At 47.9% G+C, this 71,474-nt stretch overlaps 1 pseudogene across 1 annotated transcript; it reads left to right on the forward strand.

Annotated features, from left to right (window-relative positions):
• Positions 1-13,275: 13,275 nt before the first annotated feature.
• On the forward strand, positions 13,276-51,569 carry LOC308467691 (inositol polyphosphate 5-phosphatase OCRL-like; annotated as a pseudogene). The gene is made up of 16 exons: positions 13,276-13,317; positions 24,412-24,539; positions 24,622-24,825; positions 26,348-26,530; positions 34,683-34,782; positions 34,890-35,140; positions 36,779-36,832; positions 38,823-38,926; positions 40,373-40,508; positions 42,892-43,002; positions 43,458-43,623; positions 44,450-44,658; positions 45,038-45,061; positions 46,383-46,489; positions 47,279-47,405; positions 51,463-51,569. The product of its transcript is annotated as an inositol polyphosphate 5-phosphatase OCRL-like (transcript).
• Positions 51,570-71,474: the final 19,905 nt, after the last annotated feature.

Here is a 71,474-nt window from a genome sequence, read left to right on the forward strand (position 1 = left end):
TGTCTGCTCATTCCCAACTTCTTCAACCAGTGCCTCTGTGCCTTCTGTAAATGTCTGGAGTAAATGTCTAGCAGGAAGTGTCTGTCCTCTCCAGGATGCTGAAATACTGAAGAAGGCGCCCAATAGCCCTACGGCCGGGGCGGATACAGTACTTAAGGATGATCAAGCATTGCATATGAAGGTCCAGGAGCTTGTAGAAAACCTCCAGCCATTCCCTGCAATACTCCAGGAGCCGCAAGCAAGAGGTAATTTGAGAAAGGGGGGGGGGGAGTGGGGATGGAAAAGTAGATATATATATAGAATTCTTTAATGAGAAATTTAAAAAACCTTTTTTAAAAAAAGAGAAAAATGAGTAATAATAATGAAAATGAGTAAATGAGTAAGAAGTGAATAAAAATGGATGAATAATGAATAATAATGTATTAATAAAAATGGGAGGGTTGTTTATATAACTAAAGAAGAAGGAGGAGGAGGGGAGAGAGAGAGAGAGAGAGAGAGAGAGAGAGAAGGGAACAAGAAAAAGGGGCAGTTTGAATTCTCCTGTGGGACCCCCAGGGCTTGGTGTCGGGTCCCTAGATCAGGGCTGAGGTGGCGGTTCCAGGAAATGGGCTCCAATGGTTCAGGCCACCTACCTGGGTTCATAGGGCTTTAAAATACGGATAAGAAATGGACTGAAAATAAACTAAATAACATAAAGCATGGCTTTTGCTGTGCCCCCCTGCACTGGCAGGGGGGGGGGTCCACGCCGCGTTCTTCTTTCCCCCAGCCGGTCCCCGGTGCGCGGTTCCTCTGCTCTTTTGCTCCAGCCGCTGGTGATATTGGCTTGGGGTCGGAGATGGGCTAGGTGGGGCGTTCCCTCCGGGCTTCCCTGTCTCTCCCGATCCCCTCCTATCATTCTCCCCCCCCCCCCCATGTTACCTGTGGGGGCGCCTTACCAATACAGTCGTACCTTGGATCCCAAACGCCTTGCGACGCGAATGTTTTGGCTCCCAAACGGCACAAACCCGGAAGTGAGTGTTCCGGTTTGTGAATGTTCTTTGGAGCCCAAATGTCCGACGGGGCTTCCGCGGCTTCGGATTGAGTGCAGGAAGCTCCCGCAGCCAATCGGAAGCCGCGCCTTGGTTTCCGAATGTTTAGGAAGTCAAACGGACTTCTGGAATGGATTCCGTTTGACTTCCGAGGTTCCACTGTATATCTTCTCGGAGCAGGGGCAATCCCATTGCCGCCTTCAGTTCTGGTAAAGCTAAGGATTGCTTGTGCAGATCTTGATGCCTTCAAGGCCGAGGCTGTCATCTGATGAGACCCAGTACTCCTATCAGAGAAGCAAATCCTCAAATACAGTCATACCTCTTGTTCCGCTCGGTTCAGGTTACGCCTTTTCAGGTTGCGTCCTGCGGCGACCCGGAAGTAACGGAACGGGTTACTTCCAGGTTTCGCTGCTCGCGCATGTGCAGACGCTCAGAATGACGTCACGCGCATGCGCAGAAGCGGCAAATCGCGACCCACACACGTGCAGACGCGGGTTGCGTTCTGCTCATGATGCGAACGGGGCTCCGGAACGGATCCCGTTCGCAACCAGAGGTACCACTGAAGTTGAAATGCCTGGCTTGTTCAATGGCTTCTCCATTTAGGAGCCATTTCTGCTTCCTGGGCTGTACCCCCAATACTACGGCTTTTGTCTTGGAATAATTTGTATTCAAATCTTTGTTACGACACAGTCTCCCAAAGTTCTTTAGTAATCGCCTCATACCCACTTGCGTTTGTGCTAACAACACCGTATCGTTGGCATGTAGCAAAATGGATACATTATGGGATAAAACTGAAACAGGGAAATATCTGGCCATTTGGGTTCCTTTATTACATCATTTACATAAATGTTAAAAAGCAGAATTTTAGAATGTATTTCAAAGTGTTTAAAATGATTTAGGAATTACAAGGTTAACTTTTTAAACAAGATATTAAATAAGTTTTAAAAGCCTGTATGTGTAACTGCTGATGATGTTGGGGGGTGGGGGGTGGCGGCAGCTGTGGTTGTAAGACTCCCTTAAAACTGATTTACAGTGCTGGCCCCAAATTAAAGAAAAACCAACAAACAACCCCAGTCAAACAATTAAAAGAACCAGCCTGTGGAGCTCAGATGAAAAAGTCCCACTTTGGTGCAACTTGACCGGAATGACATGCACAGATGCTCCCTTCTTTTTCTCAGTGATAGCAGCTCTTTTGGCTGGGGTGTGGCAAGGAGCTGAAACAGTATTTAAGGAAACTCAAACATTCCTTGTGAAGCTCTGGGAGCTTGAAGAGAAACTCCAGGCGTTGCCAGCAACACTCCAGGAGCCGCAAGCCAGAGGTATTTTTGAGAATCCTGTCTTCACAAATTCCGGGGACATGGCCCTCCCAGTGTTAAGGTGGGGAGGTGGGGCTGTGGGTTTGCAGATAAGAGTCAAAAGTTAAAAATGTAAAGACTAATGGAATTCTATTTAAAAATCAGGTCAGGACAACAGATCCACACCTGGGAGCTTGATGGCCGCTGAAGGGATCCACGGTGATCCAGGACAAGCTGCACTTGCTGCTAAGGTAAGGCCAGAAGGAGGCTTACCAGGCGTCCCCGGTTGCCAGGGAGAGTCCCCGGATTCAGCAATTTGTCCCCGGAATGTCCCCGGATTTACGCCTGGGGACTTCCAGCGCTGCAACATGGCTGACGCCATGGCAGCAAGCAGCATCGGAGGTCCCGACTACATCCGGGGACATTAATTAAATCCGGGGACATTCCAGCCAGCCAATCCGCTGGCTGGGGGGGGTGCCCCGACCTTGCTACAGCCGCCGCCGCTGAGGAGAGGGAGAGCCCGACCCGAGAGAGCAGACCCAGAGGAAGGTCTGTCTGCTTTAACGCCTCATTGCTGAGCAAAAAACAGCGTTCTTGGCCATTCCTGTGGCATACACCCCTCCCCCCTTTTCTCCAGCTGGACGGCTTCTCTTTGGGGCATTGAGGCAAAGCACAGCAGAGGGGATCCCCTGTCCCCCCCCCCACTTTGTGGGAGAGCTTGCTTGCAGATAGGGATAGTGCACGGTTGGAGAGCCTTTTATTTGTAATTGCTCTGGTTGCTTAGAAGGGTAGTTGGCGGATGAAGTTAATCAAGTCAACTTTAATCGTTTAACCTGCCAGAAAAAGGGCCAGTTTAAAACAGCGGCTGTCTAGTTCACAGAGTTCCTGAACAAGCATGCATGGAAACACCGGTTATTATAATAACTTGTTACCGGAAAAATCCGAGGGCTCCCTTGGACAAAAACAAAGACACCAACCAGGATAACTTGGAGCAAAACAGCAGCCTGTAGGCTTGGCCTTTATTGAACTGTTGCAACAGGGTGTTCCCCTCACTTGCAGGAGAGAGGAAAAGACCCAGAAAGATGGTGTGCAAGACCTTATAAAAACTTTTGAAATTCCCATCCTCTAGGTCAAGCCCACCCCCAGAAACATCATGCATACATTACAGAAAGGAGGGGTTGACATCATGCAAACATTACAGAAAGGAGGGGTTGAGGTGGTAACCTGAGTGTCCTGTCACCTGGCTGGTTCCTCCTTCCCCCCTGCCCATGAGTCACTTCCAGGAGACAAAGGGGAGTTGGCAGTTTCCTGCCCCCAGAGGGAAGATCTGATCATTGTCCTTTGTTTCAGTCCATGCTGAATCCACTCCCATATGCAAGTTCTTTGTGATCTTGATGGTCTTCTGTCTAGGACCATCAGGGTTGGCATAGCAACTGGGCAGGGCTCTTGTGGATGTGCTGGGATGGTGAAGAGATTATGGCTGACCAGAACCAAGCCACCCCCCTTTGATAGTCCTTGTCATATGGAGTAAAATAAAAATGGAACAGTGCAAATCCGATGTATGGTTGATTTTTCTATGAATTTATAACAGAAGTGTGGCATATGTAGTGTGTGAGTGTGAGTGTGTGAAGTTTGTACAAACTGAATGATTGGGGTGGGGGGTTCCTGCTACAAACTGAAATGTGCTTCATTTGCAACTAAGTAGAGCCTCTCTGCTAATGCAGAGCACAATCCACAGCTTCAGGCAAGGCCATTTATATACCCAGAATCCAGAGCAGCCTCTTCTCCTGCTCCTCTGAAGTACCACCACTGCAACACCAGCGCTTGGCCTTCTGGCACCTGCAGGCTAGGGAAAGAGCTCTTTGGCACCCTGGGGTGGATCTCCTTCTCAGCAATAGCACTGTCTGCTCATTCCCAACTTCTTCAGCCAGTGCCTCTGTGTCTTCTGTAAATGTCTGGAGTAAATGTCTAGCAGGAAGTGTCTGTCCTCTCCAGGATGTTGAAATACTGAAGAAGGCACCCAATAGCCCTAAGACGGGGGCGGATACAGTACTTAAGGATGATCAAGCATTGCGTATGAAGGTCCAGGAGCCTGTAGAAAAACTCCAGCCGTTGCCAGCAATACTCCAGGAGCCGCAAGCAAGAGGTATTTTTGAGAATCCTGTCTTCACAAATTCCGGGGACATGGCCCTCCCAGTGTTAAGGTGGGGTGGTGGGGTTGGGAGTTTGCAGATAAGAGTCAAAAGTTAAAAATGTAAAGGCTAATGGAATTCTATTTAAAAATCAGAAGTCGCTGTGGTGATTCAATTTATAGTGTGAGACAAAAGACAAGATGGAAAAGAAAAGATAAGGAAGAGAGAAGAGAGATAGAGAGAAAAAGAAGAAAGAAAGAAAAAGAAAACACAAAAAATCCTACTGAAAATTGTTTGTTTGTTTGTTCAGAAAAGAGAAGGAAAAGAAAAAAAAAACATTGTAATAAGTAAATAGAAAAAGGGGGGAGTGGGGATGGAAAAGTAGATATATATATAGAATTCTTTAATGAGAAATTTAAAAGAACTTTTTTTAAAAAAAAGAGAAAAATGAGTAATCATAATGAAAATGAGTAAATGAGTAAGACGTGAATAGAAATGGATGAATAATGAGTAATAATGTATTAATAAAAATGGGAGGGTTGTTTATATAACTAAAGAAGAAGGAGGAGAGAGATAGAGAGAGAGAGAGAGAAGGGAACAAGAAAAAGGGGCAGTTTGAATTCTCCTGTGGGACCCCCAGGGCTTGGTGTCGGGTCCCTAGATCAGGGCTGAGGTGGCGGTTCCAGGAAATGGGCTCCAATGGTTCAGGCCACCTACCTGGGTTCATAGGGCTTTAAAATACGGATAAGAAATGGACTGAAAATAAACTAAATAACATAAAGCATGGTTTTTGCTGTGCCCCCCTGCACTGGCAGGGGGGGGGGGTCCACGCCGCGTTCTTCTTTCCCCCAGCCGGTCCCCGGTGCGCGGTTCCTCTGCTCTTTTGCTCCAGCCGCTGGTGATATTGGCTTGGGGTCGGAGATGGGCTAGGTGGGGCGTTCCCTCCGGGCTTCCCTGTCTCTCCCGATCCCCTCCTATCATTCTCCTCCCCCCCCCCCATGTTACCTGTGGGGGCGCCTTACCAATACAGTCGTACCTTGGATCCCAAACGCCTTGCGACGCGAATGTTTTGGCTCCCAAACGGCACAAACCCGGAAGTGAGTGTTCCGGTTTGTGAATGTTCTTTGGAGCCCAAATGTCCGACGGGGCTTCCGCGGCTTCGGATTGAGTGCAGGAAGCTCCCGCAGCCAATCGGAAGCCGCGCCTTGGTTTCCGAATGTTTAGGAAGTCAAACGGACTTCTGGAATGGATTCCGTTTGACTTCCGAGGTTCCACTGTATATCTTCTCGGAGCAGGGGCAATCCCATTGCCGCCTTCAGTTCTGCTAAAGCTAAGGATTGCTTGTGCAGATCTTGATGCCTTCAAGGCCGAGGCTGTCATCTGATGAGACCCAGTACTCCTATCAGAGAAGCAAATCCTCAAATACAGTCATACCTCTTGTTCCGCTCGGTTCAGGTTACGCCTTTTCAGGTTGCGTCCTGCGGCGACCCGGAAGTAACGGAACGGGTTACTTCCAGGTTTCGCTGCTCGCGCATGTGCAGACGCTCAGAATGACGTCACGCGCATGCGCAGAAGCGGCAAATCGCGACCCACACACGTGCAGACGCGGGTTGCGTTCTGCTCATGATGCGAACGGGGCTCCGGAACGGATCCCGTTCGCAACCAGAGGTACCACTGAAGTTGAAATGCCTGGCTTGTTCAATGGCTTGTCCATTTAGGAGCCATTTCTGCTTCCTGGGCTGTACCCCCAATACTACGGCTTTTGTCTTGGAATAATTTGTATTCAAATCTTTGTTACGACACAGTCTCCCAAAGTTCTTTAGTAATCGCCTCATACCCACTTGCGTTTGTGCTAACAACACCGTATCGTTGGCATGAAGCAAAATGGATACATTATGGGATAAAACTGAAACAGGGAAATATCTGGCCATTTGGGTTCCTTTATTACATCATTTACATAAATGTTAAAAAGCAGAATTTTAGAAAGTATTTCAAAGTGTTTAAAATGATTTAGGAATTACAAGGTTAACTTTTTTAAAAAGATATTAAATAAGTTTTAAAAACCTGTATGTGTAACTGCTGATGATGTTGGGGGGTGGGGGGTGGCGGCAGCTGTGGTTGTAAGACTCCCTTAAAACTGATTTACAGTGCTGGCTCTTGGGGATTGAAAGGGCACATATAAAGGCCTTGCCCCAAATTAAAGAAAAACCAACAAACAACCCCAGTCAAACAGTTAGAAGAACCAGCCTGTGGAGCTCAGATGAACAAGTCCCACTTTGGTGCAACTTGACCGGAATGACATGCACAGATGCTCCCTTCTTTTTCTCAGTGATAGCAGCGATTTTGGCTAAGGTGTGGCATGCAGCTGAAACAGTATTTAAGGAAGCTCAAGTATTCCGTGTGAAGCTCCAGGAGCTTGAAGAGAAACTCCAGGCGTTGCCAGCAACACTCCAGGAGCCGCAAGCCAGAGGTATTTTTGCGAATCCTGCCTTCACATGGCCCTCCCTCCCAATGGGTTTCAAGTCCCATCATCCATGATGAGCGCTGGCCATGTTGGCTGGGGCTTAGGGGAGTCCCACCACAGTCTGGAGCCCAGTTCACTGCGCCTTTGTGGGCAGCTGGTAGCCATGCCAGGGTCGCCTTCGCTGCGTGGAAGGGGTGGCCTCCCCCCCACGCCCACCCCATGCGCAGGAGACCAGAGACCAGTAGCAGACTGCGCATGTGCCTCTGAAGGGCACAAAGGTTTGCTGCCTCCTTGTGTGCCCATTTTCTTGCCAAAAAGAATAAAAATACAGCATATGGTTGCACATACCAGGCACCAATGTTAATGGTGGTTCTTTGGCTTTTTCTTCAGGTGAGGAACACGAGGAGGAGGAGGAGCAGCAGCAGGAGGAGGAGAAGGGAAAATAAAGAAAATGGGGGGGGGGGGGATATATATTTTCCTATATATTTCTATTCTAAGTTCTATGTATTGCTTCTTTATTTAATAAAATTTATTTTAAAAAGCCTGCAAAGTGGTTTACCAAAACAAAAAAACCACCACAGCAGTAAAATCAAGAAAAATCAACAATCCTACTTTAAAACATACAAAAGCTAAAATATTAAAAGAGATGAAAATTTCTTCAACTTCCTAAGCTTCTAGGTATGCTTGCCTAAACAAGAATGCTTTTAGCAGGTGCCTGAAAAGCGTCTAGCAAAGGCAAGTGCTTTGTTGCAAGAGGCGGGGAGTTCCAAAGGGCAGGTGCTGCCACACTAAACCACGCAGTACAGATATTCTGCGGAACCTGTGGTAGCGCTTCAAACTGTTAGAATTCCAGCTCCATGATTGCAGTCATGGGATTGTTGTCAATGTTTTGACTCCACAGAGTGGGAAGTGACGGCGACAGGATGTTTGTGTTCCTGTGTTCCGTGAAGTGGGACTATTGTCCTTTGTTCTTTTTCTCTTTGCTGTCTGATGCTAGAGAGAGAGGGAGCCATGTTGCAGTGCTCCGTGTGTGTGTTGATATGTAAATCAAGTCGATTAGCCAAAATGCTGAGTTGCTGAGGTCTGTCACGCATGATGCACAAACTCTGCGGATCCCTAAGTCTGCCGGTGTCGCTTGGCATCGGTCGCTGTGATGTTCGGGCTGAAGAAAGCTTATGAAGCTCCCAAACGATCGACCAGGAGGAAGGGAACATGCCAGTCGGGCACGTGTCTCTGCCAGGGTGCTACTCGAGTGTAGGCTGAACTCCTGACAGAAACTACGGAAGGGGAGGTTTTAGTCATGGGGATTTCACCATGCTCTGAAAAGGAAAACATTGATTTCAACAGCAGGCCTGCACAGCAGCAATCTACTCGCCTGCGAGTCTCATCATGATCAGTGGGACTTCTTCCCGAGCCGGCGGTGCATAAGATGGGCTGCACCCCTTGCACCCAACTTGTACCTAAAACTCTGCACAAGCCTGCGCCAGAGAAGAGTGGAGCTGGAAGGGACCCCTGAGGGTCATCAAGCCAACCCCCTGGGGCAATGCAGGAATCTCAAGTAGACTATCCCTGACCGATGGCCCCCCGTCTTCTGTTTTTCCTCTCAGCCAGGACCCACAACAACGGAGACTGGAGGTGGGGGGAAAGATAAATTTTGACGAGGGAAAGGCAATGGGGCCGATTTGTCAGGCACACACAGGCACAGCTTGAAGACTTTACGCAGAGAGGAACCCCACACGGGAGACACAGATACACAAGCACACAGAAGTCAATAACCCAAGAGTGGCTTCTAAGTGGGGGGTTGGCTGAGGACAGGGTGGGGCGGAAACATGTGGAGCTTTGCAGAGGGGAGGCAGAAAGCGTTTGTCAGAGGGAAACTCACTTTCCCTGTTTAGAAACCGGCCAAGGTCCCTTCTGCATTTGCAGCGCTGCCCCCAAAGTGACCCTTTCAATCCACTTGGTAGTCCAGCTGTAGGCGCTGCTCTTCCAGGCAGAATGAAAGGCGCACCCACCGATCCCGCTTCCTTCCTCTCCCCTTCCTGCCCCCCTCCGTTCTTTGCTCACCTGCCTCCTTCCCGTCCTCTCCCCTGCCTGCCTCCTCCAGCCGGGAGCGCCCACCCACGACCCCCAGCTTCCCAAGCCACCAGTGAATGTCCCCCCCCCCGCCCGCAGGATGACACCCAGTGCGGACCGCCCCCACCCTGCTCCGCCACTGCTCTGGAAGAAGCTGCTCTGCTGAGAGCAGGACATCTCTGAAGACTCGGCTGGGGTTCTGTAATCTCTGGTGATACATCCCACTGGCTGAGGTGTGTTGAGCTGCAGACTGACTCCCACAAGTCACCAGCTGAGAGGTCCATGGTCCAGATGCCACTACACCCATAGGTGCTGAAAAGTACCAACTTGAATGGCTCTGAAAGGAAATCAGACAAATTCAATGTTGAGATTTCTATGCTGTCCATCGGACTGGGTTGCCCCAGCCATTCTGGGCGCTCCCAGCAAATTGAAACATCCAAAACAGTAAAACACCCCAAAATCTTTCCTGTACCGAAGCCAATTGGATTGACTGTTGAATCTTCTTCCAAGTACTTTGGAAAGGACAGGAGCTTTCCCTGCACTTGAGAGCAGTCAGCTAACGTAGGGGTACAGGACAGGCCACAGGCCACTCCCAGCTCAACCCCCTCACCTCAGCATCGGCCGCCTGAGGCAGCTGCCTCACTCTGGCTCATCAGAGGTCCGGCCCTGCTTGGGAATATGAGTGGGAGAGGGCCATTGCACTCAGGTCCTGCTTATGGGCTTGTTGTGAGCCTCTGCTGGGCAACTATGGGGAACAAGGTGCTGGACTAGATCATCCATTGGTCTAATCCAGAAGGACTGTTCTTACATCCGGGGTGGACTGGAGGCAACTCCAACTTGCAAAAAGCCCTGGAACACCAAGAATTGCAGACTCCCACACTCGCAAGCAAATGAGCTATTGCTTCGCTTCTTAAACCAAAAGAAAAAAACAAACCCACGTCCAGTAGCAAACAGACCAATGAAAGTTGCATTTTTGGGTGGGTAGGAAGGGTGTCATTTTCCTTTGGCTGATTTAGGTCCTCGGCTTTTAGACTCCAGAACTGGCACAAACAGGGATGGAACTCTGCTTCAGTTCAAAGGGAGGTATGATTGGCAGGCAAGGTGACACAGCCAGTTATGTGGAAGGGAGGAGGAGGAGGGTGGGGAGGTCACAAGGGAGGAAAGAGCTCTGCACCTCAGCTCGGAATTCTTTTGGAAGAGTGGAGGGGAACAGAGGAAACCTTTCTTCCCTTTCAGTCTTTTCTCTCCCCCCCTCCTTTTTCCTTTTCCCCCTTTTTTAAGAATATGCTATACGGAATTTCCGAGGGGGAAATTCGCTAGGGATCTCGCCTTCCCCAGAAACCCCTCCACATACCTAGGGCGCGAGACAATGAGCTCGAGAAAGCCCTTTCCTTCCCCTGTCGCACCAAGCACCACATCTTTTTTTATTAATGAAAGACCCTGCTTCCCTCTTTCTGGTATGAAACCGCATCAATATGAACGGGGACTTGGGCATGAACTCTGTATTTACATACTGCTGCGTATAGCCCAATCAAAAGCATCGGATTTGGACAGCTAGCCAATAGCGCTTAGCGGATAGCGGCCTCTAGTGGACAGAATCTTTCTTGTGCCGCTGCCTGTTTCAGTTCTGCGGAGCAGCGGAGCTTCGCCAGCTTGACTGAGCTCCTGAGTGGCCACCGGCTGAGAGAACAATGGACTCAGTCCATCAAAAGCCCATTAACTGGTTTCTATTGCCAAAAGTGATCCTTTGTTGCAAGAAATCTGTCAAGCCACTTCCCTTATGGACTGCCGGCTTAGGAAAAGCCCCTCACTTCAGAAAATCCACCCCCTGCATCAATTTCCTCCATTCCAACGCCATTCTTGCCCTTAAGGAAAGGACTCTTTCCCCCTCTATCTCCCGCCATAATCCCTCAAGCGTGAGGACACGTGTACACCCCCCCCCACCCAGGGAAGTGCCCAAAGGTGACAATTACTGAGCAGTTCCTTGGCCAAAGAAACCAAGAGCCCATCCCCAGACTTGCCCCAGGGTATGGATGCGCAGGAGGGACGCGGGTGGCGCTGCGGTCTAAACCACAGAGCCTAGGGCTTGCCGATCAGAAGGTTGACGGGCTGAGCTCCCGTTGCTCGGTCCCTGCTCCTGCCAACCTAGCAGTTTGAAAGCACGTCCAAGTGCAAGTAGATCAATAGGTGCCGCTCTGGCGGGAAGGTAAACGGCGTTTCCGTGCGCAGCTCTGGTTCGCCAGAAGCGGCTTAGTCCTGCTGGCCACATGACCCAGAAGCTTTATGGCGGCTCCCTCGGGGGCCAATAAGGTGAGATGAGCGCTGCAACCCCGAGTCGGTCACAACTGGACCTAATGGTCAGGGCTCCCTTTACCTTTAGCTTTACTTAAGAGGTGCCTGGACATGTTTGCCTGTGTTAAGCTTGTACTGAGTGAGACGTCTGGACATGTTTGCCTATGGCCTGTCCACCGTCCCTCAGACCTGTGGGAATGTTCAGGGATGCAGGAGAGGATATATTGTCTGATTATATCCTTATCCAACTTGGGTTAACAAGTTCCACAATTTAGCAGAGTAACATTCCCCTCTTCTAAAATTGGCAGCGGATGCGTTTGCTCAGGCTCGCTAAAGCCTCTATAATAACTGTTCTGGTATTTCCCCCTTATTCCCTCATAAAAGAGAAGACATGACACAGTCTTCTATAAAAGTATAAAAAGAGTTTGCTCACATTCTGTTCACAATCGGATCCCAGAAGGCAGACTTAGCTTAGAAAAGTAACATACACTTGAAAACTATTCCATAAGAAGACAGTCCCTTTGTCCTCTCTTGGCTGGAGGCCAAGAGGGCATCTTTGGCTAAGCAGATGTTGCTTCTTCGATGCATGTGGTGAAAGAGAGAGAGAGATGGCTGCCCTGCCCTGTGCTTTTGTCGTTACCTGCACAGGTGAGGCCACACCCACCTTTAGTCACATGTAGAGGAAGTTTGTCCCAGCCCAGAAGGAAACAGGAAGTTTACCTGCTGGCTGGACAAACATTCCTCCCCATGCTTCTCAGAAGCTAGGGCATGTCATAAAATACGGCAATGTACAAAAGCGGGTGGAGGGTGGACATTAAAATCAGTCCAAAGAAATCAAATGTCTGGGTGCTCAAGAAATGTTTAAATGATAGCACAGAGCTGTTGGCATAGAAAAGGTCTTCAAGAGATGCCTGAAAGTCAGCATTTCATTACAGATCAGCCTTCTCACGGATTCAGTCACTTGTGCAGACAGCTCAACTTCTGCAACCAATGACCTCCTGCAGAGTGTAGCCACAAAAGAGAGTTTTGGGAGGACTGGAGGACAGGCTTGCAGTTCATTCAGGGCAGAAGCAATGGGAGAAGGGCCATAGCTTAGTGGTAAAGCAGCTGCTTACATGCAGAAGCTCTCCGGTTCAATCTGTTGTATCTCCAGCTAGAATGTCCTCTGTCTGAAACCCTGGAGAGTTTTTGCCATCCATTGTGGACAAGACTGAGCTAGATAGAGCCATAGTGGGACTCAGTATAAGGCAGCCTCCTATTGTCCCAGCAACAAGCCTTTGCCACGCACAGAGGACTCCTTAAAGACATGAAATAAATAAAGCTGCCCTGGAAAGGGATGCTGAAAATTAGAAAGCCCTGGGACAACAAAACACTCGGACACAGTGCCTTTAAAGCACGGACCTGGGCCTAGGAAGCATGGGGCACCAGGTACCTGTGGCTGAGCCTTGAGAGACTGCTGTCCAAGGTGCTGAAGGGATTGAATACAAAGATGCAACTGTTAGCATGTCAAGGGGCATGATGGTGCTTTGAATGCATAAAGCAGATGCGGCCTAACTTGCACAGTTGCAGAATGAACTGAACTGAGCTGGAAGAAGCAGGACTACATGGATTGTAGAACGCTATACAGGAAATGGCTCTGGGAGAGGCACATGATGCAAAAAGCAGCAGTTTCAACCCATTCATGGGAAAGAGAGCTCTGAAATCCTGGAGAGCAGCTGCTGGCTGTGGCAGACCATACAGAACTAGATGGCCCAGTGGTCTCACTGGGTTTTCAAGCCAGAACACAGCTTCAGCGCCCCCAGGACAAACCAATTTTTAATTCCCCAAACTCTTACTAATCAGAGTTTCCTTTTTAAAGCGACAGTAGTTCAAAGCATTGACTAGGGGCTTTTCAATGTTCAAAGGCAGTTCGGATGCCTTGACTTGCAATCCTTACAACAACCCTGCAGAGCAGTTCAGTGTTATCTCGAGTTGCAGAATAGCGAGGTGCGATGCCGAGGCGGGCGCAGGGTGGCCCACCTAAGGAGTTCATGGTAGGGGGACCTAATGAGGCCAAACTCCGTCTTTTGCTCTTCTTTCAGCTGTGTCTTGGCTCTGTGCTCGCAAGTGTTCTAGTGACTTTCAGGTAACTTGGAAAGCATGGTAATGATGTCTTGGTTCTGAAGAATGATATTTCCCCCAGTCTGACTTAGTTATCCTGGTGATGATTCAGCTAGATGTTGTACACGCTGACCATATTCCAGAAGGGGTTTGTTGTCTTGGCCTTGCTTTGGCTTACTGAGATCTGTCTTCTCCCTATAGGTGCTCATTCTAAAATGGATAATTGTAACGTTTGACTTCATTGATCAGAAGGAAAATATGAATGCTCTCTATGGTTTCTTCTTCCGCTTCTTACAATATGAGAAATTGGTAAGATAAAAAGGAATGTGTTATTTTGAAGGAACTCGCTTTTATTCTGACATTAACCCAAATCAAACAATAAAGAGTACTTTCCGACCACACAACAGGACACCATGTGAAAAGTGGGACCTTAAAAATACCTCTCCCATTTCCTTCCTTTTCCTGTCTTGTTCCTTCCCAATGGGCGCCGGTCGCAGCGCCCCCCGGGTGCACGGCATGTTCAGGCAGGCAGGCAGGCAGGCAGGCAGGCAGCTATCCGATGTCGATCCCGCCCGTTCCTCCCTCCACCCCCCTCAAAGACAGCCGCGCAGGCAGCTATCCGATGGGGGGGGGGGATCCTGTTCTGCATAGCTATCAATTTGGGTGTGATAGTCTTATGTTTGCATACTTATGGGAAAATAAAACTAATTTATTTTAGAGCTTGTATTTGTGTGTATTCATGGTATCATTTGTAGACCCAGTAGATGGCAGTGTGGTGTGGAGAGTGTTTTTGGCAGCTCCTGAAAGGATAGAGGGTGGAACGTTGACCGTTCAAAGGCAGTATAAGCAATATATATATATAACTCCACATTTTCCTAGCTACGTTTCCCCATAAAAGTATACACTTGAATACATTTGAATCAAATACATTTGGAACAAGTGATTGTTACATTTAGGGAACATTCTCTAGGCGATGAGTTTGGGGGGAAATACAAAAACCCATTTGGATACATTTGGATACATTTAGAAAAGTACAGCATTTTGAGGGAAAATACATTTGAGTCGAAAACTACATTCAGATCCATTCTTAAAGTCAATGAGAAAGATACAGCAAAAAGGATACAATTTGATACAGCAAAAAAGGATCCATTCCCCAAGGCACCGTTGACCTTCTTGTAGGGTGTGAAGGCAGAATACGATCTATTTGATATTGGTAGGGTCCTTCTCCTTCATTCCCCTCTCTGACCCTGACTCTCTTATGACACAGGGACCATCCCAGAGTGTGGGCACAACTTCTGCCGGTCCGGCCTGATCCAGTGCAGCGGGGCAAAAAGGAGGCTGGCTTCCTGTCCTCAAGGCCGAGTTGGAGTCCAGAGAAGGAGCTTCGTCCGCAATCGTCAATTGGCTACCTTTGTCGAAGTAGCCAAGACTCTCAGTCTTCCAGAGGGAAAGGAGGAGTCTGTGAGAAGCACCAGGAGCCCCTGAAACTCTTTTGCAAGGAGGATGAAGCCCCCATCTGTGTGGTTTGGGGCAGATCCAAGTAGCACTAACACCACGAGGTGATTCCTCTGGAAGAGGCTGTCGAGGAATACAAGGTACCTTGAGGGGGAGAAATAGCTGTGTATTCTTCTTGGCAGGTGATCTTCTTAATTCTCAGATCCAGAGTAGGCATGGTATTCATTGGTGGTTGTTTATTACCTTAGAAGCAGCCAAGGGGAAGCCTGAGGGCTGCTGGGATGGCTGGGAGGAGGGAGTCAAAGTCTTTCTCTCTGCCAGGGGGGCCAAGGGATCTTCCCTTGAAATACAGCAGCTTCATGGGACCATGGCAGGGAGAGAAAGAAAGGGTTAACCTCATCCACATCCCCCAGCAAGGTTGCTTTGTACATATTTAGAACACTACAAATGTGAATTGCACATGTCTCCTTTGGCTAGCAGGATGTCTCCTCAATACCCTGCCAAGCAGAGAGCAGCAAGGGGTCAGCTGCAAGGGGGTGGGGACTGGGGGCCAGTGTTATAAGGAAAAAACGGCTCCTTTTCCCTTCTGGGGTACCTCAGAGCCCATATAGAGTCCTTTGGTAGCTTCTCTATCGGTAGGAGAAAATAACAGAGGCCAACCAGAGAATACTGAGAAGCAAAGCAGCTAGTAAGTCAAATCTTTATTACCTGTTGCAACAGGGTGCTCACCCCCCCCCCCGCACGCAGGGGAGAGGAGGAGACCCCGAACCAAGTCCTTCTATAGACATTTGAAATTGCCCACCCTGGAGCCCAAGGCCACCCCTCCATACATCATACATACATCACAGAAGGGGTGGCCTACAACAGACTCCTGTCTGGCAGGAAACCTGTTGATGGGTTTACCTGGCTGTTCATGGGTTTACCTGCATATTCTTTTGTGATGAGAACTACTTTCGGTATTTATGTATGTGTTTATATCTTAGACCTTCTAATTCTCCTAACACCAGGAATTGACCAGATGGTGCAGGATGCCCCCCCCCTCCAAGTATCTGTTGGAAGCAGATTTAGGAATGGGGGGTGGAAGCACCTACTGGTGGGGACCACACTTCTTCTGGGGATGCTTCCTCCTCCTCCTCCTCCTCTTCCTACTTCTCCCTGGGGCCTCAAGATGAGAAGTCAGGCTGGAAGTCTCCTCGGAGAAGACAAAGGAGCAAGCATGGCTGCCTTTCCTCTTCTCCAGACCAGTTAGTTGGACTAGAAACCTTTCCCATCCCAGTTCTGCAGTGGTTTTCAAGCAGTGTGCTGTGGCAGCTGGGGTGCCTTGAATGATGGTCAGGGGTGCCGCGGGAGACACTGGCCTCTGTCCCTCTTTCCTTCCCTCCCTCCTCGGATGCCATCTCTGCCTCCCCAAGGCTTGCCCAGCTGTTCTCCCCCAGAGAATGGTGCCTCTGGGGCTGGCCAGGGGGTGTGGGCTGCCAGGAGCTGAGGCGGCCTCAGAGGAAGCAAGCCAACTGGCGAGGGGCCCTTGCTGTTGGGAATGGACAGGCAAGTCCCAGGCCCCTGGGGGGCAGCGGGGGCAGCTCAGAGACCAAGAGGAGGACTCCTAAGGAGAGGGGAGAGGAGACGAGGCTGAGAGAGCACTCCGCAAGGGAGGCTGTTCGAGAAAGGGGGAGGGGAGGCAAGCAAGGGGGGACCTAACTGGTCTCCTGAGCCCCCCAGGGGTGCCACAGAAAGAAGGGAGTTGGTCCAGGGAGCCGTGGACCCCAAAAGGTTGAAAACCTCTGTACTTTTCTTTCCTCCAGTCAATTACTTTCCTATTATAGCAAGGCCACTGGACCCAAGAAGCCAGTAGAATATTCATCTCCTCTCTTTGTCGCCACCTGGCGATTCGGAGGAAAGAGAGAGGGGAAATTCTGGCCTATCAAGCAGACCTGGACAAGGAAAGCAAAGACCTCCTTGGAAGTGTCCCTATTCTTACTAGTGAGGGAACAAGCACTTCAAGAAGCAAGTCCGGACTGAGGAGGGAGGGGGAAATCTGCCCATTTCAACTTCTCCCCATTTCTCCTTTCTCCATATCGGTTTGTTATTTATTTATTATTCTGAAAATGAATCAAATGCTAGGGTGGCTACCTTCTCGTATGAAGATTTTGATACATGCTTTACTCTCGTAAATACATTTTTTGTGAACATTACCTGGCTGGGTCAACCTTGAGAAATTCAGAGGTGTGAATTTCAACAGATTGCTGTTTTGGTCTCCATATTTTCCCAAGAATTGCGAATTAGGTAAGTTCACCTTTGAATGCAGCTAAATGGAGTTTATTTCCCATTGTTGTTTATTATGTGAAAAGCAGTCAAGGAGAAGCCTGAGGACTTGTGAGCTGAGAGGGTGGAAGCAGTTCAATTCAAATCCTAATTCTCTTGCTGATGTTTTGAAGGCTGACCATCTTCCTCACTCCGACCTCCTCAGAACCGGAGAGGCTGAAGACTGTGGAGTAGTTGAGACAACTGCGCCAGTTCCTGGAAGAAGAAGAAGAAAAGTGTCTGCTGAATCATGTGGAAGAGGTGGAGAAGGAGATTGCAGGGAGAAGGGGTGAGCAGCTGGCCAGACTCTGCAGGAAACTCTCCTCTCTTGAGAGGATCATCCAGGTGATGGAGGAAAAGGGTCAGCAGCCAGCGAGTGAACTGCTGCAGGTAAGACGGCTCCAGGAAAAGGCTGCCTCCCATCCTTTCTGTGCCCCTTTCATGTACGCAAGGAGTGTAGGGGCTCAGTTGACGGAGCCTCGAGTCAGCTTTGTAATGGACAGGAACACCCCAGAGACCTGGGATGCTGAACTCACCTGAGTGCCGACTAGAGATTCTTCAGTCTTCTTGAGGGAAGGGGAGGGGATTTTCTGCTCCTTGCTGATGATTTGCCTCCAAATGCCTTCCCGCTGGGCAATGCTGCCTTCCTGCCCTGCCCTGGGCTTCGCCAAGGATGCAGTCAGGCCTCCTTCTGACATGAGCCAGTCTCTTGACCAAGCTTCTCTTCCCGTTCCCTCCACAACTTCTGGGTGGATCCCCTTCCCCATAGATCCTGATCGGCCCCAAATGGTGCTCGGTCACAGTGACCAAAGAGCAAGACAGAGGGACTCATCCAGACTGCGCCACCTTCTCCACTCACAATCCCATATGGCCAGACGTACAAGTGCTTCTGAACGCCCTCTTTAAGGAGGCTGAGAAGGCTGACATACTGGCAAAGGCAGGAGAAGCCCTATTACGGAATGATTGCCAGATGTCCCCGTCTCCCGGGGACAGTCCCCGGATTTACAAATCTGTCCCCAACAAAATCCGTCCCCGGAATGTCCCCGGATTTCATATAAGGCCCCCAGATTTATATGTTAAGTGTTGTAGATTTATTAGTAGGGAAGGAATGTTGCGTGATTGGTTCAACGGCACAAGACACACCATATGGGGACTTCCGGCGAGGCAAAATGGCGGGTGCCACGGCAATGAGCAGCTCCTGAAGCCAGCCAGAGCCAAGTGCACTACCAGGCTGGCTCCGGGCTGCTGAGACTGCCGCCTGCGCTGCCACTGCTGAGGGGGAACCAGGGATGCCCGGCGCGTCAACTGGGGGAACCGCTGACACACACCCCCCCGGACCCAAATCGAGGCGGGAGCGAGAGCACCTGGCCACGTGGCCGACTGCCCAGCGGCACTCCAGGGCCAGTAAAAACCCCGGAGCCAACCCAGGGAGAAGGAGAAGGAAGAGAGAGAAAGAGGAAGGAGAAAAAAGAGGGGAGCCCCAACCTTGTGGCCGCTGAGGAAGAGAGGTAGGAGAGCACCAGGAGGGCAAGGACACAGGGCCGAGCCCAGGCCCGACCTGAGCCTACTTCATGGCAGATAGCACTCCAAGAGATCAGGCTGGGGCCCAGAGGAAGGCCACGTGACAGAGGAGACCCAGAAGAGAAGGTATTACTTCTTATTTTTTAAAAAAATGATTTTTAAAAAAATAACATTTGTTTCTCTTTTGGGGAAAAAAAAGTGCCCCCGGATTCTTTGAAAAAAAATCTGGTAACCTTACCTTAAATCCTAACCTTCTAATTCCAAGTCTCTTCTTTCTCAATATCCCCATTCCGTTAACCGCACCAAGCAACAAGCTGTAAAATGCAAGTTTAAAAAGCAAGCTTTCCTTTGCATCTCACAGAACTATAAATGTAATTCATGGTTTTTTTCACCTGTCCGCCAAACTTCGGTCGTTTTGCCTTCCTTTAAATGGGAAATCAGTAGTCAAGCCATACTTTTTGGTAAAATGTTCGTCTGGATCCCGCAAGTCCTACCTGAGAAGAACAATGGGAGTGTCCGCTAGCGCCAGCCACTTCTCCTTCTGCAAGCAGCGCCACCCGAATTCCCACCTGGGATGAGCCGCTAAACTGAGCAAAGACTGGGGCGGGCGGCAAGTGGGAGGGGGAAGTCGTGCGCTTCTGTCCCGTCAGAAAAGTGCTGGTCCTCCCCGGAGGCAGCCTGCTTGCAGAGAAGGGGGCTGGGCTGCCTCAAAGCCCATCAAGGCCACGGGCTGCTAGCATGACTCATCCCGGCTTTATCATCTGAGGGGAAAGGGTGCGTGGTCTTAAATGCTGGCCTTGGCAACTTGGCTGAGCTAGCTTGGGCCAGTCCTTGGGCCAGCTTAGCCTCCCTCACAGAGGGTTGTTCTGAAGATACACTCAGGAAAACACCCGAGGCATGAAGAAGAAGAACGAGGAGAGTCTGGAAAGGGGGGTGGGGAGCGCTCCCACCCCAGCCGCTCCAGGATGGGAAGTGCGTCCCAGGGGAAGCGGGATTCAGGCGGAGGAGGACGTCGGGTTGGGTGGGGGTTGCCAGGAGCAGCACGATGTCCCTTGAACCCCCGGCTTCCACTCTCCAGGCAGGCGCCCAACGTGGCCAGCTGACACTCCAGCCTTGGCGTGCAGATCCCGGGTTCAGCCCCAGATCTCTGGAGCGGAAAGGCTCTTGGGCGTGACTATGAAAGGCAGCATCTGTCAGAATAGGGCATACTGAGCCAGTACAGATGAACGTGACTATTGGTTCGCTTCCTCTGCTATCTGCCAGGAGCCAGGAGTGAAACCGAAAGTAGACTGACCAGCTAGCTGAATCCAATTATATTGCTATGGGGTGGGGGGAAACCTCTAACATTGTACTTTTCGATACTTGTAGTTCCAGGGTGAATTGAATAGGTGGTGGGGGGGGGGGTTGGAGGAGCGGAGGAAAGAAGAGCTAACTTCCGTGGCTGGGGGCGCAATCTGGACGGTTTTGCCGGGGCGCAAGATCACCTAACTCCTGCTCTGTGCCTCTGGACCAATTCAGGGGTGGATGGTGCTCATTGGGACTGGTAGGGTGGAATGCAAGGAGGCCAACAGTAGGTGGCGCCAGAGCCAAGGAGTGGCAGAGCCAATGCGTTCTGTATCTGAGATGGAGTGGGAAGGGGCTGGCGGCCACCGCAGCCATCCCCTGTCTGCCCTCACGGACCGGCCAGAATCCACTGGGCAAATGCTCATCTTGCCAGAGTCTGGGTCTTCTGCTGTTGCTCTCTCAGAAACCGTTCCCAGGTGGGATGTTTCATTTTTCGTAGCTGCTTCATTCCTGAGGAAGTTGGAGGTGACGCAACTCCTGCATCTCTGACGTGGGAAGGTTTTGGGGTATAACAAATTCCACCCTTCTTCCTTGGCTCCCTGGAAAGAAGGCACCTTTAAATTTTGAGCGCATTTCACAGGCCAGGAGCCAAGCACCACTTCCTGATGGGGAGAAGAGGCCCAGAAAAGATGAGCCCTTCCCAGCCCAAAGGCGTTCCCCTGAGATTCAGCTTCCGGGCTATGGCTAACCAGGTTAGGAGCAGGAATATTGGGAGCGGGAAGGAACTGATGTCATCTGCCAGAGCAGCTGGCTAATTGAAGGGAATGAGGTGATAACAAGGCTTTCAAATCTGAACTCTTGTTTGCGGCTGATTAGGATAGAGGGAGGTGGAGAACAAGGGCAATTGGAAGCAGACTCTGAGTAGTTTGTTCCTTTTCTTTGTTCGGGTTCCTACGTCACACCAGCAGTTTAAATAGCAACACTCCTTTGCAAGATTGTCCGCCTTTTTAATTGTTTGTTATGGAAAATCAATAAAATGATAAGTTGCCCCTGCCAAAGGGTTGCATGACATCTGGCTGAAGACTTTTTGTGCTAAAAGTTGAAGCTATGCTGGTGTGTGTGTGTGTGTGTGTGTGTGTGTGTGTCCGTCCGTCCATGTGGCTGCTGTGTATTCAACATTCCACCCCCTCCAAAGAATCCTAAGAACCTTAGTTTTCCTTTCACAGTGCTACGATTCCCAGCACCCTTAACAAACCATTGTTCCCAGGACTTTTTGGGTGTGGGTGGGAGATGTGCTTTACATGTGCGGTGTGCAGGCATCTCCCAGCACATGTGTGTGGGGATTCAAGACTAACTCTTATGCTTTTCTTCCTTAGACCAGCTTGACGTTGAAAAAGAGGTTCTCTGGGTTGAGGAACACATGCAATTTCACAGCGAAGCAGAACACGGGCCGAATGGTCACTCTGTCATTGGATTTGGTGAAGTTAGACTGGCTTTGCAAAGGAGCTTGCCCCTGGAGCCAGTTGGTTGCCTGCCTCTGGCTGGCTGGCGGCTTGGCATCACCAAAACACAAGGAGACAGCCCCATGCAACCTCACACCCAAAGATTTCTGCCCATGCTTCAGACATGCAGCCCTAAGAGCAGCTCTGACTCCCACTCTAGGCCCCTCTGCCCCAGTCTTCCTCCTGATGTAGGCTACAGGATCTGGGAAGTTTGATCCACCTTTGAGGTGTGGTTCCATATGGCTGTTAGTACTGTTGTGTTTTTGCCAGAGAGCCACGTGGTAAGGAAGATCTCCAAGCATGCTTCCTAGGGGGTCCTCTTTAATCCTCAGATGTGCCCACAAAGGCATGATCCAGCACCCTCATGCCACAGCTGCCTCTGGAGTGACCCTCCCTCTGGTAAGAGGCGTGCCTCACAGCTGAGTGCTTGGTTGTTTGTCTAGGGCGGAGGCTGGGAATCTTGTGGGCTCCCAGATATTGCCAGATCCAATGGCCTTCTGCCTCAGCCAGCATGGCCGAGGGTCAGGGGTGATGGAATCCAACAACATCTAGAGGGCCACACAATTCCCCATCCCTGGTCTAGTGAATTTGAGGTTCTTGGTTTCTCTCCCTCTGCCCCCTTTTGCCTGGAAAAGCACTTTGGCAGATTCCTTTGGAGGATTTGGGTGTGACAAGCTGTAGCAGCGCACTGAATAAAACAACTTTGAGAAGCTGGAACACCAGGCTGTTTTCTTTTCTAATAAAAATATTCACTGTGCAGTTCACAGGCACAAAACACAATGTTGATATTGTCCAGGAAATGGGTTTTCAGTTGGAGGGCATGGGTTGCGTGAGAGCATGTTGTGCGGGATAACCAGTCTCATATAACCAACATGCTTCAGTCTAATTAGTGCATGAAGGGGTTAACACCATAGAGTAAGCTGTCCTGCCATCTTAGCCATGTCTCTTCCCCTTACCTTGGGAGTGAGTTCTGATCTATTCTGGTATTCACTTCTTCAGCGTTTAATGTACTGTAGGTTTTTCCTGATTTTATGGTTTTATCTTTCTGTAAACGGCTTTGATGTTTCTTACCATCTGGTAGTGTATAAGTTTTATGAAATAAATAAATAATTTCGAACAAATAAATAAATAAATAAATAGGAAGATGTAAAACCACAACCTCCGAAATGAAAGCTACTGTGCCTCCAGACGGATGTTTTTGCCTGGAGGGGGGCCGTATTCTGCAAAGTGCTCTCGATGCAATAATAGTGCAGCTTTCTAATGGACTGTCCACGCAAACATCATTCTGCTTTCTCAGTTGCTCTGCAATGCTTCGCCAGGGTTACCACATCATGGCCAGCTGGGGGTGCGCTCCTGTGTTGTAGCTCAGCAAAAGCAGGACAAAATTCCTCTAGTACGGCTCACAGTGAGGGCTGCTGAGAGTTGGGAGAGATCTCGGAGGCCAAAGAGTTTGCTTTTCTGCTCAGTACAGGGGATCTTGCCAGCTCTTCACCCCTGACTGGCCGAAGATGCCCATCTCTCATCCAGGCAGCTCCACAGCGTGCCTGGATGATGACTCAGATGGAGCTGGACACACCATTCCTGAAGGATGCAATAATCTTGCAATTGTGGTGGACCAACTACATGCCAACAGGATGTCGGACTGAATGGGCCTTGGCCTGACCCAGCAAGGCTCTTCAAATGCGCTTATGTTCCCCTGACTTTGGGGACGCCTTGCAGGAGTCTCACCCGTCTCATGGCTATTCTTCTAGTGTGGACCAGTTCGACAAGCTCTCCCCCGAAAGCAGGTGCACCATCCAGAACATGCTGGCGCTGTACCTGAAGAAGAAAGCGAACACAGACCAGGAGGCAGGGACTTCTAGGGGAAGCGAGGCCTTCATGCGGGAAGCCTTGACTCCTCACGTGCTCCCCGGGATCAGCTTCGACCCCACCACCCAGTCTTCTGCTGGTGTCACTCTTCCACCTGGCCCAGAACAGGAGGCTCCTTCCCAACACGCAGAATGCCTTGCACGTGATCGATGGGCCTGTGCTCACTGTGACATAGGCAGGGCCGGATTTATGTATAGGCTAAGTAGGCAGAAGCCTAGGGCCTCTAGATCTAGGGGGCCTCGCCAGCCTGCCCGCTCCCCAGCGCCGCAGACAGTCTTCCCTCTCCCAAATTGCAAACCCAAGACTTCATGCAGGGCATTTCTCCCCCATTTCAAGGACATTTTGCTTCAAAAGGAAAGGTGGACTTGGAGAAGGCAAGCAAAATGCGAGGGAGATAGTGAAAGATACAGGAAATTGAATGCAGATTTCCAAAAAATAGCAAGGAGAGACAAGAGGGCCTTCTTAAACGAGCAATGCAAAGAAATAGAAGAAAACAACAGAATGGGAAGAACCAGAGATCTGTTCAAGAAAACTGGAGCTATGAAAGGAACATTTCATACAACGATTACCATAATAAAGGACAAAGGTGGAAAGAACCTAACAGAAGCAGAAGACATCAAGAAGAGGTGGCAAGTATACACAGAGGAATTATACCAGAAAGATATGGATGTCTCATACACCCCAGGTAGTGTGGTTGCTGACCTTGAGCCTGACATCCTGGAGAGCAAAGTCAAATGGGCCTTAGAAAGCACTGCTAATAACAAGGCCAGTGGAAGTGATGATATTCCAGCTGAACTATTAAATTTTGTTAAAGATGATGCTGTTAAGGTGCTACACGCAATATGCCAGCAAGTTTGGAAAACTCAGCAGTGGCCAGAGGATTGGAGAAGACCAGTCTACCTCCTTTAGAGGAAAAGGCCTTGAGGGGAGGACCTGTTGCCTCCACAATCCTTCCTAAACGTGCATAAGCTGAGAGGCAATTGTCCGGCAAATGTGGTGCTGTGGGGAGGCAGGAACATTTTCCTGCAGTTAAGTATTTTCTAAGTTCCTTTCCCGAAACCTCCCCAAACGGTTCTGAAGCCTCTCTAACCTCAGAAGTCTTTTCCTCTCTCCGGAATTCTGGGATTCGAGGATAACTTCATGGAGAAGGAAAGAAACCTGCAGAATCAGCAAATGAGTGCCCGCCGGGAGCCTCCACCCCCACCGCTGCCACCAAGCAGGCTGTAAGTTGCCTTAGAGGTGTACTGTGCCCTCCCGCCTCCTTGCTTTTATGTACTACTTGAGTTCTGTTCTCATCTCCCTGAGGCGTATCCGTGACAAGGAGAGCATGAGCAAGAAGCAACCCCAATGACCCACACTATGCGCCAGCTCTTTGTGCCTTCCACACATCCGCAGTCCGGACAGAGAGAGGGACTCATCAAGCACGTCCTCGCCAAGAGAGAGAAGGAATATGTCAACACCCAGAATTTCAGGTCAGATCATGCAAAAGTGCAAAGACCAGTGGAACCTGTATCAGAGTTGGGGCTGGAGAAAGCGACATCTACATGACAGCTTTATTGTTGGGTGCCAGGCAAAGTCTGTCCTGTTCACTCAGGCCACATGGGTGGGTAATGGAAAGTATTAGTTGTGGTGGGCAATTTTCCTTGGTGCCACATACTGAACCGTGGCTTCATTTTATGAGCAGGACGGCAGCCTCTCCTCCAGGTTTGCACACCTCTCCCCCACCCCAAGCCTATTGGGAAGCTTCCACTTGGATTTTAAATTAACCACAGTTTGGTGTGTCCAGATCCTATGGTGGTTAATTTTACCAGCTTTGTAAACCCACGATTGGAAGTTGGCTTGTTTCAATGAGCCATGGTTCAAATGAAGCAGTTTGTGCAGCTTCAGACATTGTGACAAGATGCAGTTAATCCAAAACTGAAGCAAAACCTTTGGAACTCCTCCTAAAAGCTGTGCTGGAGGACAGGGAGGTGTGACCCCCCCCCCCAACACTTGGTGTGGGTCATCCTTATAATGCTAAGCTTACTACTTCAAACAAAGTTTTTGCTTTGGTTATTTCCTCGTACTGTTAGTAGTAAGGTAAAGGTAAAGGGACCCCTGACCATTAGGTCCAGTCGTGGCCGACTCTGGGGTTGCGGCGCTCATCTCACTTTATTGGCCGAGGGAGCCGGCGTGCAGGTTCCGGGTCATGTGGCCAGCTGGACTAAGCCGCTTCTGGCGAACCAGAGCTGCGCACGGAAACGCCGTTTACCTTCCCGCCGGAGCGGCACCTATTGATCTACTTGCACTTGGACGTGCTTTCGAACTGCTAGGGTGGCAGGAGCAGGGACCGAGCAACGGGAGCTCACCCCGTCGTGGGGATTCGAACCACCGACCTTCTGATCTGCAAGTCCTAGGCTCTGTGGTTTAACCCACAGCGCCACCCGTGTCCCACTGTTAGTAGTACCCAGTGGCCATTTGTTTTTCATGTCTGCTTTTATGATATGTTTATCAGTATGTGGTTAGCAGCTTCAGATGCTACTGTTTTACAGAGGCTGTTTAGCTTGCTCTTTTTACCCCTTTACTAGACAGGCTGTATTTCTGTGCTGTTTTCAGAGTCGGGAATGCCCATTCCTTCATGGCCAGCATGGAAACACAGAAGGCTAGCCATTTAGGAGATTTGCAAAGAGGACAAGGGTAATCTTCTAGCAAACCAGCTTGGCACAGCAGATCTGAGAAGTGGTTTTCTGCTCCCGGAAAGCCAGCCTGGAAACCAGGTTGCCAGGTGAAGGAAGAATGGAGAGATCAACCAACTCACTTGCCTTCGAAGAATTTCTGGTTGCCTGTGGCTACTGGGATAGTGCTTAGATATCAGGCTGGCTGACACATCTTAAAAAATACAAGGAAAAAGCTTTTTTTCTTTCATTAGCAAAGCTCCTTTGGAGCCCAGAATAGCTAAGCTGAGGAAGAAGTGGCTGGTATTACTTGTTTGTTCTTGGTCCTGATCTTGCCTGCCCTTGCACACTCCTGTTGTCTTTGCATATTTAACCAGCCCGTCTGTTCCGATTGGAGTCCTATTCCTGCAGTTCCACATCCTTCTCTTTGGCACTTGGGCATTCGGTTCCAGGAGCTGGACCTGAGCACAGAGGCTTTCTTCTACTTGGACTCGACAAAGGAGCAAGAGTGGCTGACAGCTGTGGAAAAGGCTTTGCGTTCCAAATCCAAGTACAAGAAAGTAAGTCCAACCCCACCCATTTCTTCAGCAGCCAGACAGCTGTCAGGAGCTGGAGGGAGGAGGAGGAGGAGGAGGAGGAGGAGGAGGAGGAGGAGGAGGAGGAGGTCAGCAAGAAAAAACACCTGGTGTCAGTGGTGTTTTATTCAAAAGAAGCCAACATTCTTTATTCAAAGAAACCCAAACCGTGCAGGCCTCGTGATCACAGAAACCTTTCCCAACAGGTCTTGCCCCAGTGAGGTAGTTGTGAAGGCTGAAGGTTGCTACCCTCCCACCACTCTCTGAAGTCTCCTCCTCCCCCTGGTCCTTCCCAAGCAACCTGAGACTGACACCTTGCCTGTCTTTGCTCCATGCTCTTAATTTCTCTGTGTTCTGGGAGACCAGCAGGGAGGGGAGCTGATCGCAGCAGGATGGGGAGACCCCCTGGCTTCTTCAGCAGCCTGCCTGATCTCTGCCTCTTGACCCCCGCCTCCAGCCTCCACTTCTGCCTCGGATTCTGGACTGCTGTTTGCCACAGAATCTTCCTGCCCTCCTGCCTCTTCAGTTTCCAACGCCTCCTCTTGCTCACAGTCTGCTCCCTCTTCTCCCTCTGACGGCTCAGCGTCGTCGTCCCTGTGGGAATGTTCTGGGGTGCAGGAGAGGATATATTGTGGGATTATATCTTAATCCAACTTGTGCTAACAAGTTCCCAAAATATCAGCAGAGTTTATAGACATTCCCCTTTAAGTTCGCAACGGTAACGCTTGCACAGGTTCGCTAGAACCTCTATAATAATTACTCTGGTGATTTCCCCTTTTGTTCCCTCTTAAAATACAAGACACAACACAGTCTTTATAAAAGTATAAAAGAGTTTACTCACGTTCTGTTCAGAATATGATCCCAGAAGGCAGACCGCTTAAAAAGGTAAAATACACTCAGAATCTATCTTGTAGTAAAATAGTCCCGTCCTCTCTTGGCTGAGAGCCAAGAGGGCATCCTTGGATGTTTCCTCATCGAAGGAAGATGGCAGAGAGAGAGAGAGAGAGAGAGAGAGAGAGAGAGTGGCTGCCTGCCCTGTGCTTTTACCATTACCTGCACAGGTGAGGCCACACCCACCTCTGGTCACATGCGGAGGGCGTCCGTCCCAGGAAGTTTACCTGCTTGCTGGACTGACATCCCTCCCCATGTTCTAACATGTACACTCTAGGAATGTTGTCATTGACTGCTCCTGTGTTTACATCCCACATACCCCTTCTCAGGCAATACAACATATACAAAACATAAACAACTTTATTCAACCACCCAGAGTCCCAGCTTGACACATAGATTCTGGAAACTCTCTCTTGGTAGGGGTTTTGTCAGGATGTCAGCAGTCATCTCTTGGGTGCTGCAGTAGGATAGTTCCACAAGTCCATCCTGGATCATCTGGCGTATGTAGTGGTATTTAACCCCAATGTGTTTTGTTCTGGCCAGGAACTTCTCACTCTGCGTCAGCTTCAGGCAACTTTGATTGTCCTCCAGCAAGCTGACAGGCCCTTTTCTCACCAACCCAAAGTCCTTTATGAGTTGATCAAGCCAGGCGATCTCTCTGCAGGCTTCTGTTGCTGCAACGTATTCTGCTTCTGTAGTCATTGTTGTCTGGCAACTGCTTCGAATCCTGCTGATTCTTCAGGAAGTCAGTAGCCATCGGTGTAGCAACTGAATGTGCGTCTTGCATCTGCATGTGCTCAATTAGCTCGTGGATCTTCTGTCTTTGGCTGAGAAGAAATGAGCCGTCCTCTTCTCTTTCCACCTGGATCCCGAGGTAGTACTGGACATCTCCTAGCTCCTTGACCTCCACCTCTTTGCTAAGGTGTTTTACTATCTGTGTATAGTCTTTCTCACTTGCTGTGGCAATAATCAGGTCATCAACAAAAGCTAAGATATATGAGAATTGTCCATTATTTGACTTACTGTACAAGCACTTGTCAGCGTCGCCTTGCTTGTACCCAAGTTGCGTCAGCATTTTTTGTTTGTTGTTTTTTTTTAAATGATTTTTATTAAGGTTTCAATAAAAAGTTAGACAGAAAAACATAGAAAAGAAATACACAAATACACAATACATAATCCAAAAAAAAGAAGAAAAACACAAAAAAACAAAAAGCAAAAAAAGAAACAGAGCAATTAAAAACAATATCACTTTTCATTTCCGTTTTTAAATTTACTTATTTTCTGGACTTCCTCATACCTCCCTTTTTTTGTATTCCAGTCCAAATTGTTTGTCCAGCATTTTCTTTTCCACTTTTTTAATCCAAATCTTTAATCTTAATATAATATAACATCAAAATTTTACCTCTTAAGTACCAAATTTCCATTTCCTTAGACTTCTTTAATCCTAATCTTTAATTTTACTGTAATATAGCATTGAAATTTTACCTCTTAAGTACCAAATTACCATTTCCTTAAACTTCTTTAATCCTGATCTTTAATCTTAATCTATCTATAACTTTATCCTGTACAGCTAGAAACCACTTATTTTCAATCCAACATCACTCTAACATTCTTTAATTTTGCAGTGTTTCTGTAGATAATCTTTGTATTTCTTCCAATCTTCCTCCACCGACTCTTCTCCCTGGTCCCAGATTCTGCCAGTCATTTCCGCCAATTCCATATAGTCCATCAGTTTCATCTGCCATTCCTCCAGTGTGGGAAGCTCTTGTGTCTTCCAATACTTTACGATAAGTATTCTTGCTGCTGTTGTTGCATACATAAAGAAAGTTCTATCCTTTTTTTAACACCATTTGGCCGACTATGCCCAGGAGAAAGGCCTCTGGTTTCTTAGGGAAGGTATATTTAAATACCTTTTTTAATTCATTATATATCATTTCCCAGAAAGCCTTAATCTTTGGGCACGTCCACCAAAGGTGAAAAAATGTACCTTCAGTTTCTTTACATTTCCAACATTTGTTATCGGGCAAATGATAGATTTTTGCAAGCTTGACTGGGGTTATGTACCACCTGTATATCATTTTCATAATATTCTCTCTTAGGGCATTACATGCCGTAAATTTCATACCTGTGGTCCACAACTGTTCCCAGTCAGCAAACATAATGTTATGTCCAACGTCTTGTGCCCATTTAATCATAGCCGATTTTACCGTTTCATCCTGAGTGTTCCATTTCAGCAGCAAGTTATACATTCTTGACAAATTCTTAGTTTTGGGTTCTAACAGTTCAGTTTCTAATTTGGATCTTTCCACCTGGAAGCCAATTTTCTTGTCCAATTTAAATGCCTCCATTATCTGAAAATAATGAAGCCAGTCTCGCACTTTGTTTTTTAGTTTTTCAAAACTCTGCAATTTCAGTCTATCTCCATCTTGTTCCAAAATTTCCCAATATTTCGGCCATTTGACCTCCATATTGACCTTTTTCAAGGCTTTCGCTTCCATTGGTGACAGCCACCTTGGGGTTTTGTTTTCTAATAAGTCCTTATATCTTATCCAAACGTTAAACAGCGCTTTCCTGACAATGTGGTTTTTGAATGCTTTATGTGCTTTGACCTTATCATACCATAGATATGCATGCCATCCAAATACATTGTTAAAACCTTCTAAATCCAAAATGTCAGTGTTTTCAAGAAGTAGCCATTCTTTCAACCAGCAAAAAGCTGCTGATTCATAGTAAAGTTTGAGGTCTGGCAGGGCAAATCCACCTCTTTCCTTTGCATCCGTTAGTATTTTAAATTTTATTCTGGGCTTCTTGCCCTGCCAGACAAATTTAGAAATATCTTTCTGCCACCTCTTGAAACAATCCATTTTGTCCACGATTTGCAAAGTTTGAAACAAAAACAACATTCTAGGCAATACATTCATTTTTATCGCAGCAATATGGCCTAGCAGTGAAAGCTTCAAATTTGACCAAATTTCTAAATCTTTTTTCACCTCAGACCAACATTTTTCATAGTTCTCTTGAAATAAGTTCCCATTTTTTGCTGTCATGTTAATCCCCAGGTATTTAACTATCTTAACCACTGTTAAACCTGTCTCATTCTGAAACCTCTCTCTTTCAATTGGTGTTAATTTTTTCTCTAAAACCTTAGTTTTTGACTTGTTCAATTTAAATCCTGCCACTTGACCAAATTCTTGAATCAGTTCTAAAACCCTTTTAGTACTAGATTCTGGCTCCTGTAACGTCAGTTGCGTCAGCATTTTATGCAACTTCTGGTTCCAGGCTCTAGCAGCCTGTTTAAGTCCATAAAGTCCTTCTGGAGTTTGCACACTAAATGTGCCTCATGTGGTTTCACAAAACCTTTGGGCTGTTTCACATAAATTTCCTCAGAAATCTGCCCATGTAGAAAAGCGGTAGCAATGTCTATGTGTTTCACCCTCATTTTCTTGGAGGCTGCAATGCTTAAAAGCATTCTTATGCTGCTGTACCTCACGGTTGGTGCAAAAACTTCATCATAGTCTTCACCAAAACGCTGTGAAAATCCCTGTGCTACAAGTCTAGCTTTGTAGCGCTGCACTTCTCCTTCTGACCCCTTCTTAACCTTGAAAACCCATTTACTGCCAATGGCCTTCTTACCGGGAGGCAGCTCAGTGAGTGTCCAGGTCTTGTTCTGATGCAGTGCATCCATCTCCTCCTGCGCGGCCTTCCTCCAGAGACTGGCTTCTGCAGCTGGCATCTCCTGTATCTCTTCCCAAGTGGAAGGTTCCTGCGGAAACGCCGACCCTGCAAAGTAGGACAGCCGTAATGGTGGGACACCTCTGTTGGTTCTGGATGAGCGCCTGACCTCTGGTTCTGCGACCGCATCAGCTTCCTCATCCTCCTCCAACGCAGGCATGTCCCCATCTGAGTCCTCCTCTTCATCTCTGGTGCCGCCAGGGTTCTGGTCCTCTGCGTCTTCTGGTGCGTCGCCTGTAGGGGGGCGCTGTAACACTCGAAGGCAGATTATTACTTTGTGGGGTCTCAAAAGGGAAATATACAAACTCTTGAGTCCTTTCTGACTCATCGGAAGAGTCCACAACAGTGTTCTTAGTGTCTACTTTTCCATATTCATCAAAATAAACCGCATGGTATGCATTTGTCTTACCAGTTTGTAAGTCCATAATTCTGTATCCTTTGCCTCCAGAGGCATATCCCACAAGGATACCTGCTTTTGCCCTGGAGTCAAGCTTGTGTCTGTGTTCCTTGGGCACGTGGAAGTAACACGGACTTCCAAACACACGTATGTGCGACAGATTGGGAGCTTTCCCATGCCAAAGTTCAAATGGTGTGCGCTCTGCTCCTTTTGTTGGCAGTCTATTCTGCAAATAGACCGAGGTGTACACTCCTTCGACCCACAGCTTCTGTGGCAAACATGCATCCTTTAGCATGCACCTTGTCATATCCATAATGGATCTAAACTTTCTCTCAGCTATGGCATTCTGCTGTGGTGTGTAAGGAATTGTGGTTACGTGTGCAATTCCTTCCTTGGCCAGGAGAGCCTGCATTTCATTTGAGCAGTACTCACCTCCATTGTCGCTCATTAACACAGCTGGAGCTCTCTGGAATTTATTCTTGACCATGGCAATGTACTCCTGGAGCTTGTCCACTATCTCACTCTTCTCTTTGAGGAAATATACAACACAAAATCTTGAAAAGTCATCCAGAAATATTAAAATATATCTATTCTTTCCCAGTGAGGGAACATTCATAGGTCCACATATGTCAGTGTGCACTATGTCAAGCACTTTGTTGCTTCTTTGTTCTGCACAACGTGGAAATGAAGGTTTTACAGCCTTCTCAGTAATACAGCTTACGCACTTTGCTGGAGCTTTGTTGCTCTGCTTTACCTGCAAACCTCTTACAAGTTCTCTTTTCTGTAGATCCAGAATGACGTTGGTGTCTCTATGTCCAAGCCTTCTGTGCCATAGGTCCAGATCTGCTTCATTCTTCTGGCTGGAATGTGCCACTTTTGCAGACTGGTTCTCTGAAAGATCAAGCTCATATACACCATTTATTAGCTTTGCTTGAGCAACCACTTTGCCATTTTTAGTCACCTTGCATTCGCCATTTCCAAATGTGATCTGGAAACCTTTCTTGTCCAAAGTGGACACGCTGATTAAATTGCAGCTCAGCTCTGGTACGTACAAAACTCTAGAGATTGTGTTCTCAATGCATTCATTGTTTATATTGCATTTCAGACTCATGGAACCTGCACCTTTTGCTTTAACAATGTTGCCATCTGCAATCTCAATTTCAAATCCTTCTTCATCATTTCTCTCATTTATCTCATTAAAATAGTCCTTTTTATATGAAAAATGCGAACTGGCACCTGAATCTAAAATCCATTTATTACGTTTATTTTCACGATTCTGGACAGCTAAGTTCCTTTCTTGCAGTAACCATGTGCATTCACATTTCCCCTTCTTTTCCCCTTTTGGCTGAAAGCGGTAGGGTTTCTTTGTTTTAGGAGCTTTGCAATTCTTTGCAATGTGTCCTTCTTTGTTACAATTGAAACAAATCACTTTCTTAGGCATCTCTTTCGACTTTGTAAATTGCCTAGATGCATAACTGCTGTCCATGCTTCTAGCATTTCTCACTGGAGATTCAGCTCTACCTCTACATTCTTCTTTTAAATAACCAATCAAGTCTTTAAAAGTCAGACCTTGTCTATGGTCCATCAAACTTTCAAATGCGCTAAAGCGTGGTCCAAGTGATGATAACAAAAATGCTATCTTTGTATCTTCATCAAAAGCTTTGGGAGTCAGATCAATTCTTTGAATAATCTCAGTAAACTTGTTGATGTGCTCTGTGAATCCCTCTTTTGAATTCATCCTCACTCTGGTTAATTTACACACCAAGTTTCTGAAGCAGTTTATGCTAGATTCTCCATACACGCGCTCAATATCTCTTAAGATTTGAGATGCATCATCTGTACTATTTATTAATGATAGCTGCTCATCACGAAGTCCACTCAAAATTATGTGTCTAGCTTCGCTGTTCATGCGTTTCCAAGCACTTATCTTGGCTAAATCTCTCTCAGTTGTCCCTGTAGGCTGAGGCTTTAAAGCTTCCAAAATGTGCTTATAATCTAAACATGCTATCAAGCGCTGCTTCCAGTGTATGAAATTGTGTTCATTCAGCACAGGCATTCCTAGCTTTGTATCACTATCAAAAGCTGCTCTAGCCATCTTAAAATCCAAAATTTGAAAATTCTTCAAAATTTCAAAATTTCTCAAAATTTGAAAATCAAAATCTCAAAATACAAAACAGTTCTTCACTGCCTTGGGTCACTGTGAACTCTGAGGGAAGGGGGGGGGTGTTTAATCCCCACTGCACAATGGAACAAAGGACCATGTGCTTACCAGGAAGTTAACTCAGAAAAATACTACTCAACTCAAAATCACAATCCAACGCAATCCTTCAAAAATACGCAGCAATATGCAATACTGGGCCCATAACCCTTTGTGGGAATGTTCTGGGGTGCAGGAGAGGATATATTGTGGGATTATATCCTAATCCAACTTGTGCTAAAAAGTTCCCAAAATATCAGCAGAGTTTATAGACATTCCCCATTAAGTTCGCAACGGTAACGCTTGCACAGGTTCGCTAGAACCTCTATAATAATTACTCTGGTAATTTCCCCTTTTGTTCCCTCTTAAAATACAAGACACAACACAGTCTTTATAAAAGTATAAAAGAGTTTACTCACGTTCTGTTCAGAATATGATCCCAGAAGGCAGACAGCTTAAAAAGGTAAAATACACTCAGAATCTATCTTGTAGTAAGATAGTCCCATCCTCTCTTGGCTGAGAGCCAAGAGGGCATCCTTGGATGTTTCCTCATCGAAGGAAGATGGCAGAGAGAGAGAGAGAGAGAGAGAGAGAGAGAGAGAGAGAGTGGCTGCCTGCCCTGTGCTTTTACCATTACCTGCACAGGTGAGGCCACACCCACCTCTGGTCACATGCGGAGGGCGTCCGTCCCAGGAAGTTTACCTGCTTGCTGGACTGACATCCCTCCCCATGTTCTAACATGTACACTCTAGGAATGTTGTCATTGACTGCTCCTGTGTTTACATCCCACAGTCCCCCCACCAGTTCCCTGGCTCTGAGCCTTCTTCCCTTGGGGGATCCCCAGTTGGTGCCACCTGCCACTCCAGGACAGCAAGCAATGAACAGAGCTGGTAGACATCCCAGTACCTTGCATCTTCTAGGTGCAGCTGGTGCTCATCTTTGTCAGGAAGGACCAGCTCAGCCGCATCAAGGAAGTGATGAGGGAGACAGTGGGCACAGGCATCATGGGGAAGACGGGGAGTAGACCCTGACAGCGGAATTCCCTACGTCTATCTTTCTGTCTGTCTATCTGTTTTTCTAATCTCTGCCAACCAGTTCCCCCCTCTTTCCTGCTTGCTCACTAACAGGCATCTTTGCTCCGCCCCTGCAGGGTAACAAGGGGTGTGTGGCCGTGAGGCTTGTCTGCAACAATACCAGCTTCTGCGTTGTCAATTCCCACCTTGCTGCCCACGTGGAAGACTTCGGGCGCCGAAACCAGGATTACAAGGATATCTGTGCCCAGATGAGCTTCCTGCCCCCTGACCAGGGTCTGCCGCAGCTGACAATCATGAAACATGAGTGCGTTTCGAGGGCTTGGAGGGAGAGAGCCTTGGCTGATGTAACTTGTTGGTCTCCGCTATCTGGAGAAGCAAATTGAGTCATGTTTCTGTAACTTTCCTGCCTGTGTGTAGCTCAGGGTAGGCAGCATTTGTTGTTGTTTAGTCGTTTAGTCGTGTCCGCCTCTGCGTGACCCCCTGGACCAGAGCACGCCAGGCCCTCCTGTCTTCCACTGCCTCCCGCACTTTGCTCAAACTCATGCTGGTAGCTTCGAGAACACTGTCCCACCACCTCGTCCTCTGTCGTCCCCTTCTCCTTGTGCCCTCCATCTTTCCCAACAACAGAGTCTTTTCCAGGGAGTCTTCTCTTCTCCTGAGGTGGCCAAAGTCTTGGAGCCTCAGCTTCAGGATCTGTCCTTCCAGTGAGCACTCAGGGCTGATTTCCTTCCGAATGGAGAGGTTTGATCTTCTTGCAGTCCATGGGACTCTCAAGAGTCTCCTCCAGCACCAGAATTCAAAAGCATCCATTCTTCGGTGATCAGCCTTCTTTATGGCAGGCAGCATTGTGCTCTCCAAATGTTGATTGACCAAAATTCCCATAATTGCTAAGAATTGGCCTTGCTGACGGGCTCATGAGAGTTCCACTTCAGCAACACCAGGAGGGTGCAGTGTTGGCGATCCCTGCTGCTGCAGCTGCACCACTAAGGTTTCTACTAGAGCAGCCAGAAGTGCCCAGCACTGTAGGCTCCTGCTTCATTCAGGGCAGGCAGATACTAAACATCTGTGGAAGCGAGTGCTGGGCTTCATTCATTAATTTCTGTTTATTGTGGGGATTTCTTCCCCAGAGTGGCTAATTTAAAATAATAATCAGAAATGCACCTCAAGATAATTTAAAGCATTTAAACAATACCTTAATAGCAGCGGATCTAAAGAGAGCAACATAAGCCGAGTGGCAGAGATGTATTAGATTAGATTATAGCAAATGTGGGCAACTTCTCCAGTGATCGGGGTGGGAGTTGCAGTTTGTTATGGGCAGTAACACGAAAGCAGAGCGGCCATTTTGCATGGAGAAGGTTCCCGGCTCAGTCACCAGTGTGTGCAGATCGGGCTGGGCATGATCTCTGCCTGAAAGCTGCTGCCAGTCCATGTAGTCCGTCCTGAGCTTGATGGGTCAATGGTCTGCCTCAATATAAGGTAGCTTCCTATGTTCCTGTGTCTGTGTACTACAGCAGGGTTTGGAGGGCCACAAGCGCCCTGCCCATGAATTAACGAACCAGGGGAAATTCTAAAAGTCTTTGCTGAAAGGACATCAAAGCAGGGGCCAGGTGAACCTCTTTGGGAGATTATTCTGAAAGGTCGGGTGCCATGACTGAAAAGGCCCTGCCATGCTTGAAAGAGCAGGAGTTCCCTGGGAAAGGGATTCTAGTCAGTGGAGAGGCAGTGCAAACATAAGTGGGCCTTCTTCTGGTACCCTTTTCCCAAACCTTGAAACACTTGAAAGGCCAAATGGGATGCTCTGAATTGGGCCTGGAAGCAGTTCAAGAGCCAGTCTAGTTCACAGAGCACGAGCCTCATATGATCATACTGCCCAATCCTAGTTATCAGTCTTACTACATATTGCAGGAAGTGGCAGCAGGCTGCCCCCCGCCCCCCGACCCCGTGAGCTAGCCTGTAGCTGTGGTTGCTTTGCTTTTTTCCAGCATTGTCATCTGATCACTAAAAATGAGCTTCAGAGACTTCTGACCTACGACCAGGTGAGAGACATCTTTGTGTTATATGTGGTGGTTTAGGATATTGCCCTGTTTATTTCCTTTGTCTGGGATACCCCAGCCTAGGCTAGAGAAACCACTTTCAGGCAGTTAGGAGCAAAGAACATAGGATGACTGCGACTTCTACAAATGCTTTTTAAGGTTGCAGGTTTGTGCAACCTGAATTAGAAGCAAGTCCCAATTAAGTTGGAGGGTTGCCTTGGAATAAGTAGGACTGCTCTGCAATTTCCCAGTTAGAGGGCTTTCCTAGCTCAGCACACGCTCCAGATGTTGTTGGACTCCCATCAGCCCCAGCATAGCTGCTGTCCAGCAATATCTAAAGGTCTAAGGTTTCCTGCTCTAGGTTTTGCATCTGTCTGGAAAATCTGCGTTGCTCACATGTTCTTATCAGCAGATACTTCCATTAAGTCCATTTAAATTGCTGGTGCTTTTTCTTTTACATTTTTCTCTCCAAGGTTTGTGTGTTCATCATGTTGACGACCTTTCTCCCACTTGGCATAAGGATCATTGGTATTTTGTGTTGAAACAGAGGCCTGATTGCTGCACCTTATGGTGGATTTAAACTCTGTGAGCGTAGTCATGCCTTAGCCCTTTGAGAAGGATGCTGCAAGGAAGGCAAGGGGGGCAGCCTCAGACTTCCAACATATGCAAAACCATCATAAAACATTAAAAACTTCCCTAAAGGCTGTATAGTTACTTATCTCCTTGACATCTGACGGGAGGGTGTCCCACAGGGCAGGTGCCACTACTCAGAAGGCCCTCTGCCTGGTTCCCTGTAACTTCGCTTCTCACAGTGAGGAAACCGCCAGAAGGCCCTCGGTGCTGGACCCTGATGCCTGGGCTGAACAATGGGGATGGAGACACTCTTTCAGGGCTGAGGCCATTTAGGGCTTTAAAGGTTGGCGCCAACACTCAGAATTGTGCTCAGAAACGTGCTGGGAGCCAACGTAGGATGCAAAAGGATGGTTTTGCAGTTGCTCATATTGTCGGGGGTGTATTCTGGTGGTGGTTAACAGTTTGTATGGATTATTGGTACATATAACGTTGCATATTGTAGGTATGGCTAACCTGTGGTCTGCCAGATGTTACTGAGCTGCAGTTCCTGTTGGCTCCAGCCATCATGGCCAGTAATCAGGGATGATGGGAATTGTAGTTCTGCAGCATTGTGAGGGCCACGTGTCTGCTGCTCCTGAGTTAGAGGATTTTCCTGTCGTGTGATGCAGCAAAGTAATTTAAGATGACATGGGGCAAAAATGCACAAGCATCCTGTACCTTTAATAAGTGTGTATAAGATAGGATTTCAGCAGGTATACCCCTTTTTTTGCACTTGGCTAACCTACTAGTAGGGACGCGGGTGGCGCTGTGGGTTAAACCACAGAGCCTAGGGCTTGACGATCAGAAGGTCGGCGGTTCGAATCCCCGCAACGGGCTGAGCTCCCGTTGCTCGGTCCCTGCTCCTGCCAACCTAGCAGTTCGAAAGCACGTCTAAGTGCAAGTAGATCAATAGGTACCGCTCCGGCGGGAAGGTAAACGCCGTTTCTGTGTGCTGCTCTGGTTTGCCAGAAGCGGCTTAGTCATGCTGGCCACATGACCCGGAAGCTGTACGCCGGCTCCCTTGGCCAATAAAGCGAGATGAGTGCGGCAACCCCAGAGTCGGTCACGACTGGACCTAATGGTCAGGGGTCCCTTTGTTGTTGTTGTTGTTTAGTCGTTTAGTCGTGTCCGCCTCTTCGTGACCCCATGGACCAGAGCACGCCAGGCACTCCTGTCTTCCACTGCCTCCCGCAGTTTGGTCAGACTCATGTTTGTAGCTTCGAGAACACTGTCCAACCAGGGGTCCCTTTACCTTTACCTTTAACCTACTAGTACTTCACCTTGGTCTTCCAGCACAACAGTGGCTGTTAATAGACTCCATGGTCAGGCAACAGGGGGTCTTTTGCTTCTCTGCTGATTAGCGATTTCTTTTTGGCTTTAGCTAAACATTCAGCGTACCCAAAAGACAGCTTTTGCTGATTTCACAGAGGGAGAGATCAAGTTCATCCCGACGTACAAATTCAACTCTAAAACAGATCCTGCTTGATAGTTGAGCCTTTGTAAGTAAGTCCTCTCAATCATTCTTCTGCAAGGCTTGTTTGTTTTTCCTAGTCTGCCGAGATGCTAGTAGTGTCCTGCCTTTCCATCCTCCTGAGCAGGCTAGTAAAAATATATTTTAAACATGGCTTTCTGCTAAGCAAGCTGTTGGAGGAGGGCTAGAGTTGAGGGCTGGACGGACTTCCTTTCCTCCGCAGTCAGAATGGACACCAAGCCACGGAGGAAGAGAGAGATCCAGCTCTCCTTCACCTGCTCACTTTGCTTGCATGGAATTCCGGGTTGCCAAAGGCTGCTAGGCGAGTTGTGAAATGCAAGGCTGTGATATGTTGTCTTCCTCAAGCCATCCCTGCTCTGCAAATGTTTTGGCTCCTTTCCCCCACATTTGTCCTGATAACCAGCATCCTCTGTTTCGTGGTGTGTATAAGCGGTGTTGCAGTTCCTTGAAAGGTGCAGCAGGCTGAATGAGACTCCTCTTTGTGTCAAGGAAGTCTGGGAATTAGACTTGGTGCTCTCTCAAGATGAGTCTGCCAGGGCATAAGAGCATGAGAGCAGCCCTGCTGGATCAGGCCATTGGTCCATCTGGCCCAGCATCCTGTTCTCACATTGGCCAATGAGATGCCTCTCGGGGAGCCCACAAACAGGACCTGAGTGCAACAGCACACTCCCCTCCTCCAAGCCATACTGCTTCTCTTGGTGGAGTATGTGCGGTGGCCATTATGGCTAGTAGCCATTGAGCCTCACCATCCAGGATTTGGCATGTTCTTGTGGTTCTTGACAACTGTCAGAAGCCACCTAGGCCTGCTACTTTCATTGCTCTTGCTGTGGTAATGGGGAAATCAAAAGGACAGGCGGAACATGTAGTGACGAAGCCGGAAAACGGCAGGCTCCTTTGGGCAGCATATCAGGTGCCAGAAAGGGTCTTTTGGATCACTGAAAAAATAGTGTCTGAACAAGAATAACGGGGCCCCTTGCTTTGGGGAAGGATCATCATTTGGTGGTGTGCCATATGCTTTGTATGCAGAGTCTCAAGTTGAAACTCTATGGCACCTCCACCTGAAAAAGGATTGGGCCACAGAGAGCTGCTGCCAGCCAGAGTAGACTTAATTAATGAATTGTGGGGTTGGAAGGGATCACGAGGGTCATCTAGTCCAACCCCCTGCAATGTAGGAATCCAAACTGGGGGAGGTCAGAAATTCATTCTGACCTGGTAGAAGGCAGCTTTTGATTTCCTAACAACTCTCTCCATGAGGCAAAATGCCTGCACACCTGCAAGGTCCGCCCCTTCAGAAGCTGGACTCCCAAGCCCCATCATCTCCAGCTCTTGACCGTGGTCAAGATCACAGGCCGTGTGTGGAGCCAAAGTTTGACTGCGTGAGCCTTGTGTGTTGCCTCAGCCAGTCCAACAGTCCTGGTGTCTCTCCTGTCTCCTTGCAGTGGGAAGTGCCGTGTGCCAGCATGGTGTGAGCCAATCCTCTGGAGAGGAGGCAGCGTGAATCAGCTCAGCTACCGAAGCCACATGGAATTGAAAAGGAGCGACCACAAGCCCGTCAGCTCCCTCTTCCTCACAGGGGTAACACCTGCCCTGGCCAGGGCTATCGTCTATTCGGGGGTTTTAGTTGCCTGCTATGTGGCACCTCCTCGAATCTGGGCAGGCCCTGACCAACAACCAGGCCCCTTTCCTTTTCCTTTTTTTTTAATGATATTTATTAAGGTTTCCAATAAAAAGAACACATCAATAAAAAATTAAAAAGAAAAAAGAAATACACAATTCAAAAATACACAATACATAATCCAAAAAATACAAAAAACAAAATAATAATAATAATAATAATAAATTTTATTTATATCCCGCCCTCCCCAGCCGAAGCCGGGCTCAGGGCGGCTAACAACACTAAAATAGTGCAACATTATAAAAACATCAAAGAATTAATTAAAATCAAAATTGATGGCAACCATAAACTAAAGTATTGTAAAGATTGCCAAAGGAGGGAGTCAGGCTGCGCCCTGACCAAAGGCCTGGTGGAACAGCTCTGTCTTGCAGGCCCTGCGGAAAGATGTCAAGTCCTGCAGGGCCCTTGTCTCTTGTGACAGAGCGTTCCACCAGGATGGAGCCGCAGCCGAAAAAGCCCTGGCTCTAGTTGAGGCCAGCCTAACCTCTCTGAGGCCTGGGACCTTCAAGATGTTTTTATTTGAAGACCGTAAGTTCCTCTGTGGGGCATACCAGGAGAGGCGGTCCCGTAGATACGAGGGTCCTAGGCCGTATAGGGCTTTGAAGGACAAAATAATTTGAAAGACAAAAAAGAAAACAATTAAAAACAATACCACCTTTTCATCTCCATTTTTAAATTTACTTATTTTCTGGACCTCCTCGTACCTCCCTCTTTTGTATTCCATTTCAAATTGTTTGTCCAGCAATTTCTTTCCCTCTTTTTTAATCCCAATCTTTAATCTTAATATAATATAACATTAAATTTTACCTCTTAAAAACCAAATTTCCATTTCCTTTAACTTTTTTAATCCTAATCCTTAATCTTAATCTATATATAACTTTAAATCCTGTACAGCTGGAAGCCACTTATTTTCAATCCAACATCACTCTAACATTCTTTAATTTTGCAATGTTTCTGCAGATAGTCTTTGAATTTCTTCCAATCTTCCTCCACCGACTCTTCTCCCTGGTCCCGGATTCTGCCAGTCATTTCCGCCAGTTCCATATAGTCCATCAGTTTCATCTGCCATTCCTCCAGTGTGGGAAGCTCTTGTGTCTTCCAATACTTTGCGATGAGTATTCTTGCTGCTGTTGTTGCGTACATAAAGAAAGTTCTCTCCTTTTTTAACACCGTTTGGCCGACTATGCCCAGGAGAAAGGCCTCTGGTTTCTTGAGGAAGGTATATTTAGATACCTTTTTTAATTCATTATATATCATTTCCCAGAAAGCCTTAATCTTTGGGCACGTCCACCAAAGGTGAAAAAATGTACCTTCAGTTTCTTTACATTTCCAACATTTATTATCGGGCAAATGATAGATTTTTGCAAGCTTGACTGGAGTTATGTACCACCTGTACATCATTTTCATAATATTCTCTCTTAGGGCATTACATGCCGTAAATTTCATACCTGTGGTCCATAACTGTTCCCAGTCAGCGAACATAATGTTGTGTCCAACGTCTTGTGCCCATTTAATCATAACAGATTTTACCGTTTCATCCTGAGTGTTCCATTTCAGCAGCAAGTTATACATTCTTGACAAATTCTTAGTTTTGGGTTCTAACAGTTCAGTTTCTAATTTGGATTTTTCCACCTGGAAGCCAATTTTCTTGTCCAATTTAAATGCCTCCATTATCTGAAAATAATGAAGCCAGTCTCGTACTTTGTTTTTTAGTTTTTCAAAACTCTGCAATTTCAGTCTATCTCCATCTTGTTCCAAAATTTCCCAATATTTCGGCCATTTGACCTCCATATTGAGCTTTTTCAAGGCTTTCACTTCCATTGGTGACAGCCACCTTGGAGTTTTATTTTCTAATAGATCCTTATATCTTATCCAACCAGGCCCCTTTCCACAGAGCTCCTCCTTGGCCAATGACTTCCGGTGCAAGGAGTGGGCAGGTTTTGGCTCTGTTAAATCCCTAGGCTTCCATTCTCCACTGTTCTGAGTACACGCTGCTCCTGCCGGCATGGCAGACCACATGGGCTGAACTGTATACCTTAACCGTTGGCTCCATTCATGCAATGGAGCTTCTGTGGTACTTGGCTTGGAGCATTTGGCTTCAGCCCATTGGCTCTGGAAGTCACAGCCGCTGCCATCCCTAGGGAAGCTCTCAGAGTTACAGTACTTGCCTCTTTCAGGGCTGGGAACAGGGGGGTGCATCAGGCCTTTCTGCTCTTAGCTCATACCCCCCCCCCTTTTAGTCCATAGCCCCAACAAATGTGCTCTGTCCCCCCCCCCCCATAGGTGAAGGTTGTGGATGACCGACGGTACCGGAAAGTGTTTGAGGATATTGTTCAGTTGATGGACAGGATGGAGAACGAATTCCTTCCCTCCCTGGAGGGAGGTAAAGACGAATAGGATCCTCTCCAACCCCTTAAAGAGGGTTTGCTGCACAAAGATCAGGGGGGGAAGAAGCCCTTGGCCCATCTAGCTCAGTCTTAAGCGGTTCCCCAGGATTTCCGGGGGATCTCTCCCAGCCCTACCTGGAGATGCTGGGGATAGAACCTGGGACCTTTGCATGCAAGGCAGATGCCCTTCCACTGAGCGGCAGCCTCTTCCTCGCAGGCAAAGACTCGAGGGGTAGCCAGCGTGGTGCCCTCCAGATGCTGGACTACAACTCCCATCATCCCCAGCCAACATGGCCAGTGGCAAGTGCAGCAAGATCTGGAGAGCCCCACGTGGACCTGTTGCATGTGCAGTCCCCTAAATGAGAGCCCGGGGCCAAGGACAAACTTCCCCCGGAGCACGTTTCCTTGCCTCTGCTGAAGGCAAGCACTCTCTTTCCTCCCCCCCCCCCTTTTGCTCTGCAGTTTCCATTTGAGAATGTGAAGTTCCGGTAGCTGCAGAAGGAGAAGTTCCAGATCACAAACAACGGGCAGGTCACCCTCCACTTCTCCTTTATCCCCAAGCTCAGTGACAGCCAGTACTGGAAGCCATGGCTTCGCGCTGAGCCCTGCGAGGGATACTTGGAGCCCAGCGCGTCTCTCTCTGGAATCAGGGAACTGTAGAGTTGGAAAGGGACCCCAAGGCTCATCTAGGGAAGGCCTTGGTTTCCTTTTCATCCCCCCTTTTCCCCTCCTCTTCCCAACCCTCCTCCCTCAAACCTTGGGAGTTTGGTAGAGCAGGGGAGGCTTAACATTTGTGGGCTGCATTGCCCCATGCTCCAAGGGCCACACGTCAAAGCAGCTGAGCCCAAAGTGTAAAAGTGTGTGTGACCAGCTTTAAACAAACACACACACACAAATGAATTGAAGCCAAACAATGCTGGAGGGTCCCCAAACACCTTTTGGCATCGCAGGGAACCAGTGAGAGCAGTCCGTCCAAAAATTACTTAAAAAAAAAAAAAAAGCGTATTTTTATGTTGTGGAGGCACAAAAATATCTTGGGGAACATATAGAACTAGCCAAACTTTTAAAAACTCAATGAAATGTAAACTAAAAAAGAAAGTTACATCGGGGGCGCAAAAATCCTTTCCCTTTTTATATTCTTTTGTTAGGATCACTTTCTCTCACCCCCCCAGTATCCTGTCACCATCTTCTGTGCAGCTGCTGCTTTGGAGGACTAGAGAGGAAAGTGAGGTGGGGGTGGGAACTGAGTCGCTTCTTCTCCTAATTCTTGAAGTTAAGGTTTCCCCCATACACCTGTGAGAACAGGAGGCTGTACTAGATGGGCCATTGGCCTGATCCAGCAGGCTCACATTGTGTCCTTCTGTTCAATTCTTCACCGTCTTCACTTTTAATTTACAGACAAGCCAACGTGGCTGTGCCAAAGAGTGTATCTACCTGACCTCCTCCCGTTTTAGGTGAGACGGTGGACATTTCCCTGGATGTGTACGTCAGCAAGGAAGAGAAGATTGAGGCTATCTTTGTCCTTCACCTTGACCGTGGCAAGGACTATTTCCTCACCATCAGGGGGAGCTACCTACCAAGCTGCTTCGGGACCTCCTTGGAAGCCTTGTGCTGGGTGAGGCAGCCGCTTGGCGAAGTTCCCGTCACCAGACTTATTGACCTGGTAGGGAAAGGGGTTGATTTACCTGGCAGGTTCATCTGCTGGATGTCTACCCTTCCCACTCTGCTTGCCTGCTTGAAAAACAGCTGCTCTTCCACTCAGCAATGTGGGGGCTGGGGGTCCTCCGCTGCATTCAGCTTCAGCTTCTGTAGCTGTGCATCCGCTTCCTGTGTGCTGTTCATGCCCTTTGTTTGCCTTGACTGAGTCATCCCAGGTTCTGGTCCTCCCACCTGCCCTTTCGCAGGGCCACTGAACCGTGTGCATTTCCCTGCCATCTGCCCAGATACTGTTCAGCCAACGGGCTGTTTCTTTCTCTTCTCAGGGCCTGTGCCATTAACACCCTTGGTTGTCTTTTGCTCTTGCCTTCCTCCTCTGATCTCAGGGAGAAGACAGCTTCCTAGAAAAGGTAACAGTTGGTTTGCTATCCTCTAGATGTTCTTGTAGCGGGCTCAAATCAGGTACAGGCAACGCCCCGTTTACACGGGGGTTGCGTTCCGAGGTACCGTGCGTTTAAATGAAATTGCGTATATTGGGGACAGCATTGGAAAAGCCTGCAAACACCCTCTGAACTGGGTCCTAATCAACAGCTGCCCTGGGGATGAGGGGATCAAATTCTCCATCCTTGCCAACTCCTTTTAGTGATGGGCTGCTTGCCACTGCTGTGCTCCTAAAGCTCTCTTGCTCCCCCCTCCTCTCTTTCTCTTTCTCTTTCTCTTGAATGTGGTAGCTTGAGATAGAACTAACCACCCTGAACATTTCTGGAGAGGAAGATGGGAAGGAGGCAGGAGGCATGGTTCACCAGCTGCTGTGTGCTGCATTGCCCAGACAAAGTCGTGGGCTGGGGCTCCAGCTGTTGCTCAGTTTCTACCACTGCCTCTGCAACGTGCTCTAGACAAGGGGTGGTGAACATGTGACCCCATCATCTCATCATGCTGGCTGGGGCTGCAGCCCATCAACCTATGAAGGCCCATCCATGTTCTGTTGCTGTTTTTGTTCCTTATTTCCTGCCCTTCACCCTAAGGTCCCAGGGCAGGTTCCAGCAATTTAAATAAAATGTTAGCCAAACCTCATGTCCACAGCTGCATATTCAGTAAGCTTTTGGGTGAGCTGCACATCCGGAGTGGGAGGATTACGAGCTGCATATTAATAGGGGGAGGGGGAGCTTGGATTTGGGGTGCGAGCAATTTGTTTTTTGTTTTCCCCCTTGAGATGCTTGCTGTGGCTAGGGCCGGGCGATATGTCAATATAGCTATATTTTCAAATCAGCTTGAAGTCTAGATAGTGAGACTGGTTTCATAATTTCTGACCTGGCAATATATTGCGAAACATGATGTGTGTGTGTACTATGCAAAAAAACACCATGTGGGGGGAACCGTGAAGCCAGACAATGCTTCTCGAGATTCCTGCAGCCCCTGTGGACTCTGCCGGTTCAGCTTTCCCCTGCCCTCCTGCAGGGGGCAGCAAAAATCACAATGCGGGGGGAACCGTGAAGCCAGCCAATGCCTCTACATAGCTCCATCTTATTTCAGACATCGTGATATATTGGTGTATTGCAATGTTTAGCTAGTGATATATCACCGTGTTGAAAGCCAGCTATCGCCCAGCCCTACCTAGTTGTGGCCTCAGAGGGCAAGACTTGTCCACCCAGCTGGAGCAAGGAAAGAATGCATACAGGCACACACTCTGTCAGGCTCTCATGCCAGTCCCGCTTGTCATTGGACCTCCAGGAGAAGCAGTTTCTGGATATCGTACCCCAGGATGGTGATGACTCCACTGAGCGGCCAAGGAGATCTGGCTTTTGGTGGACCACCTCTTCAAGAATGCCTGCCACCAGGTGAGCTGAGGGGGACGGTACCATTGAAAGGATGGGTGTTGGCTGGAATCCAGTACCAGTTTTGGGGTGTGCAGGTTCCAAACATCCCAATTGATTTATATCTTAGCTACCGACTCGCTCTTACAAGAAGAAGAAGAAGAAGAAGAAGAAGAGTTTGGATTTGATATCCCGCCTTTCACTCCCCTTCAAGAGTCTCAAAGCGGCTAACATTCTCCTTTCCCTTCCTTCCCCACAACAAACACTCTGTGAGGTGAGTGGGGCTGAGAGACTTCAAGGAAGTGTGACTGGCCCAAGGTCACCCAGCAGCTGCATATGGAGGAGCGGAGACGCGAACCCGGTTCCCCAGATTACGTGACTACCGCTCTTAACCACTGCACCACACTAGCTCTCAAACTCCTGCTGTGAGTATAGTGGCACCTTGGTGGAGCGGCAGCGGGTGGGGCATCCAGCATACGGTCTTCCTTAGAGCGGCTCAGAAGAACCCAAGTGTTCCCAACCATTGTCTGTCTCTCCCTAGCAAAGCGGCTCTCTGAGACTCGCCACTAGAAGAAGCGGGGAATGATTTCACTCTCCCATTGCCCCAAATCAGGAGAAGGGTAGTAGGAATGCTACTGTGGAAAGCAGGCGGGATACAATTCTCAGCCCTTGTGCCAGCTCTCTTGGTGATGGGCTTCTCTCCATTGGGGCATTCCTCGACCTCACATTATGCACCCCAGGGCTGGATTGTTCTGCATGCTATCCAGGATGTACCTCATCCCTTCCGAACGCATGGGTGATACTCTGCTTCAGGAGGACCTCTTCCAGACCCCGGGCACGCAGGACGAGCTGCAGGAGAGAATTGAGTGCCTGGACACCAGCATTCCCGAGACGATCCGTATCCTCTTTGGGGGGCATTGTTGGGGAGCAGGGCTGCTTGGTGGTTTTCTTTCGCTCTTGGCTGGAGTGGACCTCACTTTTATATACCTGGTGGCTTAGGTTCCTAGGCCACCCCATCCTTAAGGCTCTGGGACACAGCACAATGAAATGCCCACAGTCAAGTCCAGTCATGCATCCAAACAGCTTCACAGCTTTAACCCCCATTTGAAAACATCAGCCTGGCTAGATAGAGCAGAGGTGGGGAATCTTGACAGGCCCGCAGGCCCCACATCTAGCATCATACGTGGTGTCAAGGTAAAGACATGGCTGCAAAGGAGCTTCAAGGGTGCGTTCAATTGTTCTTTGGCAAGCAGGGTTTCTTGACCGCACTTTTGGAGTTGACCACTAGTATTTGCTGTTTGGATTGAAACCATGCCTGCAGAAGGACATTTCCTCGGCAGATCAGCTTTGCAGGCAGCTTCGTCAAGAGGGGAGGTGTGGGATAATTACAGTGGGGTGGCTCAGTTGGTAGAGCGTGACACCCTTAATCTCAGGGCTGCGGGTTCAAAATGTGGGGTAATAAGCAAAGGATTTTAGGTATACTAAAAACAACAAGACCGCCCATAAAATGTATGCTATTGCCATGCCAATATGAGAGAAAATTAGTTGGAGGGTGGCAAGGGATGGGGCCACGGACCCCTGATTGGGAATAACGGAACTAGATGGTCCTCGGTGTCCCTTCCAACTCCACAATTCTAGGATCCTGTGTCTTAAACACAAATCTTGAGGAATAGTGTGTGTGTGTGTGTGTGTGTTTCTGTTTGAACTTTCCCAGCCTTTGCTTTATTCTGATTTGCGCTTGCGTCCCTACTCCCCACGTGTAGAATTGCTATACCTTTGGATTTGGACATTCAAGCGTTTCCCGCATGGACACTTGTTTCCAACGGCCAAATCCCGGCGGCGGATGGCAACCCTACCCACTTGTGCCAGATTGCCTGGCATACATTACAAGCATCTAGTCACATAGATTCTCCAGAATCCCGGGGCTAGCCCACCTGACGGGAAGAGTCCGCGACCAGAAGGAGGAGGAGTACCAGGAAGAATGGACAAAATTCAAAGATTATTTAGCTAAATATTTCAAGATAACCTAATTGGAAAAGCTTGCAAATATGAGAGAGGCTTAGGATTTAAATATGTAAGGATAGGAATTAAGATGTTTCAAGCTAGATTAGAAAGAATGAAAGATGTGAAGTGATCAAGGGTTTTTTTGTGTGTTTTTTTGAGAAGATTGATTTTGGAAAACTGTTAAAATGAAATACAATGAAATTCAACCAGGGGGATTTGAGGAAGTCACTTAACAATGTTATCAAGATTGGTTTAATTACAATTAGGATGTATGTTTGTTTGTTTGTTTGTTTGTTTGTTTGTCTTAAATATTTTTTGGAAAATTAATTAAAAAAACTGAAAAGAAAAACACCATAGATTATCCAGAATCCCAAGCACCGACACTGTGAAACTTTCATAGGAATAAAAGGTAGGGGGAAAGGAGGCACAATGTCAAGCAGGCAACAGAATAAACCCGAGCACTGTGGGTCTAAAACCGGCCTCTGAATCTCTTGCTCCCCACTCTGCCCTTCTAACAATACCATTTTTTTGCTTGCTGGATGGCTGTGTGCAATGAGACCTCAGCCACTGAGGAAGGGTGCTGGCCCGGTGGGAGAAGTATGTGCTTGGCATGCAGGCGATCCAAAAATCAATTCAAGAGCAAAATTCCAGTTCTCATGTTTTCTGTCGAAATGGCTAATTTAAAGGGGAATAGCATGGTGCCTTCCACAGAGTCAGACCACTGAGCCGCCAAACTCCTTAAGGGAGGACCAGAGCTCGCTGGTGATGCAGGTCCCAGAACAGTCTCCAGCATCTCCAGGTGAAACTGAAAACATCACCTGCCTGGAACCTTGTAGAGCCACTGCCAATCAGTACAGACAGTGCTGAGTTAGGTAGCTATGATCCATCCACCATCACCCTTTGCCCGAAGCAAAGGCACATCGCTGGTCCAAATCTTTGAAAGACTTTCCCTGCTCACCAAGCCACCTGCCCTCCTTTATGCATTGCCGATGGCTTATCAAAGGGATCCTCACTGCAAGTCTCATCAAGGCAGACAGCTTGATGAAATCTTGGTGCCCTTTCTTACAAAATGCTAACAGGGACAATGGCCCCAGTTGCCCTCTGGACTCACAGGGTGCAGCTTACTTTGGAGCCATCAATTGTACACATTTGGAATGGCCCTTGAGAAAGGATAGTCTGCCTATATTCAGCAGCTTACCACCTTGTTGTTTGTTAAAAACTTGAATAAAAAGCATGCTTAAAATAAAACAGGAAAGATGAAATTTTGCTGGCTTCTTGAGAAAAGAATAATGCCTCATTATTTGTATCTGCTTTTAAATGTTGCTTCTCTTCTCTTTGTAATGAGTTTTACTGGGTCCGTGGTCATTTTAAGTTGCTTACCTTCCCTAAAATATATAAATCTACTCGACTGGAAACTTTTATTATCCAAATTCAAACCCACTTTGGATAGCAAAATTCCTGGAGTGGGGAGGAGGGTTCAGTGTTCTAATAGATTAGATATGGACAGTCCTTCAGTACAGCAAAACTTGACACTTTGAAACCTTTGAGTCCTTTCCAAAAGGACTTCACCCACTATTTAGGGGGGAAGTACGTCAGAACTGACCTTCTGCAGTACTGATTCCACATTCTTGGACTCCTAATCTTACACGTAAGTTAGAGCTGGAACCATCTCAGGCCCTATGGCTCTTGAAATGACCATGACCTATTGAGCAAAACCACAGAATCCACCTCTCTGGTGACTAAACCCCACTTGCGTTTACAAAATAAATTAACAACAGAGGAAAATCATGGAAGAAATAAAATGGCTTTTGAAATTAACAAAGGCGATTCCTTTTATCCACATGTATTACGGGACATGTTCAAAGCGCCCCTCAGGAGAAATTCTGTAAGCAAAGGTAGCAGGCACACAAGGACACATTGCTAAAAGAAACAAAGGGATTTGGAGGGACCATGCGTGAACAGGTAGTACCAGAATGTACAGAATTGTACCTAGAAAAAGGTTACAACTGGATTACCTTTTTGTAAACAAAAACAACAACAACCCCCAAAATAAAACTCGGAAGCAGCAGGATGCCTTAGGAACTCTTCAAAAAACAAAACACAAAACTGCATATCCCTACCTAGTCACCAAATGTGAGGGGAAACGTAAACCAGCATCTTACACTGCTTTAAATGATAGCCAGATTCTGCAATTTTTTACCACACCAGAAGTAAAAGCACGGGGCATTCATAAGTTTTTGAAAAATCATGCACTTCATTTGTAGGCAAGGGAAAGCTTTCTGCAATGTACAGAATCTTACTAAGACACACAATCTGTTGAAATGACCAAGCAGCGGACGAGATTCGGGGACAGTGGTGTGCCGCCTGGGGAAATGTTCCTTTCCATTCACCTTAAGCAAAGATGTGGTGACCTTGTGCATCCATAAATAACTTTCAGAAATGTATTCCATTACTTCCCAAAGCTTCTCAATGGGCTACCAAATGGCATTTCTTTCTATTTTGGATGAAACTGGGGAAGCAGCTTTAGACGAAGGGGTTGCTGACATTCGCTGGCCTGGAAAACACCTGATGCCAATATGATGGCAAATTGTGGGTGGTGCATTGATGGAGAAACTAAGGCAACAAATGGGGACATGACGCCACCGGTGTTCTAAAGATACATTTCATGTAAAGATTATGATGGGCTTCTTCAAATGCCCATAGCCTCTTACAAGCAGAGGTTTTAGATCAATTTTCTGTAAACCTCTGTCATAAATAGTTGTCACTGGAAATACGACCAAAACAATGCAATGCCGGACTCATCCCTCCCGTTAGCGTGCCTGGAAAGCACGGGTCCCAGTAGTTTCCGCCTTACTCTGCTCCTTTCTCTGTGAAAGCCTGCTCTTTAGCTTTCACATCGGAGCAAACCTCAACCCACCCCCTCCCAAAGAAACCTTTTTTATGAGCCCCCCTACTCTGCGTGTGCTTTCTTTGGCTCCTGTCTCAATGTGCAGAAATTGAGCACGTGAATTTTCCAGCATCGGGAGTTTCCCCCAAGACAGTGTCGAGATCAGGCGTGTTTGTGTGGCTCCACGCTTGCAGTTATTGGGGCTTTGGCTAAGAGGAGTGCATGCACTTCCAGCAAGACATAGCTAGCTAGCTAGCTAGACAGTTTACCTCCCTTTGCTACAGTTTAAATTTCTGCATGCCATCTGCTGTTGTGGAACAAGTCATCCCCATGATCCCTCTAGCCCAGTGTTCTCTAGGGCGGCCCACAGAAACTCTCAAGGGTTTCAGACAAAACATTTGTTCACTTCAGCATATAGCAGTCCAAAGAAATGTATGCTCTAGAAGGTCACAGGCTCCCCCGTCTTTGGGGTAGAGGTTTGACGTCTGAGACTAGATCTGCAGGACTCATAAACATTTCACTCCGTAGAGATGAGTAGTCGGCACCGTCCGAGTATAGGAGGAGGGGGGTGGGGGTGGAATACAGGGCTGAGAAATAGAAGAATGCGTTCAATCTCCTACACGAAGCCAGAGCCAATTATGAAGATTGAGCAGTTGCTTATAGATCAAATGCATGGATCATGCAGCTGCAAAGAGGTCTACCCAGCCGCTCCCACAGGCAACATGGAATTCTTCTGTGCAATTTACTGTGGTGGTGTTGTTGTTGTTGTTAAAGATGTAAGACAAGCCTATATTGCACTTCATTAAAAATGCCAGGTCACTTCACAACAATATACTGATGGACTCAGTAGAATCAGCAATCAATACTGGGGCACGGGCCTTGGCTGGCACCCTGAAATGCACGGCCCCTGCGCCAGTCCTGAGGAGGCTCAAGGCCAGGGGTCAGCAACCTTTTTCAGCCGTGGGCTGGTCCAGCGTCCCTCACAGCATGTGGGGGGCCGGACTATATTTTGGAGAGAGAAAATGAACGAATTCCTATGCCCCACCAAGAACCCAGAGATGCATTTTAAATGAAAGGACACATTCTACTCATGGAAAAACACATTGATTCCCGGACTGTCCGTGGGTCGGATTGAGAAGACGATTGGGCCGCATCCGGCCCCCGGGCCTTCGGTTGCCTACCCCTGCTCAAGGCAATCACTTCCTGCACTTCACGTTAACGCAGAAGACGGCCCAGTTGTGCTCAGATGCTCAAAATTCCCTTTTCACCTTTGAATCTTTGGAGGGTCTGTTTCAGTTGGCATCGGGACAGCTCACCTAGCAGTGCAGCTGCCTTTATTGCAGAGGCAGGAAGTTTCCTTCCTTTCATATTCAGGATTTCTGTACTCACATAGAAATAATAAAATGGTTTCTGCTGTTTGTTAAAAGTCATGAATGAACTCTCACAACTCGTTGATAAGGTAGCTTGCTTGTGTTTCGAGAAATCGTATACGAGGAGCATTCATAGGAAGTTGCACTTGACAGAGTCAATCTAGCCTAGCACTGCCTACACTGACTGGCAGCAGCGCTGCAGGGTTTTCAAACAGGGGACAGTCCCAGCCCTGACTGGTGGAGATCCTGGACTGAACCTGGGATCTCCTGCATGCAAAGCAAGGCCTCCCTCAACTTGGGAGGCGTGAGTTCTCTACTGTATTTCAACAAATGCTTTCACTTTATCATTTCATTTTCATCTGTATATTTTGTGCACATATTTTCCTGTATATTTTAGACAGAGAGGAGTAGCAATACGGTTAGAGGCAAGGTTCAGAGTTAGTGTTGTGTGAGCATTTTAAAGCAGTTGACTTTAAACAGGAGGGGATTTCACCTGAAGAGATGGCCAGCATCGTGAATGTGTAAGTAGGATTTCGTCTGCTTCTTTTTTGTAATCTTCTGGGGCGAGGGCTTGGGGTCCCCCACACGGCCAGCATCCCCATGGAATTTAACCCCTTCCTGAACAGCTTAACTTCTCTTCCCACCCGCCTTCCCATTCTCCCTCAAATCTCATTGCAGCTCAGCTGGTTAGAGGGAGCTGCAGATAGCACCAAGGTTGCAGGTCCGATTCCCATAAGGTACAGCTGCATATTCCTGCATTGCAGGGGGGTTGGACTAGATGATCCCCAGGGTACCTTCCATGATCATTCTTTTGGGATGCTTTTCATTACATTCATAGCCCACTTTTCATCCAAGCAGTTCAAGGTGGCATTTATGGCTTGCCTTTCCCCCTGTTTTTCCCCTCACAACAAACCTGTTAGGCAGGCTAGGATGAGAGTGACTGGACCCAACATCAAACAGTGCACTTCATGATTGAGTGGGGATTTGCACTCGGATCTCCCAGGTCCTCCTAGTCCAGAATTCTAGCCACTATACACCCCCTCTCTCTCTACCCAGTGGGTAGAGAGTTCGGCAGTGGAATTTGCTGCCAAGGAGTGTGGTGGAGTCTCCTTCTTTGGAGGTCTTTAAGCAGAGGCTTGACAACCATATGTCAGGAGTGCTCTGATGGTGTTTCCTGCTTAGCAGGGGGTTGGACTCGATGGCCCTTGTGGTCTTTTCCAACTCTATGATTCTATGATTCTACCCCTTCTCCGTTTCTCAACTCTTCAGCCATCAACTGCAACAGACAGGCATTCTGTCAGTCTTCCTGTCAGTCACTCTGGCTCTAAGAGAGTTTTCATTGCATTCTTTGGCTCATCTATGCCTTGATGCTTTGACGACCTTCCTAGCAGCCCCCTTCCCTCTCCAGGCAGGGCTGCTGTCCTAAAAGCATTATGCTGAGGGCTCTTTTAAATGCTGGAAATGCTTCCCTTATCTTTGCTTTGCTGGGGGTGGGGGTGGGGGGAGTGTTGGAATCCCCCCCCCCCACATACATGAGATGCACCACTGTGTTCCTGTGGAGAGCCGTTTGGGGTCTGTGGGTGCATAAAAAAACAAAAAGAGCCCTATTGCGTGGCAAGTTCCCGCCCCCCCCCAAAGTGGAAATAAAGACACATGACACAATGATTTCAGGTTAATGGGCTAAATATGGCCACAACTTTGTTGGTTACAGGTGATCAGTGGTATTGGCTTAGGCATTGGTCCTAACTGACTATCCGGCTTCAGCCCGTCCGCTTGAAGTCCGGGAAGGGTTAACCACCAGTAGGGGGAGTCCTGCTGATGCACATCAACTCGCAACCCCCCCCCCCCCCAGGCGAAAAATCAGGTCGGCAAAAGAGGGAAATCCCGGCCGCGCCAGCGATAAATAGGGCTGCTCACGCCCCCTGAGCCAGCCGATTCCCTCAGTCGCACTTTCCAGACTAAGGAGAGCCCACTCAGTAGCTGCAGCAGCCTTGCTTGGTGCAGACCTCCTGGGTCATGTGGCTGTGAAATCCTGCCACAGCACAAAGATGGCCAAACTGCAGGCTTGGAAGGAGTCGTTGCCACCAAAGACAGGATCCATAAAGCCTCCTTGTAAATAGGGTGGAATGGGGGCCAGGTCAATTTGGTGAATCAGTAAATGTGGCAGAAATTCATCTCTCTTCTCCTTCATTCTCTTCCAGATGACATAAGACTTGATGTCAGTTTCGATTATGGGGCTAAGACACAAGTTTCAAGGCTCAGCGATGATGGAGTGGCAAGTTTTGCTTGCTGTTTCATTGTGTCTTGTTGCTAATTGTGATCATTGCTGTTGTTTTAGAATTCTTTCCTATGCAATATTCCTTTTTTATTGCTTTTAAATTGTTGCTTTTTAAATTGTCCTTGTAAAGGAAAGTGTTCTGCTAATGTTGATTGTATTCTGAATTGCTTCAAGAAGCCTCATAGCAATGAATACTATTAAGAGTAATAATTATTTTACCTGCCTTAATTATAATAAAGCATTGACATGCATATTTTAAATTAGCGGTTAAGGTCTTAAACTACACATTTTAATAGTTTCACATCTGTATTCTTTACTGTGTTCTAGCTTATAGATTTTGATTTTAACCTACATATATATGAGAGCTAGTGTGGTGTAGTGGTTAAGAGCGGTAGTTACGTAATCTGGGGAACTGGGTTCGCGTCTCCGCTCCTCCACATGCAGCTGCTGGGTGACCTTGGGCCAGTCACACTTCTCTGAAGTCTCTCAGCCCCACTCACCTCACAGAGTGTTTGTTGGGGGGGGGGAGGGAAAGGAGAATGTTAGCTGCTTTGAGACTCCTTAGGGTAGTGATAAAGCGGGATATCAAATCCAAACTCTTCTTCTTCTTCTACATGTTCTCTATCTCTGTATAAGTCCATATTCTGGCTTGTGGCTGTAATAAATTGATTCGTTCATTCAATAAAGCTTCGGTGGTTTTGAAATTCAGTAAACTGTCTCTGCCTCCATTTTTTGGTACTGAGGGAAACGCTCTATAAAATAATCAGAAAACATCAGGGTTGTAGTCAACATCAGTCCTTTCCACAGCAGACCTATTTAAATTGATGGGCACAAATTACGTGGCTGTGTTGATTTTGACGCATCTCTTCTGAGTAAAACTCAGTTGACTACTGTAGGGATAATCGCGGAGTGGGCAGTGGGGTCCGGAGGGAGCACACTCCCCACCAGCAGGCAGCCACAGTCTGCCTGCACGCGTGACCCTGGGGTGCATAGCATACTCCCCCTCACAGACAAAGTCATGGCTGTCTGGAACATCGTTTCCTCTGTCTGACCTTTTGCGGTCTCAGCAGTTTACGGTGTCCTGTCTGTAACCTTTGTCCCCGAGACCTTTTGTCTCCTTTGTCATACACTGTGCAAGGGGAAAATGACGCGGTGGAAACAGGTGCCAAAATAACTTTGTACCACCCCACGATCTCGGGACCAAAGGTGTGTAAAGGTCACAGCCCAAAATGTATCTGCCTAGCTTGCATATTTGTCTCAATAAAAGGAGGCTCCACAGGACTGGTCAGCAGCTCGCTTCAGCCCACCTGTGCGCAGCTCACATGATGATCAACTCCTGTCTTGTGCCTTCACTTCAGACTACTCCTCACAGGATATCATGGAATTGTAGAGTTGGAAGGGACCACAAGAGTCATCTAGTCCACCCCCCTGCAATGCAGGAATATTTTGCCCAACGTGGGGCTCGAACCCACAACCCTGAGATGAAGAGTCTCACACTCTACTGACTGAGCTATGGGCAGATATCTTGTTTGATAAATGTGTCCCTTTGAAACATTTTGGTTTTATCCTCTCTGCAGGAGTTGCTATGCCTGATCATTCCATCTAGTTCTGTCAAAAGAGAGGTGGGGGTTGTTTTCTGATTTCTTAATTGTGAATATTTGGGGGGGAGGGGAGGCATAGGTGGAAAGGAGATACTCAGATGGACCAGAGTGAAATGGGGCCGAGTGAAATTGGGGCTTCGGGATGGCTTGGGGAAGTCTCAAAGTGTCACATCCAAACCAAAACTCTTGGTTGTTGGATGCCCCTGCCTTCTGTCATCATTTGAGCTTTCCTCTGCTTCCCTTTCAAGCTGCTGTCTGGAAGGAGGCCAAAGCCCACTTAAACATAGGAATGATTATAAGAAAGCATTCATTCAACAGCCAGAGTTGAATGAAGACGATGTGCTAGGAGGAGAATGAGCTAATTAAACCATTCTGCAACACACACACACACTGCATTCCGAACCCCAGTGCTGTTATGAGGACAATGGTCACAACCACACATTTCAAGAAGCATTGCACTAAGAGTCACAGATTCACCCAACACATCCTGGGAACCTCTGTTTGCTACAGATCTAACATCTCTCAGCACCCTTGGCAAACTACAGTTCCCAGGATTCTTGAGGGAAAGCCTGGACTCTTTCAAGTGGTGTAAGAGCTTTAAATGTGTGGTGTGGAATTCCTCCAAAATAATCGGGGAACTGTGCAACCCTCTCTCTCTCAGGCTACGGTCCTGCCCCAGGCTCAGGAGGAGGAGGAGGAAGAGGGCTCTTTATTAGATTAGGTTTGTATCCAGCCTTTCTATTTTCATGCTCAAGGCAGCTAAACCGTCAGAACTACATAAATCAATTATAATAATTAATACAATAAGAATAGCAATAAGAATTATTTACCAAATCTAAATAATCTGATAGAAAATTGAGGGAGGGGTGATCTCTCCATCGGCTGCAGTCTTTGGACACAACATTTCAATGAACATTATTGTTATTGTTATTATTATTATTATTATTATTATTATTATTATTATTAATTTCATTTCTATACCACTTTATATTTTCAAGAAAAAATTCAAAGCAGTTTACAGCATATTAAAACATAAATAAAACAATCTGAAGAATGTCAAATATAGAGTATACAGTTAAAGCAACATAGTTAACCAAAAACTGAAATATTAAAGATTTCAAAATAAAACATTACAAAGGAAGTCAACTACAGAATACATATTTAACACAAAATTAACAAAAACAAAACAAAAAACTTAAGCATTCCCCCCCCCCAAAAAAACCAACATTGCTAAGTAAAGTCAAATATAAAATGCACATTTTAAACAGCAGAATTCCCAAGAGAATAAAATATTATCATAAGCATGACACGGCTGTTTAGCAGGCACAAAAAGATGGGGCAAAAGAATCCAATAGTTTGGGTTTCTTGTCAGGCCGAGCGATGTCCCTCTGGTCTCACCAGGAGCCTCTTTAGTAGAGCTGGTGTCTGGGCCCTGCCCCCCAGGCCAGGTGAAAAGGGCCTTGCAGGAAGCGGCCTTCACAACTCACAACCGGCCAAGGCCATCATGATGACACACAGTTCAATAGGGCAAGGTTTCTGGCAGGTGGGCATCTAAAGCCTACCAGACTGTCCACGCACACCTTGTTGGTCCACTTGCAACCTCTCTAGGTGGAGCAAAGTACTTCATGGTATTGATTGATGCTTTTTCCAGGTACATTCATGTGTTCATGCTCAAGCAGAAATCAGAAGCGTTTCCGAGGTTCAAGGAATTCTGTGCTTGGTGGCAAAATGTCCATGGAAAGCAACTGCAAAACCATTGGTTGGCTTTGTGGGAATGTTCAGGGATGCAGGAGAAGATATATTGTGAGATTATATCCTAGTCCAACTTGTGCTAACAAGTTCCCAAAATATCAGCAGAGTTTATAACATTCCCCCTTTTAAGTTCGCAACGGTAACGTCTGCACAGGTTCGCTTGAACCTCTATAATAATTACTCTGGTAATTTCCCCCTTTTGATCCCTCTTAAAATACAAAACACGACACAGTCTTTATAAAAGTATAAAAGAGTTTACTCACGTTCTGTTCACAATATGATCCCAGAAGGCAGACAGGCTTAAAAAGGTAAAATACATTTAGAATCTATCTTATAGGAAGATAGTCCTATCCTCCTCTCTTGGCTGAGAGCCAAGAGGGCATCCTGCTTCTTCAAAAGATGAAGATGAGAGAGGCAAGAGGCAAGAGGCAAGAGAGAGAGATGGCTGCCTGCCCTGTGCTTTTATCATTTACCTGCACAGGTGAGGCCACACACACCTCTGGCGACATGCGGAGGAAGTCCGTCCCCAGGAAGTTTACCTGCTTGCTGGACAGACATCCCTCCCCATGTTCTAACATGTACACTCTAGGAATGTTGTCATTGACTGCTCCTGTGTTTACATCCCACAGGCTTTCATTGATTTCTGTGGACACAGTAAAACAAAGCTGCCATCTGGTTTCTCTCGGGATGTTCGGATTGTTGAACACAGATTTGCTCTCCTCCGTAACCATGTCTCTCAGCATACCACTTTATTTCCCCCCAGATAGGTGGCTACTATTCACTTGTAGGAAGATGTGCTTATTTAGATTACAACATTGCAGTGGGAGCAAAAGCCACCTTTCTTCTCTCAAGAGGGTTAGTCGAGTTTCTGTTGCTATGGAAAAATCCAGGTGGGAGGCTGCTCAGAGCCCGTGGGTCCCTGCGGAACAAAGAAGGAGTCCAGCCACCAACCGGAGCAAAGAGCGGAGACCAAAGTTTATCGCGCAGCAGGTTCAGAGAGGAATTGAACCCCGAGAATGGGGTGACAAGGACTTTTAAAAGTTCCTATCTTATCCCAGCAGACAGTTCGCTAAACATCACCACTCCATCAGAAAAGGGGAGGGTTATACATGATTAACATAGGAGGAATGTGTTGGGGTAACATGCAAATACAGGATATGTCTTGGGAAATCCGCTCCACTTCCCAGTGGGGAGGAGTTGCGGTGGACCACGTGGCCACTCACTCCCCACCAGGGGCGGGGGACTCTGTCCCCCGTTGCCTATGGGATCCCGGCCACGTCAGAGCCCGGCCAGCCAACCCCCAGAGAACTTCCTCTTTGGCTCGCTTCCTCAATCACCCGCCCTCCCTCCCTATTTTGCAGGTTAGGCAATGGCCTTGCTATGGACTACGGTTGGTCGCCTTGGTTGTCCGAGGGGCCTGGTAGGAATTTTTCCACTTGGCAAATTGGCACTGGCCACTTGGTTTTCGCCTACCTCGTAGCAATCATCACAACTTTGTTAGGGTTGCGGTTAGGCATTGTTTGACCTTGTGTGGGGGAGGGGAGGTGTGGCCATCACCTGCCCCTCCATGCTTAAGGGTATTCCGTTAAAGGAATCCGGGGGTGTTGATCTAGTCTGAAGCCCGGCTGGGGGGCTAAAGCCTTGACACGACCCCGACGGGAGCACCAGGGGGAGCTTGAGTTGGTTCGCATCGACAGGGCTTCCCCTACCGGTGGCTTACCCTTACTGGGACTTCCTGCACAATGGGCAGGAGTCAGATATAGTCAGGTCCAATCAATGCCTAAGCCAATACCGCTCACATTCGCCGAAGAATTGACGCTTTTGAATTCTGCTGCTGGAGGAGACTCTTGAGAGTCCCATGGACTGCAAGAAGATCATAGAATCATAGAATCATAGAGTTGGAAGAGACCACAAGGGCCATCGAGTCCAACCCCCTGCTCAAACCTATCCATTCGGAAGGAAATCAGCCCTGAGTGCTCACTGGAAGGACAGATCCTGAAGCTGAGGCTCCAAGACTTTGGCCACCTCAGGAGAAGAGAAGACTCCCTGGAAAAGACCCTGATGTTGGGAAAGATGGGGGGCACTAGGAGAAAGGGACGGCAGAGGACGAGATGGTGGGACAGTGTTCTCGAAGCTACCAGCATGAGTTTGAGCAAAGTGCGGGAGGCAGTGGAAGACAGGAGGGCCTGGTGTGCTCTGGTCCAGGGGGTCACGAAGAGTCGGACACGACTAAACCACTAAACAACATCTAGTTTTGATTGGATTAACAGGGTAACGAGGTTTCGATTGACTCAGTCCGTTGTTCTCGCAGCGGGAGCTGTCATCACCTTGTCAACGCTCAGTGGAGCGTGCAAAACAGCTGGAGCTGAGCTGCCTCTGCAGAGCCATGGCATTGCTGCGATTGGCTGAAGGGCTACATTCAACGCCATCTGATTGGCTAGAGCGCATCCTCATGCAAATACATTGTTCATTCATCAAATACATCGATCGTGTATAGCATCGGGATACGGGGTCAGAAATGGCGCTTTCTTCTCGGGGTTTTGGACTTTTGTGCGGTGCTTGGTGCAACGTTGTGACGGGGCGAGGGGAGTCCTAGTGTGGCAGGGTTCCCTTGAGGTCATCGCCTCGGGCTCTACGTCTCTTACTCGGGAGTAAGACTTCGTTCATATGCCCCCCTCCATTCCGTAACACTCTTCATATGGACTTCATGGAGTGTGCACTCTTGCAGGGTCTGCTTCCAGAAACTACTATTGCAGATGTATATATTTTGGCAGAAATGGTTTACAAATATGCACGATGGCAAGCAGGCAGGCAGGAACAGTTACAAATCAACCTTGGTCCTGCCTAGCCTGGAAGCTGTTTCCAACTAGTGAAATGGAAACCTTTACAACCATCTACAAACCCCGAAGTTTGTATTTTCTTGAGCTTTCTCTAGAGAAGGGGCTGTTTTGTATATTGGAGCAGAATAGTGTATTAGCTCTCATGTTTTGTGTAAAGCAAGCCCTTGTTAAGTACCGTCAGCTGAATTGGGCTTGTGCCCAGATCTTAGCACACTAACCGATAAAACAGGTGAGGGTAACCTCTGGCCCTCCAGACGTTGCTGAACTACAATTCTCATCATCCTGCCCATTGGCAATGCTGGCTGGGGCTGAGGAATTTCAAGGAAGCTTTCGACTTGCCCCGACCTACACCTACCTACCCACTGAACGAAGGAGCAAGAAAGCAAAAGGCAAGTTCAGCATTCCAGAGTTTTCCAAATGCCATGGCATCTCAATGGGGCTCCCTTGCCAATTGATGGTAAAGCAAGCCATTGGACAGGCCATCATGCATGAGGACGGTTTTTCGAATGGATTTGAATCACACTTTGCCTTTTTTCTAATTCAAGATAGTGCCTCACGGAAGCAGGGAGCTTTGCAGAGTCCTTTGGAGACTGTGGAAAAGATTGCGCAAGAGAGAGGCTTGGCACCAGAAGAAATTCAGAACTTGCTGAACATCGCACTCAGTGCCAAGCTTGGTAAAGAAAACATGTTTTGGCTTCTCTTTCCCCTTGGCAGCAAAGTATGTCAACGGAGCTGCATTGCCCTGCCTTCTCCCTTAACAAGAACCGGGGCTGCTTCGAGCTTGTGAGAAATTATCAAGAGTGAAGATGTTCAGAATGTTAAGCAGTGTCTTTCAATGTCTTGCAGGCACAGTGATAAGCACTAGGCTACTGAAGACTCTGGTTCCCATTTCCGTAATAACAGAGGATTCTCTTCTTTCAGCTGTGTCTTGGCTCTGTGCTCGCAAGTGTTCTAGTGACTTTCAGGTAACTTGGAAAGCATGGTAATGATGTCTTGGTTCTGAAGAATGATATTTCCCCCAGTCTGACTTAGTTATCCTGGTGATGATTCAGCTAGATGTTGTACACGCTGACCATATTCCAGAAGGGGTTTGTTGTCTTGGCCTTGCTTTGGCTTACTGAGATCTGTCTTCTCCCTATAGGTGCTCATTCTAAAATGGATAATTGTAACGTTCTTCCGCTTCTTACAATATGAGAAATTGGTAAGCTAAAAAGGAATGTGTTATTTTGAAGGAACTCGCTTTTATTCTGACATTAACCCAAATCAAACAATAAAGAGTACTTTCCGACCACACAACAGGACACCATGTGAAAAGTGGGGCCTTAAATACATTTGAATCAAATACATTTGGAACAAGTGATTGTTACATTTAAGGAACATTCTCTAGGCGATGAGATTGGGGGGAAATACAAAAACCCATTCAGATACATTTGGATACATTTAGAAAAGTACAGCATTTTGAGGAAAAATACATTCAGATCCATTCTTAAAGTCAGTGAGAAAGATACAGCAAAAAGGATACGATTCGATACAGCGAAAAACGATACATACATCACAGAAGGGGCGGCCTACAACAGACTCCTGTCTGGCAGGAAACCTCTTGATGGGTTTACCTGGCTGTTCATGGGTTTACCTGCATATTCTTTTGTGATGAGAACTACTTTCGGTATTTATGTATGTGTTTATATCTTAGACCTTCTAATTCTCCTAACACCAGAAATTGACCAGATGGTGCAGGATGCCCCACCCCCAAGTATCTGTTGGAAGCAGATTTAGGAGTGGGGGGTGGAAGCACCTACTGGTGGGGACCACACTTCTTCTGGGGATGCTTCCTCCTCCTCCTCCTCTTCCCACTTCTCCCTGGGGCCTCAAGATGAGAAGTCAGGCTGGAAGTCTCCTCGGAGAAGACAAAGGAGCAAGCATGGCTGCCTTTCCTCTTCTCCAGACCAGTTAGTTGGACTAGAAACCTTTCCCATCCCAGTTCTGCAGTGGTTTTCAAGCAGTGTGCTGTGGCAGCTGGGGTGCCTTGAATGATGGTCAGGGGTGCCGCGGGAGACACTGGCCTCTGTCCCTCTTTCCTTCCCTCCCTCCTCGGATGCCATCTCTGCCTCCCCAAGGCTTGCCCAGCTGTTCTCCCCCAGAGAATGGTGCCTCTGGGGCTGGCCAGGGGGTGTGGGCTGCCAGGAGCTGAGAGGAAGCAAGCCAACTGGCGAGGGGCCCTTGCTGTTGGGAATGGACAGGCAAGTCCCAGGCCCCTTTAATATATCAATAACAAATCAACACAATGGCGCTATAATGATACAATCTGAATCATTAGGGGTGCATTGCAGCAGTCATTGCAAATCTCCATGAGTCGCCTTTCAGCCAGAAGCTCTGCAGCACAGGTGGTTCTGATGATTCCCCTGTAAGGAAGGCTTACAATGTAGGAGGCTTTGGGGCTTTGCAAGAGGGGGGAAAGTGGGGACATCATAGAAGTATGCATGATGTGGGAAAGGTGCAGAGCGATGTTTCCTCCTCCTAATATCAGAACCTGGATCTCTTTAAGAAAGCAGAATGATGGCAGATTCAGGCCAGACACAGTGCCTAGTGACACTGAAATTTCCTCCTTCCAGAGGCACTGATGGGGATGGCTTTCAGAAAGGATTCGTCAAATTCATGGAGGGTTAGACCATGTTGCACCTCCAGCCGCAGAGGCAGTCTACCTCTGCCTACCCGTTGCGGGTGTCCCCAGTGGGGAGAGTGGGGCTGCATTTGGAGTCTGCTTGGGGCTTCCCTTGGACATCTGCTGGGCTGCTGAGAGCTGGACTAGATGGGCCTTGGTCTGATCCTGCAGGGCTGTGACAATAAGAGCCTGGAGTATGGCTGCTTCGCGAGCAATTCAGGGAACAGTAGTGCAGAGTTGCATCTCCCTGGGAAGGGGCACGTGCTCAGCAAAGCTGTCTCTTGCTTCTGGTCCTAAGAGTTGGGGTGGGGACATGGAGGAAAGGGGTGCAGCCTTCTGTAGAGGCCGGAGTCTCTCCCCTGCCTCTCTCTGCCACCTCTGAGGTGCCCGAAAAGGCAGATAGCAGAGGAAGCGAACCAATAGTCACGTTCATCTGTACTGGCTCAGTATGCCCTATTCTGACAGATGCTGCCTTTCATAGTCACGCCCAAGAGCCTTTCCGCTCCAGAGATCTGGGGCTGAACCCGGGATCTGCACGCCAAGGCTGGAGTGCCAGCTGGCCACGTTGGGCACCTGCCTGGAGAGTGGAAGCCGGGGGTTCAAGGGACATCGTGCTGCTCCTGGCAACCCCCACCCAACCCGACGTCCTCCTCCGCCTGAATCCCGCTTCCCCCGGGACGCACTTCCCATCCTGGAGCGGCTGGGGTGGGAGCGCTCCCCACCCCCCTTTCCAGACTCTCCTCGTTCTTCTTCTTCATGCCTCGGGTGTTTTCCTGAGTGTATCTTCAGAACAACCCTCTGTGAGGGAGGCTAAGCTGGCCCAAGCTAGCTCAGCCAAGTTGCCAAGGCCAGCATTTAAGACCACGCACCCTTTCCCCTCAGATGATAAAGCCGGGATGAGTCATGCTAGCAGCCCGTGGCCTTGATGGGCTTTGAGGCAGCCCAGCCCCCTTCTCTGCAAGCAGGCTGCCTCCGGGGAGGACCAGCACTTTTCTGACGGGACAGAAGCGCACGACTTCCCCCTCCCACTTGCCGCCCGCCCCAGTCTTTGCTCAGTTTAGCGGCTCATCCCAGGTGGGAATTCGGGTGGCGCTGCTTGCAGAAGGAGAAGTGGCTGGCGCTAGCGGACACTCCCATTGTTCTTCTCAGGTAGGACTTGCGGGATCCAGACGAACGTTTTACCAAAAAGTATGGCTTGACTACTGATTTCCCATTTAAAGGAAGGCAAAACGACCAAAGTTTGGAGGACAGGTGAACAAAACCACGAATTACATTGAAAGTTCTGCGAGATGCAAAGGAAAGCTTGTGTTTTAAACTTGCATTTTACAGCTTGTTGCTTGGTGCGGTTAACGGAATGGGGATACTGAGAAAGAAGAGACTTGGAATTAGAAGGTTAGGATTTCAGGGTTAGATGGCTTGGATATTTGTGGTAGATCAAGTCAGAGTAAATGCGCACCTTGAGAACCACTGTATTAGACGTGTGTGGCGTATTAAGAATCTGAAAATAGATATAAAGTTAGTTTATACACAAAGACTCTATTTTGGGTTTCACCAGAAGACACTTTTTATAGACAAAAGGGTGACGGATAAAGAGAAATGGTTAATCTACTGAGAGTTCTTAAAGTGGAAACGGGGAGATTGTAAAATTTAAACAAGGGGTTTCTCTTTTACACTTAATAAAAGAGGGTTGGGGTGTTGTTTATGGGTTCTTTTTTTCGGGGGGGGGGTTTGCTGTTGCTGATGTTAATTTATTTTTCTCTTTAGCTTGGATTATATGATTTACGTGGAATCTTATTATTTATGTGGATTTTTTTTCAATTTCGTTGTGTACTTTTTGATATTTTGTTCATTGTTTACGACTAGTTTTGTTATGTTTGCACTTATGTAATTTTTTTTTTTTTTTGTAAGCTGCCTTGCACATGGTTTGAAATTTGGAAAGGCAACATACAAATAAATGATTGATTGATTGATTGAGAGATTCTAGTTGGAAATGAAGACTTGGGGTATGGAAGAGTGGAAGACGGGTTTTGAGATACAATTATGCACATCATGTGATATCAAAAATGTACAAACTTTTGTTGAAATCCTAAATGGAAGAGGAACAGATTAAAAAGTGCAGGATTAAAGGGGCAATATTTTCTCTTTTTTTGGTTATATTGTACAGTTGGAATAGTGGTAACATATGTGGACTAAAGAGTTAAAATAATAATTGAGTTATGACTTAAAATAGACTTTTAAATATATATATATATTTAAGTATTGTTGGTATCTAACTCCCGAGAAGTTATTTAGAATACATGAAAACATACCAAATGTTTGTTGGAAATGTCAAGAAGATGAAGGGACATTTTCTCGTGCTTGGTGGACATGTGAAATAGCTTAAAACATATGAGAGACAAATACATACATTGTTTTTGAAGGTTCCTATTCAACTGTTGGGACTTACCGATATACAGAAAGCCTTTCCTGACTATAGCGCTGCAGCAGCTCCCAGCCAAGTGCTAGGAAATGTTCCCCAGCAGATGGCATGCTAGGAGGTCCTGCACCACTGGGTTTTTCAAGTATTCAGAGAAATTGTGGATTTTAGGACTTAGAAATGGGTCAGCAGCTTCATTTGGCAATGCCAGAAAAGACTGCCCCTTCAAATTCTGTTTCTAACGCGTATAATAATTTAATAATTATATTTTTTAATTATTTCTACCCGGCCCATCTGGCTGGGTTTCCCTAGCCACTCTGGCGGCTTCCAGCAAAAGATTAAAAATACATTAAAACATCAGTCATTAAAAGCTTCCCTAAACAGGGCAGCCTTCAGGTGTCTTCTAAATGTCATATACTTGTTTATTTCTTTGGCATCTGGTGGGAGGGCGTTCCACAGGGCGGGCGCCACTACCGAGAAGCCCTCTGCCTGGTTCCCTGTAACTTCGCTTCTCGCAATGAGGGAACCACCAGAAGGCCCTCAGCGCTGGACCTCAGTGTCCGGCCTGACCGATGGGGCTGTATTGAAGCACAATAGGGGGTGGCGTAGGGACTTTGCACAGGTGATTGATGGTCAAGAAAAGGCAACCTTTGTGCTGTTTTATGTCAGGAGTTGGGAAATCTAGAAGTAGTACTCCTTTTTGCACGTTCTTACTTCCTGTACTGCTTGAATGGAAGAGGAAAACTTCACTTCCTAATTAATTATGTTAAGCGAGGCAAATGTTAGGTCAGGAAGCTGAGCGCAGTATACCTGAAGGAGCATCTCCACCCCCATCCTTCAGCCCGGAGGTCCTCCTCCGAGGGTCTTCTGGTGGTTCCCTCCCTGCGAGAAGCGAGGTTGCAGGGAACCAGGCAGAGGGAGGGCCTTCTCGGTGGTGGCAGCCTCTCTGTGGAACGCCCTCCCTACAGGTGGCAAGGAGATGAGCAACTATCAAACCTCTGGAAGGCAGCCCTTTATAGGGAGGCTTGGAATGTTTGTTGTTTTAATATGTGTTGGAAGCCGCCCAGAGAGGCTGGGGAAACCCAGTGAGGTGGGTGGGGTACAAATGACACAATTACATTTATAGCCCCCATTTCCTGCAAGGAGGTCCAGTTGGTGTGCAGAGTTCTCCCCCCCCCCCATTTTATCCTCACAACAACCCTTTGAGGTAGGTTAGGCTGAGCGTGAGTGCCTGGCCCAGGGTCACCCAGTGAGCTTCAGGGCTGAGTTTGAATGCCTGCCCCCAGCATTCCTCCTCTGCAAGGCCTGCCTCCTCCCATGGCAAAGTCTGCTCACACACTCTCAAGCCCCCATGGATGGCTGAGGCAGGTAAGGTTGTCTGTGTTGGAGGAGGGCAGGAGCAGGCAAGGTGAGCCATGCCCCCAAAGGAGGCAGCTGCAGCAGCCCCCTCCTCCTGCTGCCCTCCAGGAACAGGGCGGGGAGGGACCAGCCCCCAGGAAGGACATGTTTGCCTCCCTCTGCAGTGCTCACAACAAGAGGGGAATGAGGCCACCCAGGCCCTCTGGAGCACAGAAGGGCTCACCATCCTTGACTTTCCCCCTTCAACTGCCTTTTTACCCAATCCCTCATTTTGAGGAAGTCTCCTCTTTTGAAGTCAAATGTGACTGTTCTGGATTTCCTTAGCAATTGTCCACTTCCATGCTGTGTATGTTGAATTTGATAGCACTGTGGTCACTGTTCCCATTTGATTCAACCACACCTACATCTTGTCAGTTGAGAGCATCAGGCAGAGCACCCAGCACCTACCGAATCCTTTTTTTATTCCAGCAGGTCTTTTTAACGGAAGTCTGATGTCATCCATGTTAACTTTTCCTGCAATGTATTTCTCGTGTGTCACTTCAGAGATGATTCTAGTCAAGTGGTGTATAAGCTGTTTAAATAGTAAATAGTTGAATGCAATTTTAAAAATAATAATTGTATAACAAGGGGGAAAGCATACTTGTATCTGACCATATCTTAATGGGCACAGACTTTGATAAATAGCATCCTAGCCATAGGCTAATTTTGTGGAGTTTAAAGCTAAGCATACAAGTTCTCAAAGCATGCTTTGAAATCCATATGAACTCTAGTATGCTGTGGGGGGAAGAGGGAGGATGTGGTTGGCTGAAATGAAGTCCGATCCTGTACAGATAAATCACTAGTGGAAGCGCCAACAGAAACGTGTACAGATTCCACACAATCATGAGGAAGCCTGAATCTGGGCAGGACCTTGTCTCTTTGCCTGTCATTTGTGGCTGCTCCACCCAGGTCTGAGACACCTTCCGGAGTGAAACAGTGATCGGGGGGCGGGGGAGGCAAGAGGATGGAGCCGCCTAAACCCCTCGGCAGGTACTTTGAAAACAGACTCCTTTTGTCTGGATCTTCCCCGCGCAAAGATGGCTCTGTATGCATTTTGAGCAGAGGAGGAGGGTCTGTGGAACTGCCCACCACTGCGGTGTACTGTTCCCAGGATAGGTAAAGATCATTCAACAGTTTTCAAATCGAAAAACGGTGTTTCATTTTTAGACCCTTTGTAACACCATCCACTTCATTTAAGCACAACCTACGACCCTTGAGGTTTTTACTGAAGCAAAAGGATTGATTCCATCCCTGTATCAAACAGCTGTGATTTGAGGATCGTCTGTTTCATAGCAGCTCCTGTGCCCCTTCCCTCTGCTGCATTTGGCATGAAATTGCCGGTGATTTCCCCAGGAGTAAAAAGGCCTCCCTACTCTGGGCTTATTCTTGGGAATTACTTTGCAACAAAGAAGAAAGCTTTTCGTCTTCTGTTTCTTCTCGTTTTTATGTTTTCAAAATGCTTGATATCTGACACTGATTTCTGTATATTGTGTTTTCTTTGTTTTTCAAGCTTTCATAAAAAATAGCCTTTGAAACCAGCTGGTACAGTGGTCAGAAGACTTGCCTTCGTGTCCACAGAATGGAGAAGAAAAGTTCGCCCAACGAATCCCTGGGTGCGACCACAGAGACCTCCAGCTGCCACCTGGCTGAGCCTTCTCATTGCCAGCTCACTTCGATGCCCTCTGTTCCCAGAGCTGCTTCCCTTAGCCAGGAAGCGTCGGGGTCCCAGCAGCCTTCCCAGCAGGCCTCCCACATTTCCTCCTCCTTGGGCAGTGCTCCATTGCAGGTCCCCGAGCAGCTTTCCGAAGAAAGGCCCCCTGGCACTGGCCAAAGTGCTTCCCTCCCATCTCTGGATGAGGTTTCTTCTTCCCAGTGCACCACCCAGGGAATGGGTCACCAGCGTGCAGTGATGTTCTCTAGCCTGCAGTCTGGGAGTAGGAAAAGTGTGATCTGCTTTGCGGGCATCTCCTTTGAGAGTGCTCTCCAGGGGACCCAGGCTGTTTCCTCTACCTCTAAGTCTCCAGAGGGGTCTGTCCCAGCTCCGAGCACAGCTGATCTGGCTAAAGGCAGCCAGGGGCAAGGCCAGGTAAGTCCAGATTGAGAGGTAGGGAAAGGGCTTTGAGGCTGTAATGCCCTCCTTGAGTCTCTCCAGCTGGTTTGGACAACTGCCCCCATCCCTGACCCCTGGCCATACCGCCTGGGCCTGGTGAGAGATGGAGCCCCAGAACACCGGGAGTGCACCAGGCTGGGGATGTCGTGAGGTGGAAGGCAAAAGAAGGCAGACAGCCCATCCCGGGGTCGGTCCTTTTCCTCCTTCTAGCTTAATGGCTCACCTGAGCCACCATCCTTTAAACTGGGGAAGCAGCAGCGGCTCATCAGAACTCACAAGTTAGGAAGTCCTATGTTATAGTCCCCATCTTCTTGTTATGTCCTGTTGGTGGGGAGAATCGTGCCGTTTTCCTGTGGGTGGGTGGGCAGCCAGCCAGCAGCAGGCTGGCAGGTGGGCCCAGGGAAATGGCTTTGTTGGGGGAGCCTCAGAACTCGTCCTCTGCATGTTTGTTCCCTGTTGCCCCAAAGTGGGAACTGTCTTGCAATTCAGGCTTGTGGCACACAGGTAGAGAAGGGGAGCCGTTTGTCTCTTCAGATGCCTGGGAGAAGAGAGCAGTGGGAGGGGGCAGCCTCTGCCCCCCCCCTTCTAGAAAGGAGGCCTTTGCCAACATGGGTGCAATTCTGCTCCATGTGGGGAAAGTGTTTATCCATCATGGACTTGGGGGGATGCTGCTGCCAACCAATATGGGCTTTGAAGGATATTTGTTTACTGTAGGCCTGTTTATTCTGCTGCATTTCAATGTTTGCCTATTTTCGGACCTAGTTGTAAAGTACCTTGAGATTCCCACATAATAGGTTGCAGGTAAATACACTAAAAATAAGACCTCCCCCCCCCCATCATGTCACAAAGTCAATTGACACAGAGCCTAGAATAATGCCAACGAGCTCTTCTACCTGGAAGTGCAACATCAGCCCTTGAACACATCAGCATGATGTGCAGTTGTCACACGGCTACGACTCATAAACCATGAATGCAGGTCTGAATAGTGCCCCTTTGGAAACCCCCACCCTCCATGCAGAAAAAGAGCATCAGCCCCTGAAATCCTTTCAGTATAAAGTGTAGGAATGACAGGCAGCTAAAAAACTGTCTCCTCGGCTATTTGGCTCATGTGTCTCATAGAACAAACTCCGTGGACGAAAACAGCCTTGCCAGGAATGTGAGCCGACTTTAATCCAGCCTGCCCTGAAATATCTCAGAAGTGAAGCAGGAGAAAGAGGCCCAGTTTATGGCGGTGAGCTGACTTGGTTTTGAGTAGGAGAGTGTGCGCTGCAGGGGACTGGTCTGCTTATGTGAATAGGCTGGACTACAAAATCTCTGGCTGCTCTTATATTCTTTTCCTGCAAGGCTGCAGTTAGGTTAGTGAGCGGCAGGCTATTGCCTATCTTGTGTATCAGCAGCACTGTAGAGTCAGGCTAGATGGCAAATCCTGATAGTTGGGGTCGGGATGCATATGGAATGGGTTGGGGAAGGAGGGGTGGCCACTTCCAATCTACCAGGAAGCATTTTTCTGCTGGAGAAACAGCTTGCACCAGCAGAGGGAGGCAGCACTCCACAGAAAACCTCTCTGTCATACAAGCAGTCCTCTACAAGGAGATCCATGGGCTGGGAGGGGGCTGGAAGTGACCATATTCCAGATGAAGGGGAGCATGAAGCCAGGCTCTGGGCTTTCGTTTCGTGTTGGAATGGAGATG

The sequence above is a fragment of the Podarcis pityusensis genome (assembly GCF_964106645.2).
Source record: "Podarcis pityusensis genome assembly, chromosome: W".
In the NCBI taxonomy this organism is placed as follows: domain Eukaryota; kingdom Metazoa; phylum Chordata; class Lepidosauria; order Squamata; family Lacertidae; genus Podarcis; species Podarcis pityusensis.